General features: G+C 47.2%; 1 protein-coding gene across 1 annotated transcript; it reads right to left on the minus strand.

Moving 5' to 3' along the window:
* Positions 1-19,782: 19,782 nt before the first annotated feature.
* Positions 19,783-46,525, minus strand: LOC123448500 (growth-regulating factor 8-like). Its single transcript, XM_045125413.1, has 4 exons — positions 46,225-46,525; positions 45,724-45,903; positions 44,757-45,066; positions 19,783-20,491 (listed from the first exon to the last, which is right to left on the minus strand). Exons 1-4 carry the CDS (start codon positions 46,421-46,423, stop codon positions 20,194-20,196), a joined length of 987 nt encoding a protein of 328 aa, XP_044981348.1. The 5' UTR covers positions 46,424-46,525; the 3' UTR covers positions 19,783-20,193.
* Between the last annotated feature and the right edge of the window lie 25,564 nt (positions 46,526-72,089).

Raw genomic sequence — 72,089 nt, forward strand, 5'->3', positions numbered from 1 at the left:
GTCGTTAGGGTTTGTGGAAGCGGAGATGGGTGTCTTCAGGCCGGCGAGAGCATCCTGAAGAGTATTAGCGGTGACAGCAGCAGGCTCACCAGCGTCTGTTGACGCCTTGCCATGAGTCGTGTTGGTGCCAGCGCCGATAACCATCAGCTCCACGATGTTGGAGACGGCGACGACATGGTACGGGGTGAAGAACCCCACCGACGGTGGACGGCCGTCAAAGACGAGTACGTTGCTAGGGTACACGTCATGTGCAGGCATCTCAGCGATAGAGAGCCTACTGAAGCTGGCGCATAGCACCTCAACGTCGAAGTCCTTGCCGAAGTAGCGAGGACCGTCGTTGAGACGCGGGTCGCTAAAGAGAACGCTGAGGTTCTCCATACCAGCGACGACGATGCTAGGGGGTGCCTCGTCATCGGAATCTTCGTCCAAATCCACATGGCGGACGGGGACATCGATCATCATCGGTGTCGCCTCATCGAAAGCGGGTTCCACGGGCATGCAGATCGATCCGGATGCGATGCATCCGGTGGTGTAGGTGCGGGGCCCCGCCCAGCGCGTAAAGACAGCCGATGCCGCGATCGGCCCCACGGTGGGCTCCAAATGTCGGTGAATACTCACAACATATGCCATAGGTAGACTAAAGTCGGTGAGAACTGAAGGGACGACGGAGGGCGCTCGGGACGAGGTTGGTACAAGCATGGAATGCACGATGTACCCAGGTTCAGGGCTCTCCGTAGAGATAAGACCCCTAGTCATGTCGGAGTGTATCATGTATATGGATGGATTACAAGGTTGCTCCTGGAGCTGTGTTGGGGAGGAGGAAGAGGGGAGCAGCCGGCTCGTCTCTGCCTCTCTCTATGTGGTTGGTGAGTGTGGTATGTTGTTCGACCGACCCTTTGCATGGAGGGTGGTCGGGGAGTTTTATAGACGAACCCACCGGCCTACAATATGGATAAAGGGTACAAGAGTGGGACCCGGCTGGCAGCCTCGCCGGCTGGCCAGGGGGGCCATGAGGGTCTTGTCTTGTCGCTTGAGGGGCCCGCCGGCTACGAGGTCTCGTCTGGCTGTGGGACCCGCCGGCTAGCCAATGAAGCTCTCGCGTAGGGTTGACGCCGAGCACGCGATGTACGTCCGGCATCGTCCAGTGAGATTCGTCATGGGTAGATAGTACGGCCGCCTCCACTGTTCCCCACGCCGAGTGCAGTAATGGAGTGGGAGTTTGACGGTTCTACACTATGATGGGTGATGGATCAGAGCCGGGGTAGGTCAGCGGCGTGGCCGCCGACGCTCGTACCTGCCGGTCACTCCAATCCAGTACCTTTGCTGACGTGTAGCCACCTTTAATCGTAGGGTCTCGTCATGACCTACGATATTATGTGACTTGAGATACCCGGCCGGCTAGCCTGCTTGGCTAGCCGGCCTGGGCATGGCCGCCTCGTTCCTATCTGGCTGGCTTGGCCAAGACGGTCAGGAAGAGGTAGCCGTCTTGCCTCTAGCCGGTAGGGGTTGCCTGGCCGGGCAGAGAGTTGGCTGCCTCGTCCTCCAGCCGACAGGCGCAGCCTAGCCGGCCAGGAGACTTGGGTCTTGGGAAACTGTACTTGGTCATATCTTTTGGCCAAGAGATGAAGGAGCAGGCTCGATGAGCCTACCCCGGGGTTATCCCCCCGACATATGGTTAAGTGGTGAGGGCGCAGCAAGGGACTAAGCATTTATTTGAGGTGGCTAACTTACGAGTACAAGAATAAGAGGGGGTTATCTACGCATATCGGACGTGAACTAATAATGATCAAATGAATAATCTTGAATACCTATTTACGTCAGACATAACCCCACTGTGTCCTCTTCCGGATACAGAACACACGAGAAGAGACAGTCACGGTTACGCACACAGTTGGCATATTTTACTTAATTTTACTTCAAGTTATCTAGAACCGGATGTTAAACAAAGTTTCTAAGTTTGCCACATAACCGCGGGCACGGCTTTCCGAAAGATTTAACCATGCAGGTGTGCTCCAACTAGTCCATCACAAATTACCACACGCCGCATAGAAAGCATCGATCACGAAACTCGTGATGTCCTCGAATTCCTTAGTGGAAAGACTAAACTCTGAGATAGCCCAAAGCATCACCAGAATCCCGATGCACAAGATATTTCGTAAAAGTTAAAGAAGTCCAGCAAGGCAGCCCGACGTGTCAACGAACCCGATAGGAGCCGCGTATCTCGTTCTCAGGACACGACGGGTAAGCTACTGATACGTCTCCGTCGTATCTACTTTTCCAAACTCTTTTGCCCTTGTTTTGGACTCTAATTTGCATGATTTGAATGGAACTAACCCGGACTAACGTTGTTTTCAGCAGAATTGCCATGGTGTTGTTTTTGCGCAGAAATAAAAGTTCTCGGAATGACCTGGAAATTTATGGGGATTTTTTGTGGAATATATAAAAAATACTGGCGCAAGAATCAACCGAGGAAGCGGAGCATGGAGTTCACAAGCCGACCAGGCGCCCCCCCCCCCCCCTGGTCGCGCCTGGCAGGCTTGTGGGGCCCACGTTGCTCCACCGCCTCCAATCTCAGCTCTATTTAGTCCCTTTCATCCGGAAAAAAATCGAGGAGAAGAGTTCATCGCATTTTACGTTACGGAGGCCCTGCCACCTCGTGTTCTTCCTCTTGAGGGCAGATCTGGAGTCCGTTCTGGGCTACGGAGAGGGGAGATCGTCGCCATCGTCATCATCAACCTTCCTTCATCGCCAATTCCATGATGCTCTTCACCGTTCGTGAGTAATCTCATCGTAGGCTTGCTGGACGGTGATGGGTTGGATGAGATCTATCATGTAATCGAGTTAGTTTTGACGGGGATTGGTCCCTAGTATCCACTATGTTCTGAGATTGATGTTACTACTACTTTGCCATACTTAATGCTTGTCACTAGGGCCCGAGTGTCATGATTTCAGATCTGAACCTATTATGTTGTCGCCAATATATGTGTGTTCTTGATCCTATCTTGCAAGTTGTAGTCACCTACTATGTGTTATGACCCGGCAACCCCGGAGTGACAATAGCCGGAACCACTCCCGGAGATGACCATAGTATGAGGAGTTCATGTATTCACTAAGTGTTAATGCGTTGGTCCGGTTCTTTATTAAAAGGAGAACCTTAATATCCCATAGTTTCCATTAGGACCCCGCTGCCACAGGAGGGATGGACAATAGATGTCATGCAAGTTCTTTTCCGTAAGCATGTATGACTACATACGGAATACATGCCGACATTACATTGACGAACTAGAGCTAGTTACATATCTCTGTGTGTTATAACTGTTGCATGATGAATAGCATTCGGCATAATCATCCATCACCGATCCAATGCCTACGAGTTTTTCCTACTGGTCCTTGCTACGTTACTCTGATGTCACCACTCTCGTTGTTGTTACTGTTACTGTGTCGCTACTGCTGTCACTTTGCTGCTACTGGTTACTATTGCTACTGTTGCTATCACACTACTTTGCTACTAATACTTTGATGCAGATACTAAGTCTTTCAGGTGTGGTTGAATTGACAACTCAACTGCTAATACTTGAGAATATTCTTTGGCTTCCCCTTGTATCGAATCAATAAATTTGGGTTGAATACTCTACCCTCGAAAACTGTTGTGATCCCCTATACTTGTGGGTTATCAAGACCTTTTTAAGGCGCCGTTGCCGGGGAAGCATAGCTATATTCTCTGAGTCACTTGGGATTTACGTCTGCTGATCCAAGAACTAAAGTCTTTCCCTCAACTACGAGGACAGGTAAGGAACTGCCATCTAGCTCTGCACTTGATTCACCTTCAGTTATGAGTAAGTTTGCGACACCACCTCCTGCTAGAAATTTTGATGTGTCACATGTGCTTGATGATGCTACTTCTGTTGTCCATGATACTTGTGATGATGCTATGCTTGATACTGCTTTGCCACTAGGTGCATTCCTTGATGCACAAATTGGTAGAGTTGCTGCTAGATGTGATGATACTTCTGAAACTGCAGAGATTATTGAGGTAGAACCTGCTATTTTGCCTGTTAGAACTAGCTCTCCTAGATATGAATTCCCTGTTATGCCTCAGGGTTATGTTATGGAGGGAAAGATAGCTGAGGACTTTCTTGCTTGTAAGGATAGCTATGATGTTGAGAAATTACTGCGCAAGTGGAAAGAAAAATCCTTGAACGCTAGGATGAAATACGACCCGAAGTTTGCTACTTCGCCTATCTTTGTGACCGATAAGGATTATGAATTCTCTGTCGACCCTGAGTTAATCACTCTGGTCGAATCTGATCCTTTTCACGGTTACGAGTCTGAAACGGTTGTAGCCCATCTTACCAAATTGCACGATATAGCCACCCTATTCACGAGTGAGGAAAAGATTCGCCGCTACTATATCCTTAAGTTGTTTCCTTTCTCGCTAAAGGATGATGCTAAGACTTGGTTCACTTCTCTTGCTCCTGGTTGTGTGCGTAGCCCCCAGGATATGATCTACTACTTCTCTAAGAAATATTTACATGCCCATAAGAAGCAAGCTGCCTTGCAAGAAATATACAACTTTGTGCAAGTTGAAGAAGAGATTATCCCACAAGCTTGGGGCAGGCTCTTCCAGCTACTGAATGCTTTGCATGATCACCCTCTTGAGAAGAATGAAATACTTGATATCTTCTATAATGGACTAACCAATGCTTCTAAGGACCACCTAGATAGTTGTGTTGGTTGTGTTTTTAGGGAACGAACCGTAGAACAAGCTGAGATCCTATTGAGTAATATCTTGTGCAATGAGAATGCTTGGACTATTCCCGAACCACCTCCTAAGCCAACTCCTAAGAAAAGAGGTATCCTATTCCTCAGTCCTGAATATATGCAAGAAGCTAAGAAATCTATGAAAGAGAAAGGCATTAAATCTGAAGATGTCAAAAATCTACCTCCTATCGAAGAGATCCATGGTCTCGATAACCCGATACAGGTAGTAGAGGTAAATTCTCTTCGTAGATTCAATGAGAGTGATATTCCTTTTGATAAACCTGCTAGCTTATGCCTGGATGAATTTGATAACTTTGTTGCCAAACAACAAAGTTTCAATGATTATGTTAGCACACAATTGGAACAGAATGCTTGTATGCTTAGTCATTTAAGTTCTTGTGTGGACAGAAACATCAATGATCTTAAGCTCCTGAGTAAACATGCCTCTATGGTTACTACCCAAGTAGAACAAGTACTTAAGGTTCAAAATGACTTGCTCAATGAGTTGAATGACAATTCTGTCTGAGTCGTCACTAGAGGCGGTAGAATGACCGATGAACCTTTGTATCCTGAGGGTCATCCTAAGAGAATTGAACAAAACTCTCAAGGAGTTAGCACCGAGGCACCTAGTCATCCTAGAAAGAAGAAGAAAGATGATAGGAACTTGCACGCTAGCAACCCTGTTGTTGTTACACCTGGGAGTTCAAACGATGTCTCTATTTGTGATGCTGAAACGCAATCCGGTGATGAACATGAGCCTAATGATAATAACAATAGTGATATTCATGTTGATGCTCAATCTAGCAATGATAAGGATGTGGAGATTGAACATGTTGATCTTGATAACCCACAACCTAAGAATAAGAGATACGATAAGAACGACTTTGTTTCTAGGAAGCATGGTAAAGAAAGGGAACCATGGGTTCAGAAACCCATGCCCTTTCCTCCCAAACCATCCAAGAAAAAGGATGATGACGATGTTGAGCGATTTGTTGAAATGATTAGACCTGTCTTTCTGCAGATGCGTTTGACAGATATGCTCAAAATGTCTCCGTATGCTAAGTACATGAAGGATATTGTGACTAATAAGAGGAGGATACCTGAGGTTGAGATTTCCACCATGCTCGCTAATTATACCTTCAAGGGTGGAACTCCTAAGAAACTAGGTGATCCTGGAGTGCCCACTATACCTTGCTCCATTAAAGGAAACTACGTTAGAACTGCTTTATGCGACCTTGGAGCCGGTGTTAGTGTTATGCCTCTCTCTCTCTTTATCATAGACTTGAACTGGATAAGTTCACTCCCACTGAAATATCTCTGCAAATGGCCGAAAAATCAATTGCTTTCCCTATCGGAATTTGCGAGGATGTGCCTATTGTGGTTGCTAACGTTACTATCTTAACGGACTTTGCTATTCCGGATATTCCCGAGGATGATGCCATGGCGGTCATCCTTGGAAGACCCTTTCTAAACACTGCAGGGGCTGTTATTGATTGCAACAAAGGCATTGTCACTTTCCATGTCAACGGTAATGAGCATACGGTGCACTTTCCGAAGAAACAATATCGAGTACATTGCATCAATGCTATCGAAAAAACTTCATCGATTCTTATTGGGAGCTTTGAAAGCCCTATACCTACTGTTAAGATGAAGTATGATTTGCTTGTTGGGGATATGCTTATCCCATTGAGGTAACCTAGTGGCTATTCGAAAATTCTCCGTTTCCTTTTGCGATTCGAAAAAGTTTGTCAAGGAGACTTGATCAACCTCATTGACGGATTTCTTTCGATGACCATGCGATGGATGAATCGAGGAGTCACAAACCTCTGTTCCAAGCTTTCACCTTCGGTTTAGAAGAAAATGATAGGTTTAGCTTTAGTTTTCCCTGTTTTCTGCTTTTAGCGTCCCATAGAAAAGTGTCCCGAAAATAAAAGTTCTCTGAATCTCCTGAAAATCAAGTATGATTTTTTCTGGAATTTTTGAAAAATTCTGAGACGGAGAGCTAGTCAGGGGGCTCCACCAGTGGGCCACAAGCCGTGCAGGCGCGGGCACCCCCCTGGCCGTGCCTACCAGGCTTGTGGGGCCCACGTGTACCCCGTCCACTTATTCTAGCTCCCATCTGCTTCTCCTACCTCCAGAAAAAATCGTTTCTCAGCTCAAAACCGTGGTCTTGCTCTTCTTGCTGGGATTTTCGATCTCCTTGTGCAAAGCACCATTCACCAAACTGTTTTGGGGAAATTGCTCCTTGGCAAGTGACTCCTCCATTGGTCCAATTAGTTTTTGCTCTAGTGCCTTATACATCGCGTATTTTTGTTGTCTTGGTGACCCTGTTCTTGAGCTTTGCATGCTAATTTTAGCTGGTCCCAAGTAGTTTTGATGCGTGATTCGGCCTCTAGGCACTTGTCGGAGTAGTTGCTACAAGTTTCGTTGGGACTTGTTCACTTTTCCTTTGAGTCACTGAAAATTTCAGAAAAGGAAGATGTTCAGGAGAAACTATCATGGTGGTTCCTCAAGCAAGAAGGGCCCCCGTCTCGCGATTCGGGAGCCCGATCCTTACCAACAGAGGAACGCACGGGTACAACCATGTGAATGGCATTCTGATGAATTCATGATTGAGGCAGGTTTCAAAGACGAGTTTGATACACTTGTTCACAACGTCGGACTCGAAGAATTCATCTCTGATAAATGTGAACAGTATGTTACTCTCACTGCCTCTTTTGTCTGTAGATTCAAATTTTCAGCTGGCCGTGACACATCCGTACTGTTTGATCTCTATGACAAATCGTATACCATGGATTTAGAGGATTTCAATAGAATTTGCAAGATACCTGTTTGGGGTAGTCTCAATGATACTCCTAAATCTTCGGTTGGAGATTTTTTTTCTCCAATATAACTGTTTGAGAAACTAGAGATATTACACAGGCTACCATGGGGAGCATTCATTTTCCTGCCTTGCATTACTTTGCCCACTTCATAGGTAGATGCATTAAAGGCAAAATTGAGCATTGTCACCTCAGCTCACCCGACCTTAGTATTCCTAAGAGCGCAGTAACGGGTGATAGAAGTTTCAACATAAGAGCTATAATAGCAAGGAGGTTGAATAATAATGCTAATGAAGGGGATTTCTTTGGTGGGATCTATGCCACTCGCATAGCAAATTTTCTTGGAGTACCCGTCCGCGAAGGAGATCCCCCGCTCCATACAGCTTTCCTTGATCGCGCCGCTATGACACGCTATCAGTTCCTTGAGAGGGATAATGAATCCCTCCTATACCGGTTAATATTTAACCAATAGCGTGTTTTCCATATTACCCTTCCTGCTCCTGCCTTGTTTGACTTTCAGGTAAAACGGAGATACTACATAACCAGAGGAGTATGAGAGGGAGGCAAAGGTTGCTCGCCTCCGTGAGGCAGCTATTCAGGCGGTAGCTACAGCGCTCCCGTACAACCCCCATTATGATTTTGGGTATCGCTCGGACCATCCATGGGAGTAGACCAACTTAGGCCAAAATCCGAAGCTTGGGGGAGTACGTGTTTCTCACCGACTTTATATTCTTGCTTACGCTTTCACTTTGTTAGTCGGTGTTCACACTTTGCCACTGTATCATCCATGCTAGTTTATTTATTTTTCTCGTTTTCTTCTCGTGTGTTTGTCTAGTTTGAGAAAACCCAAAAAGATTTCTCGTTCTTCTTTTGCTTGTTGGGAGCTTTCCCGTGTAAATAGTTTTCTTTTTCTTTGGGTCAACATAGAAGACCATGGTTACAATGTTTAGTGGCTCTCGCATGCATATCTGTTTATCTATCAAAGAGCCATATTACTTTGTCTTCTCCTTTGTGTTTACTTGCAGATTCCAGCGTAGTCCAAAGCACGAGCACTCTTATTATTGTTCACATCATTCGGTCGTGCAAGTGAAAGGCAATAATGACGATATATGACGAAGTGACTGAGCCTGGAAAAGCCGGTATAAACTCGATCTATTTTGTTTTTGTAAATATGACTAGCTCATCGTTCCTAGTTCAGCTTGGTTGTAACAAAAACATGTTTGCAATGACAACTTAGAAATCAAAGTTTCTGATGCCATGCTTAATTAGCTAGGAGCTTATAATGGTTTGTCTTGGATGCCAACATGAATTTTGAGATGACTATGATGTAGTATGATAGGATGGTATCCTCCTTTGAATGATTCAAGTGTCTTGACTTAGCGCATGTTTACGCATGTAGCTGAAACAAAATCAACATAGCCTCTATGATATTCATGTTCATGGTGATTTATGTCCTACTCATGCTTGCACTCAATGTTGGTTAATCTCAACGCATTTTGATGACTGTTGTCGCTCTCTAGTTGGTCGCTTCCCAGTCTTTTGCTAGCCTTCACTTGTACTAAGCGGGAATACTGCTTGTGCATCCACTTCCATAAACCCAAAGTTGTTCCATATGAGTCCACCATACCTACCTATATGTGGTATCTACCTGCCGTTCCAAGTAAATTTGCATGTGCCACTATCTAAACCTTCAAGAAATAATTTGTTTTGCGTGCCCGAACCGCTCATGTGGTGACAGGGGGCTATCAGTATCTTCCATGCTAGGCGTGTTATCCTCGATATGTGTTTATTCACTATCATTCACGAGAAAGGGGCCGGTAATTGGAATGCCCAGTTCCATGCTCAAATTGAAAAAAAATTGCAAACAAAACTCCCCGTGGATTGATGTTGGTATGGACGGCACCCGAGTATTCGGCTAGTCGTGGAGTGTGATTGATCGGTGGTGGGGGAGTCAAAACTTTACTTTTCTGTTTGGGAACCTCCTATAGCATGTGTAGCGTGGACGATGATGAAAACTCTTGGTCATTGCGTTGACAATGAAAGCATGCCACCCAAAATTATTATCTTTGTTTTCAAAGCTTGAGCTCTGGCACCTCTGCAAATCAATGCTTCCCTCTGCGAAGGGCCTATCTATTTATGTTTCTATTGAGTCATCCTCTTCTTATAAAAACACCAATTAGAGAGCACCTCTGTCATTTTTATGCTTTGCTTTTGACTGATATTGAGTATGACTGTGACTGGATCTTCTTTGCCATGAATTACAATGTTTAGTGAGCCCTTGGTCTTTGAAGGTGCTCTGCATTTATGTTTTGCGGTCTTAGAAAGAGCTAGCGAGATACCATCTGTTCGTACTGCTTCATGATTGTTTTGATTGAAGTGTTGACGTTTGAAACTTATTATTACTGCTCGCTAGTTGATTATGCCATTGATATGAGTTTACCGTAAGACCTAGATGTCATTTGCTTATGTGGTTTGCTTGTGATCTTGCTGAAATTTGGATATGAGTTAGACACTGTTGCCACAACAAGATCAAACAGAGTTTGTAAAAGTTTTTCTTTTGTCTCTTTCAGTTTGTCAACTGAATTGCTTGAGGACAAGCAAGGTTTTAAGCTTGGGGGAGTTGATACGTCTCCGTCGTATCTACTTTTCCAAACTCTTTTGCCCTTGTTTTGGACTCTAATTTGCATGATTTGAATGGAACTAACCCGGACTAACGATGTTTTCAGCAGAATTGCCATGGTGTTGTTTTTGCGCAGAAATAAAAGTTCTCGGAATGACCTGGAAATTTACGGGGATTTTTTGTGGAATATATAAAAAATACTGGTGCAAGAATCAACCGAGGAAGCGGAGCGTGGAGTCCACAAGCCCACCAGGCGCGGGGCCCCCTGGCCGTGCCTCGCAGGCTTGTGGGGCCCACGTTGCTCCACCTCCTCCAATCTCAACTCTATTTAGTCCCTTTCGTGTGGAAAAAATCGAGGAGAATAGTTCATCGCGTTTTACGATACGGAGGCGCCGCCACCTCCTGTTCTTCCTCTCGAGGGCAGATCTGGAGTCCGTTCTGGGCTCCGGAGAGGGGAGATCGTCGTCATCGTCATCATCAACCTTCCTTCATCGCCAATTCCGTGATGCGCTTCACCGTTCGTGAGTAATCTCATCGTAGGCTTGCTGGACGGTGATGGGTTGGATGAGATCTATCATGTAATCGAGTTAGTTTTGACATGGATTACTCCCTAGTATCCACTATGTTCTAAGATTGATGTTGCTACTACTTTGCCATGTTTAATGCTTGTCAATAGGGCCCGAGTGCCATGATTTCAGATCTGAACCTATTATGTTGTCGCCAATATATGTGTGTTCTTGATCCTATCTTGCAAGTTGTAGTCACCTACTATGTGTTATGACCCGGCAACTCCGGAGTGACAATAGCCGGAACCACTCCCGGAGATGACCATAGTATGAGGAGTTCATGTATTCACTAAGTGTTAGTGCGTTGATCCGGTTCTTTATTAAAAGGAGAACCTTAATATCCCGTAGTTTCCATTAGGACCCCGCTGCCACGGGAGGGATGGACAATACTACATTACATTGACGAACTGGAGCTAGTTACATATCTCTCCGTGTTATAACTGTTGCATGATGAATAGCATCCGGCATAATCATCCATCACTGATCCAATGCCTACGAGTTTTTCCTACTGGTCCTTGCTACGTTACTCTGTTATCACTGTTGTCACTATTGTTACTGTTACTCTGTCGCTACTGCTGTCACTTTGCTGCTACTGGTTACTGTTGCTACTGTTGCTATCACACTACTCTGCTACTGATACTTTGATGCAGATACTAAGTCTTTCAGGTGTGGTTGAATTGACAACTCAACTGCTAATACTTGAGAATATTCTTTGGCTTCCCCTTGTGTCGAATCAATAAATTTGGGTTGAATACTCTACCCTCGAAAATTGTTGCGATCCCCTATACTTGTGGATCATCAGCTACGCGCACGGGGGCCAGATAGAGATCACCCAAGTTGCCCTGGGTTGGCCCCGCACAGTGCTCTGGGTTGGACCAACACTCATGAGGAGCACTGTCCCGGGGGTTGATTAATTATCTGCGGGTGTTGGCGGGTTCCTATGCTTTTTATTAGTTATTAGGCAAATGTAGTACCAAAGTTGGGCCTTACCAGACCAGTTTTAATCTAAGACGAATTATCAAGGGGGTCCCCATAGCAACCCCGAGCATGTTACGAGCGCTCAATTATGGAATATAACACCGGTAGGCGAAATTAAGGCGGCAAAGCTCGAACAAAACACCGGGCTAGAAAGGCCGAGCCTTCCACCTTTTACCAAGTATATAGTTGCATTAATTTGAATAGCATTAATATGGTGATATAACAAGGAACCCATGTTATCACGTGGAAGAAACTGCACCTGCAACTAGCAACGCTATCCAATGGTTAAGCAAGCGGTAACATAGCCAATCGGTGGTTTGCTAGGTTGTAGAAAGGTTGAAGGCTTTCATGGCAAATATGAGAGGCTGACATTTAACACATGGTAGGCAGCAAGACATAACGAAAGAAACGAGACAACTAGCATGGCATTGATAGTAATTGTATCTAGGGACATGGTCATCTTGCCTGAGATGCCGCTTGGAAGAAAAACGAATCCGTGAAGCAGACGAACCGACGTAGTCGAACGGGTCCTCACATTTTGACACGCTTGCGGAACTCTATCGAGACGAAGCAAATCGGAAACAAGAATCAACACACGATATTCACCATGGCACATGCACGATATGATGCACAACCTAATATGACGCATGTCCATTTTAATTATGCAAGGCATGACACGACAAACCACCACAAACAAATAATGCACATTAAGTGAAGCTCAATATGCAACGAGTTGCATATTGACGAAACTCCACAATTGAATTACTTAGTCACTCCCATTTAGTTCCACGTCAAGATTAAAGGTTGTTAAACATGGCAGGAGGTGAAGCGTAATTAAACTACCTATCTAGGCATTTTAAATGAGGTCGGAAACAACATATAGCATCTCTGAAATGACCACATATGTTAATTCAGAATTCTGTCCAGATCTGAACTAACACATTATATTGTTTGTTAAATAGCAGAACGAAGAGGTTCACGTAATTCTACATGTCGCTCTAGTCGGTTTACATATATGGATCATTGCAAACGGAGCGACGGTTCAAAAGATATGATCACCGCAAGATATGATGCCATGAATGCAATATGTATGCAAATTACAGCCACAAGCATTCCAAACCATGAAGGCAGCAAGATATAACAAAACTACATGAGACAATAAGCAAGTTTCATATATGACACGTTCCAAATGGAGCAATGGTTCAACAATTACACGCAAAACAAGAAATAGCTACAATCTGCCAAAAACAGCATCATGGCATTTTCTACACCCCAAAACAACTAGCTACATAATTTTAAAAAGATCAAACAAGGCATGTGGAAGTAGTGGGCAAGATGCACAAACACCACCCTACTAAATACTACTAGCAAGGAAGCATGGATCACTAGGAAAAGAACTCACAAAATGGCAAGTAGCACACAGTTTCAGACTTAGTGAAAATAACAGTTTTGGCAGTGCACTTTTAACCAGAAGGCATATTGGCAGCAGTAAAACTATATGCTACAGGGCATCGAATGGCATGAAAACTAACAGCATGCTAGAGAATCTTAAGCACTTCAAATAGCTCCATTGCACTAACCCAAAAGGGGTTGTACATCACTAGCAAATCTCATGGCAAGACAGCAACAAAATATTACAGATTCCAGACTTAGAAATATTTCAGCATCTCAAATCAGCACTATTTTCTAGCATGTTTGCAACACGAAAACAACACCCATGGAATTATATAGCAACTAAAATTACCAGGGCTAGCATGCATGTCCAAGGGCATATCTCATGTTCACAAGTAATTTATATCATGCATGGAATAAATCACATAAAATAAACAAAAAGGCAACATGGCAAAATATCATGCACCACATATATGGGAGAATATGACATACCCCGGAAACATCTATAATATGTGGGGTTTTAAAATAAAACTAATGCCACCACATATATGGGAGAATATGACATAACCCTGCCTTAACAAACTATTGATGCCACCTACATAAGAACAGGAATGTAACTATGTTTACCATGCATGAAAATGCAGTGCAAATAACATGAACATTTTACATACTAGGTTTGATCAATTCGGATGCAGCTTAAATAGCTATGGGATAAAACACTTAGCGTACCAGCACGCAATTCTATGCAAACAGCGGGTCAAACAGTTTTAAATATGCATGCAAGTTAGAAAATATTAATCTACATGAAATCCTACACGTTTTACATATAAAACTTATCTCGATCCGACGCACGGTTTAAAAGATATAGGCATTTTAAATATATGCATTTTTCTATAAATACGAAAGCCCTGGAGAAATAGATAAATTCGCAGAACCTAAAAAAACTATTTGGGTCGGATCTGTGGGCGAGTCTTAATACAACATCGCATCGAGCGCAATAAAGAGGGGAAGCGAAGAGCTCACCCATGGGCTCGGCCCATTAGACGGAGGCGGCCTTGCACTGAGCTGGGCCGGGGCGGATCGGGCGTCGGCTGGGCCTTGGACACGGCCTGGCTGGGCCAACGACCAATTGGTCAACGGCTCAGCACAGCGGCATCCAGATCTCCGATACCAATTGGATCGGCGGGGGCTGCAGCCGGTGCGCGGGATCCGGCGGCATGCGGCGGGGCATGGCGGTTTCGGCTGGCGGCGGGGTGCTGCCGGCTGGCGACGGCGACGGGAGGCGGGCGGGCAGTGCGGAGATCCGGCCGACAGCAGATGAAGAAGGCGGCGACGGGGCGAGGGCATTGGGCAGCTGTGGCTGCCTTGGTTGAGCTCGGGAGGAGCTCGGGCATCGGGTGCTGGCGGCGGCCGGGAGCGGTGCTCGCCCTGATCGGGCCCGGGCGGGCCAGATCTGGGTTGCGCAGGCCTGAAAGAGAGAGGAGGTGGGAGGGACTGTGGTGGTGGCTAGGGTTAGGGTTTGGCACGAATTTCGAGGAGGGGTTGGGGTTAGCTAAAATGGAGGTCTATTTATAGGAAATGGGGTTAGGTTAGCGGGTTTTGCACCGTTTTTGGGCCGCCGAATCTCGATCGGATGGTATGGAACGGAGGGGTAGGCTAGGTGGGATGTGTAGAGTGGTGGTGGGCTAAGAAGAGAGGGAGGTTTGCAGCCCGGCACAATATTTTTAAACACCGAAAAACGTTTGATGATAAACCGATGATGGTGCCGCTACGGTCGACCGTTCGGGTATCAAACGAACTCCGATTGCAACGAAATTTGGCAGGCGGCCTCCCTACATTAAAATAAGACCGCACGCCAATTTTCACCCAATCCAAGAATATTTTATATACACTTTTAAAGACAATATTTTAAATGATGTCGCGGGCGCGTGCGAGTGTGGTCGGTCTCAAAACGGTCAACGACGAACACGGAGAGAACCTGCAACTAATAACGGATGCAGGTTTTGAAAACTGGCGGCAACGGAGTGCCGATGCAATGCAGATGATGTGAATGGTGTGATGATGAGTGCGACAAACAAATAATAACACGGCAACAACGGAATAAAAAGGGAATCTTCTGGAACGTCGGTCTCGGGTTGTTACATCCAGCCATCTTTGACGCTTCAGGACGAGCCTTTGGCGCCCAATTTTGCACCTCCTGGGTTCAGCAGCACCGCTTCTGGTTCGCCAGAACCCCGCACGCCCATCTTCGTGTCGCGCCCTGAGAGGACAACGGTGGTCAGCAGCACCGACGATGAGGAGGTGCCAGACTCGCCGGCTGCAGAGGCCACCCCATTGTTTCTGCCGGTGGTGTCGCCCCTGCTAGATGCCTCGAGCTCCCCACCACCAAGAAGGCCCACGACAAGGAGGAATACGCTCGTGGTAGTCACTGGTTTCGACCTCAGCCGGTGCAGCCCCCGGTTGTGGGCCAAGCAGTGGGCTATGCCCATTGCCCAGCTGGCAGAGCAGCTGCTCTGCCAAAGGTTGGGGATCGTCGGGGAGGGGGAGAAGGTCACTCAAGAGGCGCTGGGCTGCTACATCGACATGTTCAAAGGTCAGCTACCGGACTCTGCCGTCGCAGCTCTCCGAGCCCTCTTCAAGATGGATTGTGACCTTGCAACTGCGGTCGAAGAGGCGTTGTTGCAGCACGGTGGAGATGCAGGTCCTGAGATGCCAACTCTAGCGGAAGAGGAGGTTGTGGAGGCGGTCTCAAGAAGGCCATGTCCCTGAAGACCTTGTTTTAGTTCCCCATGTTAGCTCAACTCAACAGTTTTTGGTTGCGCCTGTTTGTGGCTCATTTGCTCAACCGCTTCATGTTGCCCTGGCAAGGCATGTCGAGCCATCTTTGGCACCCTGCTAGAGCTAGTTTGATGCCATTTGTAGTCCTTAATGATTAGTCACAACCTGAGTATGCTGAACTGGAATGTGAGAGGTTTAAATTGTCAAAGCCGCGGAGCCATTCTAAATGAAACCGCCGCTGCATCAGCCCGTCATTTGGCATGTTTTCAAGAAACAAAAATGGAGCTGATAGACCCCTTCATCTCTTCCTTCCTGGGTGAATATAGACTCGAAGGTTTTGCGCAGCGACCCGCCATAGGCATCCTTCTCCTCTGGGATGAAGATCACCTAAAGGTTGAAAACGTGCATTTTGGAGCATACTCCCTCTCGGCAAAGATAACCATTATCGCCTCCAGCACTTCCTTCAACTTCACAACGGTTTATGGGACGACAAGAAACAACCTAAAAGAAGACTTCTTCAACGAGCTTAAAGCCGAGAAACCACCCCCAGGTGTATGTTGGTTGCTTGCACAAGACTTCAACCAAATCTACCGTGCCCGAGACAAGAACCGCTCCAACGCAAACCGTGGTCGCATCACACACTTCCGCAATGCTCTCAACTTCTCTGAGCTCAAATAAATTCACCTGCAAAACAGAAAGTTTACTTGGAGTAACGAGCAAACCAACCCAACCATGTCCGAGTTAGATGGCTTCTTCTGCAATGAGGAATGGGACTTAAATTTTGACAAACGTATCCTCCATGCGCTTTCATCATCTCTCTCAGACCACTGCCCACTTCTTCTAACAAATGATAATGGCCCTATACGGCCAAAGACATTCCGTTTCAAGAACTTCTGGACGAGCATGCCACGCTTCCATCAAACCGTCCAGAAGGCCTGGAGCGAGCCATGCGTACACTCGGAACAGTACCAAAGACTCTTCCACAAGCTCCAGTGCACTAGTCAGAAGCTAAGGATTTGGAGGAGGACATTCTTCTCCCACACTAAAGTACAGCTACATATGGCTCTGGATATTATCTTGCATCTGGACGAGGCACAAGACTCCACACAGTTAAGTGCGGAGGAAGCGGACCTGAGGAAGAGACTGAAGAGAAGAGTTGTTGGGCCAGTTGTGATGGAGCGTGCTAGGAAAAGGCAAAGCTCGAGGATAACAAGTGTCAAAAAGGGCGACGCCGACACTCGTTTCTTCCATCTTCGAATCAACGGGCGACGAGGAAAAACCTCACCCATAGGCTCAAGCACGGAAGTGGATGGGTCACAAGCCATGAGCATAAAAGCAACATCCTCCATGCACACTTTGCCAACATCACCAAAAAGGGCATGCCGCGTTCCAAGACTATAAACTAGGTTGCCCTCCCCGCCTCGGGAGAGGACCTTTCCGATCTCGGGGAGGCCGACATGGAGGATGAGGTCAAAGCTGTTGTATCTGCTCTTCCTAGTGACAAGGTCCCAGGACCTGGTGGCTTCACCGGAAAAAAAATCAAGGTCTGTTGGGACATCATCAAAGATGATATCATGCTCGTCATCAACAAGTTCTCTACTCTACATGCTGAAAACTTCCATTGTCTCAACTCGGCAAGCATCGCCCTCATCCCTAAGAAAGATGGTGTACATGACATCTCAGACTTCAGGCCCATCAGCCTGATACATGCCGCGGCCAAACTCATTGCCAAAATCCTTGCGACCACGCTCGCCCGTCACATGAATAACCTTGTCTCAGTTGCACAAAAAAGCTTTCATCAAAACGCGGAGTATCCATGACAACTTCCTGTATGCCAGAAACTTAGACAGAAAATTCCATCGGAAAAAACCCCAATGCTCCTCTTCAAGCTGGACATCAAGAAGGCCTTTGACTCATTTAAATGGGATTATATTATGGAGCTCCTAACCCACCATGGCTTCCCGAGTCGCTTCAGAGGATGGGTGTCTGCACTCCTTTCCTCGGCCTCCCCGAGAGTCTTGCTGAACGGCATTGCCAGCGATCCGATTAAGCACGGTTGTGGCCTCACACAGGGCGACCCCCTTTCGCCGTTGCTCTTTGTGCTTGCCATTGACCCTCTTCATCACATTTTGGCTAAGGCAACCACCCAGGGAGTGTTGCACCCACACGGCAGCCGCTTCACGGGCATCAGTGCCTCTCTATATGCTGACGATGCAGCGATGTTTTGCACTCCTATCAAGGAGGATGTCAACTTCATTGATAACACGGCACCTCCTTCGGGGACTCCACTTGGATTGTCACTAACTGTGCCAAGACCGTGGTCGCCCCCATCCAGTGCGCTGATGTTGACCTTGACGACATTCTGTGTCACTTCCTGGCAGGACGGATATCCTTCCCCTCCGTTACCTTGGCCTGCCACTTGCGGTTCGCCGGCTCGGAAGAATTCACTTGCAACATCTCGAAGACAAAGCGGCCGGGAAGCTTGCAACGTGGAGAGGACGGCACGTGGCTATTGCGGGCTGAATGGCCCTGGTCAAAGCGGTTCTCACGGCGGTGGCCATCTACCACATCACTCCCCTGGACCTCCCCATGGAGGTCCTTCAAAAGCTTGACAACCTCGGGAGGGCCGACCTTTGGGCTTCCACTGACACTGTGTCCGGAGGCAAATGCAAAATTAACTGGGAGCAAGTCTATAGGCCCAAGGAGCATGGGGACTTGGGAATCCTCAACCTGCAAAAGTTCGCCACCGCACTACGGCTTAGATGTCTATCGTTGGAATGGGATGACCCGACAAGGGTTTGGTTTGATACGAAGGTCCCGTGCAGCAAGAAGGATTGGGATTTCTTCACGACCGCCACCAAGGTTACCCTCGGCGATGGCTCCAAGGCCAAGTTATGGGAATCCTCGTGGCTTTATGGCATTCGCCCCAAAGACATCGCCCCGAAAATCTTTGAGCTCTTGAGGAAGAAGTGCAGCACCGTTGCCTCAACCCTCGCGAATGATCGCTGGATAACCATGATTGACACTAAAGCAGGATTATCGCCTGTCCATATCGAACAATTTGTTGCTCTCTGGAACAAGCTCACCAAAGTCAACATCGAGCCGGGTGTTTGGGACACAATTCTTTGGAAGCTTTCCAATGATGGGGCCTATACGGCCAAGACGGCCTACTCTATGCAATTCGCGGGTCTTATTCACTCCAACTTACAAGCCACTGTTTGGAAGGCTTGGGCCCTTCTAAAGTGCAAACTTTTTACATGGCTGGTCACGCAAAATAGGATCTGGATGGCTGACAAACTTAGCGTCGTAGATAGCCCAACTGTGATCGATGCCCCCCATGCAATCAGGTGCAAGAGACCGCGGCACATCTCATATTTAAGTGTCCCTTTTTCATTAGGATCTGGAATGCGGTTCTGACGTGGTTGCAACTGGACGCCAATACAACTATTTGGCCCAACTACAACACGTGAGAGTGTGGTGGGAGGGAGTTATCACCAGCAGTGCGCTGCCAAGGAAAGCATTGGCCTCCTTGCTCTACCTTGTGAGCTGGGAGATTTGGCAAGAGCCAAACGCCCGAGTGTTCAGATCAAAGGCGGTGCGGTCATTGTCAAAATTATTAAGGATGAGGCACTGGCGGGTGCTAAACATTTGTGTAACTTGATACCGCGGGAGTAGGCCTATATAATTTCCCGCTTGGCGGGACTGAAAACCACTGTAACACTCTCTCCTTATTCAATGCAAATGACAAGTCTTTTGCCTCGTTTTAAAAAAAAAACGTGGTTTAGATCAGACCGTCCGAAATACGTATCGATATGCAATTTTTTTTCAAAAGTAATACTGATTCTTCCATGCAATTAACTCCAACTAAACCAACTAATACATAGATTTTTTTTTCAATGCTCATATAGATTCTGCAGGTCTCTACGCGATTTGATGTAACGGGTCAACAAAACAGACAATTGAAATCAACAATACACCACAACAGAAGCTGAAGGACTCGAACACATAATAAAGAAAGAAAATACAAAAAATATATACCAATAAACACTAGACATGAACATAGTTTTAGTTATTTGTGATTCCACAAGACCAGCCGGAACACTTGAAAAGAGAGCTGGGCCTCCGAGGTTGTGCGTTCTACCGGCACCCCATGAGATAGGAATTATTAGTGCTGTGATTCTCTGGTACAGGACCCACTTTTTAGTGTTGCTGCTGGACACGAGACTTAGGATTCCAGTTGGAGGATCTAACTTGGGCTCTCGATCCATTTTGTCAGTTAAGATGTTCCATAAGCTGACTGGCAACTCTTGCTTCTGAAAACCTCACCTAGAGGTCCATCGTCAAGTGTTTCCCTAGTTACTGGCGACCAAGTTTCCTGCAACCTATAACCTTTTTCTGATGAACTGCCCGCTCCATGTGTAATGTAAGACTGGTCAAGATCATGATGCAACTTCAGTGGTAAAAATGCTACTTTGTCACAATTTGAAGAAGAATGTGATGACGAGAAATCAAAGGAATGCATTGTAGTGGATACCAATGATTGCTCGACTACACTCTGCTTCTCCAGTGGTTCCCTGCAAAGCAGACTGTCTTCAGTTCAGGAAAGAAAACATCGTGCTGTACTGCACTATTTCCACTAAGGTTGCAATTTGCAGCATTGCCTGAAACTATTGAACATCAAGCATATCCAATCATATATAGTGCTTCCCTTCCCACTAGCTTGCCACTACTTTGCATAGATTTTTGGAGAAAAAAATTCAACAGAATGGAACATAAAATGAAGTTCATCAAAGGCGGCATGAATTTAAAACTAAATGAGGAAATCATAGATACAGTAACAACTTTGATCAAACCAAAGAATGGCATGGGGACTTCCCTACTGTCTACGGCACCCATAGTCTCATGTAACTAGTCTGATCTAACTTCTGTTGAACTGCTAATTCTTTTCCTTTTCCAAAAAAACCCACATACGAAAAACTAGATCGTGTAATTATGAGCACAGATTGGGAAGATAAATTCCCGATGGTAACGGTACGCGCTCTAGAACATATTGAGGCACTATCGGACCACGCCACCATACTAATATCTATTGGCATGCTAAATCCAAACACAAAGCAACCCTTCAAATTTGAATTGGGATGGCTTGAACGCGATGGGTTTGATAAGATTGTTCAAAAAGTATGGGTAAATCCAGTGAGTGGTATTTCGCCTATTCAAAGATGGAATCACAAAATGCGTAACTTACACGGTCATCTTCGAGGCTGGGCTAGACACACCGCCGGCATTCTCAAAAAAGAGAAAGAGCGCCTTTGTACCATCATTGATGAGCTTGACCGTCAGGCAGAAGTACGTGTACTTTCACCGCCAGAGATTGAGCTCAAAAGTCAATCTAACGCCCAAGTAGCACGTATGTTGCGCGAGGAAGAAATCAAATGGTACCAAAGATCTAAGGCACTACACTTGCTCAAAGGGGACTCAAATACGAGATACTTCCATAATGTCGCCAATGGCAGACACAGGAAGAAACGTATTCACTCCCTTGTCCAGGATGACGGCCGGATTGAAGGACAAGAACAACTCAAGGCATATACCACGAAGTACTATCAAGGTCTGTTAGGGGCTCCAGAGCATGGAAATATTACCATGAATGAGTCACGAACGGATGACATCCCACAGGTTTCCGCTGAGGAGAACTGAACTCCTTTCTAAATTCTCCCTTCACTGAAGAGGAGATTAGAAAGGCGGTCTTCCAAATGGAAGACAATAAGGCACCAGGCCCAGATGGATGTCCCGCGGAGTTTTACCAACAGTTCTGGGACGTCATCAAACCTGATCTTCTAGAATTATTCGGATGCTTGCATTCCGGGCAACTAGAACTGTTCCGCCAGAATTTTGGGGAGATAATTTTGTTACCAAAGATTTTGGAGGCAGAAAGGATACAACAATACAGACCTATATGCCTCCTTAATGTTGGCCATTATGATTGACCGAGCTAAGCAAGACGGACAGATAGAAGGGGTAGTCCCACACCTGGTTGATGGGGGCTTATCAATCCTTCAATATGCAAATGATACGATTCTTTTTATAGAACACGATCTGGATAAAGCAGCGAATCTGAAATTAACATTATCAGCTTTCGAACAGCTATCAGGATTGAAAATTAATTTCCATAAAAGTGAATTGTTCTGTTTTGACGAGGCCCAGGACGCAGCTGCTCAATATGCCGAGTTATTCGGACGCGAGCAAGGTCAATTTCCTATTAAGTATTTGGGTATACCAATACATTATAGGAGATTAACGAATGCAGAATGGATACACGTCGAACAACGTCTGCAAAAACGACTTGCAAGTTGGAAAGGAAAATTACTATCCCTCGGAGGAAGACTGGTTCTCATAAATTCAGTACTCACTAATATGGTACTGTATATGATATATTTCTTCTAACTACCCAAAGGAGTCCTGCATAGATTGGATTATTTCCGATCGAGATTCTTTTGGCAAGGGGATAGTGAGAAGAAGAAATTTCGACTGGCTAAATGGAACGTCCTCTGCCGACCAAAAGACCAGGGAAGACTGGGGATACATGACCTACAGGTTAAAAACTCAGCCCTCTTGGGTAAGTGGTTGTTTAAGCTACTTACGGAGGATGGTGTCTGGCAAACACTCCTTAAACGAAAATACATAGGCACAAAACCATTATCACAGGTACAATGGAGACCTGGTGACTCGCATTTTTGGACCGGCCTAATGGCGACTAAGAAACATTTCTTTCGCTTTGGCGTATTTAAGATTAAGGATGGTTCGGAAATTAGATTCTGGGAGGACAAGTGGTTAGGGAATACCACACTCCGAGAACAATATCCGACTCTGTACAATATGGTGCGACACAAAGGTGCTACACTTGCTTCCGTTATGCAAGAGTCGCAACCGGGCGTGACGTTTAGACGGGATTTAATTGGTGCCAGACTACAGTCTTGGATTACCTTGTTGGGACGCCTGGCCAAGGTTCAGCTGTAACAAGGTACTGATGAGTTCCGTTGGAATCTATGTGAGAACTAGAAATTCTCGGTGGATTCCATGTATAGAGCGCTAACAGAGGCTCAAGTGCCAGTCGATAATAACAAAAAAATATGGCGCATGAAAGTACCACTAGAACTAAAGTTTTTTGCGTGGTACCTTCGGAAAGGGGTCATTTTAACTAAAGATAACCTAGTCAAACGAAACTGGCACGGCAATACGAAATGTGTATTTTGTCCCCAAGAAGAGACAATAAAACATTTATTCTTTGAATGCCAATTCGCTCGGTCTATTTGGTCCGCTATCCATATGGCTTCCAACTTATATCAGCCTACTTCAGTTGCCAATGTTTTTGGTAACTGGCTATTTGGGATAGATACTAAGTTTAGAACCATTTTATGGGTAGGAGCGCTTGTCGTTATATGGTCGCTCTGGCTCAGTATAAATGACAAGGTTTTTAATGATAAAAATTATTCTCCAGTGCAGGTTATCTTCCGGTGTACGGGTATTCTCCGTTCGTGATCCACATTACAACGGACGAAGTTTCCCGACCTTTTTATGGAGGCTTTTGTGCGATTGGAGAAAGTGGCGAGGGATATTTTTATCCCACATGGATGGCAGCGTGACCTCTGGATAGGCCCTCCATAGGCAACGGCGGTTTACTTTTACTAGATTGTATTACGTCGTTTGTTGTTTCACTATTTTCGAATGTTTCGATTTTTGGCTGTGTGCATCCTAGCTATGCAGGGGCCGGGTGTAATACTTAAATTTTAAGTAATAAAAGCCCTTTATCAAAAATTACATCATGTATCCTGACATAGATGATTGTCATAGATAGGAATTACTAGCCTGGCCCATTTATTGTTTTACAATAAATCCTAGTAAAATCCCAGAGGCCCGTATGGCCCATTCATGCACCATAAGGGGAGTGAGGAAGCTTAGTCTCACCAAGCTAGTGGAGGGTGTGTTGGACCAATACAGAAGGTTGGTTCTTCTGCACTAAGAGCTTGAGAACAGGACAGACATACGCGTGCTCCTCCTGCACCATCCGGCATGCCTCACACATGCGTTCATGAATGAGCCGAGCCAGGCTAGGACCTATGCTATGTGTACACGCTGCCTTCTTTTTGTGACACGTGAAGAAGTGGAAACGTTATATTACTAGTGGTAGATGAATGTAAACAGCGTCGATTGGTTCACTCTTTGTAGTGTTCAGTTCTCAAGGTAGCTCCTCTTTAATAGAGTTGTTTGCCTTCTGGTCCAGAACTTTTAGCCGCCTACGTATTTCGCACTCTGCTTCACAGTATGCACCGCGAATTGGAGCAGCAAGCCTCAAAACCATTGTCGCTTCTGATTCTATACGGAAGAGAGGCAATCAAGTTTTTGGGGAGTGTTGTCGCATGATTGTCGCCTTCTCCAACGTGGTTGCGCATGACTACTTCACCAACGACAACCTCCTTGGTGACATGGCTTCTGATGTTGCCGCAAATGCTTCTTCCTCAAGATCGTATGTGTTCCTATCCTTTCTTTTAGGGGTTGCTTCTGGCTTTCTGGTAAAAGCAATTGATCTGAATTTGTTACTCTTATCATACATCCCTGATACAAGTGACGGTAGAGAGGGATGGGGTTTGATTACAGTTGTGGCGTAATAAGTACTTACATTCCAAAACTCTGAAACAAGTGACGGCATAACCGACTGACTCTCCTTTTTGGAAGGGGCTAATGGGGACAAAAGCTTCCTTCTTCAACTGGAGCAAATTCATTGTGGGGAGCGGAAACAGTACTAGGTTTTGGGAAGATACCTGGCTGGGTGAGACAGCACTAGCCTTGCAGTATCCTTCCTTATACAACATTCCACAACGGAAAGAAGTATCCGTTAGTACAGTGTTGAGTTTTGCTCCCCTTAACATTCAATTCAGGCAAACACTAGTTGGTGAACGATGGGATAGATGGAGGTTAACTCTGATGCGCCAGATACCGTACCTTGGAAGTTGTCAGTGTCAAGTGTCTTCTCGGTTAAGTTGATGTATAGAGACCTAATAAACACCAGGCCTATCCCGAGGTCGGTTCGCATTTGTTAAATCAAAGTGCCGTTAAAAATCAAGGTATTTATGTGGTTTGTGTATAAGGGAGTGATTTTGACAAATGATAACTTGGCAAAGTGTAACTGGGAGGGTCGTAAATGATGCTAATTTGTGATCAGGACGAAACAATACAACATCTGTTTCTACAATGCCCACTGGCTAACTTATTGTGACGGACGAATCACGCGTCCTTTAACGTATCTCCGCCTGTCATGGTTTCGCATTTATTTGGGACTTGGTTAACTGGGGTAGAGCCTAAGACTGCGGCACATATTCGAGTGGGAGTGTGTGCATTGCTTTGGGCCATATGGAATAGTCGGAATGATGTTGCTTTTAACAGACAAACCATTAAAAATTTCTTGCAGGTTATCTTCAAGGCGTCTGCCTGGATCCGTAAGTGGTCGTTACTCAACCATACAGACCACAGGGAGCTTACGGATATCGGATGCCACCGCTGGAAGATGGTCGCATGGGATACCTACAACCGGTTGGGCTGGCGGTCCAACAATAGGATAAGTGTCTAGTCATCTTACCCTATTTTCGTCGGTTAAGGCCCTTTTTTATGAGATTTGTCAGCTTGTCTGAGACTTTGTTCGGAACCTGAACCTTTATTAATAATATGGCTGTGTGCATAAAGAAATGCCGAGGCCTGGGGTATTCCTCCTTTTCAAAAAAAAAAAGCATACATCCCTGATTACATGTCTAGTATGTGTAGCAATTTTGTTTGTTTGACTATCATGTTTAATATGTTCATGTTTTACCTGCCGTATTTCTGTATTGAACTTATTTGTCCACTGCTCATATTATCAACAATCCAAGATCCTGTTTCTAGGCAATTTTCTCTGATTGCTTTGGCTGTAACTGTGAAACCTCCAGTTGTCGAGGGTGTGAGCTACAAGAGAGGGCGTGCAAGGTCACTGCTTTGGCTTACCATTATGAACTGTTGTCATGCCTCCAGGGGCAAGCGGAATGCTTACTCCTAAACAGGAGCAAGCTTTACAGGCTAATGACAGTCTTTCATGACAATTATGGCTGCCAACTATGCGTGGGATGCGCTCAAGGCCAAATGTGAGGTTTTGGACGTAGATAGCTAGTTGTGTGTCAGGGAACAATACCATAATTACAAGATTACTGGCTGCTCCGTGGTTGAGCAGGCTCGTGAGATACATCCATTCGCTAAGGAACTTGAGCATTTTCAGTGTGTTACGGGACAAGTTCACTGACGGGGGCACTATTGCCAAGCTTCCTCGTTCGTGGAGAAATTTGAAACTTCCCTGGAACAGAAGAGAGGAGTTTTCTGTTGTCAATCTCATTAGCACTCTTGATGTGGAAGAGAAGGCGAGGGTGAAAGGCACACGTGTTCGTGTCCATAAGAGTAGTGTCAATTTAGTACACAAGAAGAATTTTCATCCCCACAAGTTCAAGGAATATGAGGACAAGAAAGAGTATCACGGCATAACAAGGCCTCACAATGTACCAACTTGGGACTGATAAGAAGAAAGAGTTTCTTTGAGGTAAGACACAATTTTTAAACCCTCGGTTCTACTAAAACATTATGAGCAAACAAATAATGAGATTTGTGAGGACGAGGACAATAAAGCTCAAAAAAGGAGCAAGAGACAGAGGACCGAAAAGTCCTTTAGTGAGGATTTCATTGTGTACCTCATGGATGACACTCCCACTTCTATTTTAGAAGCATCTCCTGATGTTGACTACTGAAAGGAAGTTGTATGTAGCGAGATGGATTTCGTCATGGCTAAATGGGACATGGGAGATCATTTATTGTCCTTATGGGTGTAAATCTACAGAATGTAAGTGGGTGTTCAAGAAAAAGCTAGGCCTAATGGTACAGTTGAAAAGTACAAGGCTCGGTTTGTAACCAAGTTATACCCAAAACAAAGGCGATAATTTCTTTGATACTTATTCACATGTGGCCAGATTGCCCACTGTTTGAGTACTACACTCATTGGCTACCTCTAACGGTGATTCAAATTCGATATCTGATGCTGATAAATTTGATATAACGATAGATCAAGAGACATCGTGACATGGCTATGTCGTCCTAGGCTACTGGCCGCTATCTAGCCCCGTCCGGGTCTGCTTGACCCGCGGCCAACCGGCGCTGGCGCTGGCGCCGCCGCGATGGCTATGCGGAGGCTCACCCTTGCGTCCGGCGCCTTGTCGCCGGCAGCAAGGGGGGCGACGAGGTGTCTCATTCGGGATCTCGTTTTTCGCTATTGTCGGCGGGGGCATCGGAAGATGGCTCTGATCATGAGGCGGAGGAGCTCGCGGAAGGGGTAGCGACCGATGTGCTGGTCGAGGAGCGAGCGGTCTCGCAAGTCGTCGCCTGTCGGCCGTCCAAGTCCAATGAGCAGCTGGCACAGGAGTTCTGGACTGAGATTGGGTACCCAACACCCGAGTCGCAGGAGTTCTGGACTGAGATTGGGTACCCAACACCCGAGTCGCGGTTCTGGGAGTACCGATCTTCGTCGGTCGAGGATGGAGTGGATCAAGGTACGTTGGTTGGTTCTTCTTGCAGGTCGGCTGGGAGTAGGATGTCCGAGGGGTTGCCTCATCGTCGGAGGCCGGGAACGAGGACGTATCCCCGCCACCAGTTCGGAATCGACCGCCACGACTAGGTGGGGTCAAGATGTCGACGTTGCGGCTGGGATGGTATGGTCCTCTACCCCGGCCTCGATCACGCCTCAACCGTGCCTCGGTGATTTCTTTCCAGCCGCGGTTGTCGCTGTCGACGTGATGGTTGACAATGGCAAGGCGTTGATGGACGCCGGCGCGGCCCCAGTGGACGCTGGCGCTGATGGCGGACCGGAAGAGATGGCGATTGAACATCCGCGCTATCCACGCGAGGACGACGGACGCGCAATTCAAATGCCGGTCTCGCTGGTGGGCGGGCCCGGGAAGCATGCAGATCGTTCATCGCCTTGGGCTCATCTGGGCCTTTGGATCGGTGGGCTGTGAAGGCAGAAACTCAAGAAACCTATTTCCACCGCAGCGCAGCTGCCCTCAAACACCGACGCCGCCGTCTCGACCTGTCGTTCGCCAGACAAGTGCGATCGCTAGCACGCCGCCGTCTGCTGGTGGTTACGAGGACGGGCAGGCGAGGCGTTCGTTCGCTGAGTACTTCGCTCGGCTTCTCCAATGGCGGCTCCACCGCGTCCTGTCGGGCAGTCGGATCAAAGGCCTAATGCTCTGGCATTGGGAACTCCATCAAACGCGCCTCCAGGGAGCGCTGCTGCTGGTGGTTTTGGTGCCGCCACGGGTCCGGCGACTTTTGCACCCGGGCCTCCCCTTGTGCCGGGGCAGGGTTCGTTTCCCACGGCTGCTCCCAACCTGCCGCCAGGGTTCGCCTTTGGCACGGCTGCTTCAGCGATTGCTGGTCTGGGGCAGAAGAGAAAGAAGAAAAACAAGAAGAAGAAGGCGCCAGCGACAGGTGGGCAAAGTCAGCAACAACACGGAAGTATAGTGCAGGCTGTCCCGGCCGGGGCAGAGACAACGCAACCCATCCCCCCGACACTGCAGGTTCAGCCCACGCAGGAGCAGGTTCAGCCCACGCAGGCGGCAGTTCAGGTGCAAGTTGCAAAGAAAGTTAAAACACGATGTTGGAAGTGTGAGGTGGACACACATGCTACCAAAAAGTGCATGGAACAACACTATTGCTACATTTGTGATAACGCTTTGCCAGGGCCGGCCCTGGCGTATGGCCGGCGGGGCGACGGCCTAGGGCCCACGACAGGAGGGGGGGGCCATAATATTGTATGTATGTAGTTCCTCCGTAAACTAATATAAGAGCATTTAGAACATTATTTTAGTAATCTAAACACTCTTATATTAGTTTATAGAGGGAGTACATTGTAGCGTATTAAAATATATATATATAATACAAAAAAGGAAGAAATCAGATGGTTAGACCCAGCTGCGATCAATTACCCAGTTTACGCACACGTCGTAAAACCTGTTCGTGGCTTCGTCTTCCGGTCGCCTCGACGGCTCGTCTCGAGTGCCCTCGTCAAACGAATTGCCGGCTTCAGTACTGCAGCGTCTCGGCCGGCTTGTCGCCACTGCGCGCGCCGGCCGACCGGCAGACCAGCCATCCAACATCCGAAGAAACGCTGATCTTGAAAAGGATATCTTGGACAATGTTGATCTTGATTGTGCCCTTAATGACTTTGCATCAAGAAACGCCCGAAGAAACTTTTTCTGAAGAACTAAATTATTACTGTTGTCGATGAAGTCAGAACTTTGTTCTTATTTGAAGTAATCATGTCATTTTAGTTTCATTTCCCTATCTTTTTAGTGTTATTATTGTCGATTTAGTAAGTTGAATTTTTGTTATTATTATTATCGATGGAGTCAGTCAATTATTATAATTAAATTTTAAACTAAAAATATATGGTCTTAGAACATAGCGGCCCATGTCATTGAGTTCGCCTAGGGCATCCCGAAACACATGGCCGGCCCTGCTCTTTGCATCCACTAAAGAAGTGTCCTACATTGAAGCTTCCAAAACCTTGTGTGTTTGTTGCTGGTATGGGAAATAAGGACAACCATGTTTGCTCAGTTTCCGGATAGCGCTCATAATGCAAAGTTGGTTCCAAACTCACGTCCCGTTGCCCTGGTAAAGGTTGGTGGCACGGCTGCTACAACAAAACAGGTACAGGATCAAGTGGCACGTATGTGCCCGATACCGTCTTGGGTCTCGGGGGCTATCCCACATGGAGATAGCTCGTTCACAATCGGTTTCCCGTCGATGGAGGTGCTCTCGAGATTTGATGGAGTTGATCTTGGCATTCCAGTGCAGGACACTAGGCTTGCTTTCAATCGGTGAAAACCAAAGGAGATTGTGCCTAAGATGGAGTTACACCAGACCTTGGTACACGTCACTGGGGTGCCCCACCCTATGCGCCATTTTCTGGGCATTTGGGCTTGTTGGGACTCTGATTGGCACTACCATTGATGTCAATCTTCTCTCACTCCGACGTAGAGGAGTGGTGCGTATACTCGTCGGAATGGCGGCTGACGACTGCTTCAAAAAGATGGATGAGTTAGGACCGTATATTCAGACGGATGGTATCTTATTATCGAAGGGATACGAGTTCACTTTCCGTCCGGAGCCAGAAGGCTTTATGCCGGAATCAGACTTTATACCTCTTGCTTGGGATATCAAAAGCAAAGACAGCGCAGCAGATGGAAACATGGAGGATAGTCACACTGAACAACGTGGACAGACTTTATACCTCTTGCTTGGGATATCAAAAGCAAAGACAGCGCAGCAGATGGAAACATGGAGGATAGTCACACTGAACAACGTGGACATGGTGGAGCTTCAGCGCATGACGATGGCGGAGTTACGAATATGTCGATTGACCAAAGTCCATCACCTCATGAGGGTCAAGTTCAGTGTTCTTCGGTGGCTAACATCCTTTGTGGAATTGCTCTGACGCCTTTCAATCCCAGTCCTAAGTCACCACGTGGTAAGGAGATTGTTCGTGAGATGAGCAAGTCTGGTGCTTGGGGTACCATGTCTGCATACGTATCCCTTGATTCTGGCGGAAAGACGCTGGGCTCGAGTTCGCTTCCTACCCCTACCCAGAGTACGCAGGGTGGCAGCGAGCTAGCTGCAGCCTGCTGCTCACTTGACACAAGCGCGCCGGTCGTTCTTGTTGCTTCGCAACCGGCTAATGTGCATGCACATGACGCTGGCGGCTCGGCGGCTCCTCCACCTGCTGCAGCTGCTGCAACCGCGGGTGGTCAGCCCCACACCGGGGCTGATGTGCCTGCCCATGACGCTGGCGGCTCGGCAGCGGCTGCAGCTGCTGTTGCAACCGCGGGTGGCCAGCCCTGCACCGGGGCTGATGTGCCTGCACATGAGGCTGGCGACTCGTCGACGCCTGCAGCTGCTGCTGCATCCGCGGGTAGCCAGCCCCACACCAGAGTGACGATGGATGGTGGGTCGCCACTGCCGCGGCCTGTGGTACATGTGCTGAAGGATGGGCTCGTTGAGGAGAGTTCTGCTGTCGCGGATGCGGGAACGGTGTCAATCCGGCACATCTTCAACCGGCGGCAATGTTGGCGGACAGCCCACCAGCGAAGGATGCCGTGGTCGAGGGGGCTGCTAGTTCATCCTTGCCTCCTCCCGCGGCGCAACAAGGATTGGGGCCTCGCTCGCAGGCGACAGTACCAAGGCGCAACGAGCGTCACCGTACCATGGCCGACGGCGCTTCTGTCATGGACGAGGACGCGCTAGCTAAGGTCATGCGGCAAAAGGAGGCGATGCTATCAACTACTCCTATTGGTACGTCTCCCGCTAACAGGTCCTTTCTTTCTTATTCCAATTCTAAATTATCATCAACTTTGAAGAATGTTGGAGTTTCTTTAGGTAGAAATGAGAAAGAAATTGTTGTCTCGGCCAACTTGTTGAAGCATGTGGAGTATGATCGTTTAAAGGTCTCTCCAGGTGTGTCTAGTAGGCCGGTTACCGCACCTAAGAGGATGATGAAGCGAATGCCTTTGTGGATGGACAATTTTCATCTCATCTTGTGGGGGTGGTAACGGAGGTGGGGATGGATGAGGATGAGCTAGGATCTATTTATGATCTCTACGCTTCAGGCCGGAAATCCAAATCCGCGAAAGGCAAAAAAAAGTTTAAAAAAACGCGGAAAATGCAAAAATGTCAAAATCCCCAACTGTTTCCCAGTGAATGGTATGTTCATGAATAGCAGAGGTCTTGGCGACTTGGTTAAACATCTGAATATTGCACAACAAATTTTGGATCATAGGTTGGAGTTCGTGGCTATTTCTGAAACTGGAAGCGAGTGGCTAGACCACCTGTCTGGCGGCATGGACTTTACTTGGCAATCTATTCCCCCGCGCGGTAGGTCGGGTGGCATCTTGCTTGGCATTAAATCAGATTCCATGGAGGTGTTAACTTTTTCGGATGGTGAATTTCATATTAAATTCAACATCCGTAATAGAGTTGATAACTTCCTTTGGAGCCTGGTTGCTGTGTATGGTGCTGCTCAGGAAGCTCATAAGGTTGCCTTCCTCCGTAAACTGGTTAACTTGGCTAATAATAACCCACATCCTATTCTAATAGGTGGAGATTTTAATATGCTAAGGTTCCCACATCAGAAAAGTAAAGGGAGGTTTGATAACCATTGGCCTTTTTTATTCAATGATGTCATCGATAGCTTGGATTTAAGAGAGGTACACATGACGGGTAGGCAATTCACTTGGGCGAATAGTATTCCTGAGCCAACATACGAAAAACTGGATCGGGTACTAATGAGTACCGATTGGGAGGATAAATTCCCGTTGGTAACAGTGCGCGCTCTCTAACGTATTGAGGCATTATCTGACCATGTCCCCATCCTTTTATCTACTGGCACATTGAAACCATCTACACAACACCCCTTCAAATTCGAGTTGGGATGGTTGGAACGTGATGGGTTTGATGAGTTAGTTAAAAAGGTATGGTCCAAACCAGTAGGTGGTGATTCACCTATTGGAAGATGGAATAATAAAATGCGTAATCTCCACATCTATCTTTGAGGTTGGGCACGGCACACAGCTGGTATTCTTAAAAAAAAACGCCTGTGCTCCATCATTGACAAGCTTGACCGTCAGGCAGAATTACGTGTTCTATCACCGCAGGAGATCGAGCTTAAAAGCCAATCTAACGCGAATATAGCACGTACGCTGCGTGAGGAAGAACTCAAATGGTACCAGAGATCTAAGGCACTAACCTTGTTGAAAGGGGACTCGAACACGAGATATTTCCATAATATCCCAAATGGCAGACATAGGAAAAAGCGTATTCATTCCCTTAATCAGGAGGAAGGTCGGATCGAAGGACAAGAGCAACTCAAGGCATATATTTCTAAATATTATAAAGGTCTGTTCGGTGCTCCAGATGAAGGAAATATTTCCATGGATGAGTCACGAACAGCAGATATCCCCCAAGTATCCATTGAGGAGAACTCCTTTCTAAATGCTCCCTTCACTAAAGAGGAGATTAGAAAAAGCGGTCTTCCAAATGGAGCATAATAAGGCAGCAGGCCCAGATGGCTCTGCCCTGCTGAGTTTTACCAGCACTTCTGGGAAGTCATTAAGCCGGATCTTCTAGATTTATTCGGATGCTTGCATACCGGACAATTAGAATTGTTTCGCCTAAACTTTGGGGAGATCATTTTGTTACCTAAATTTTTGGAGGGAGAAAGGATTCAACAATATAAACCTATATGCCTTCTCAATGTTAGTATCAAAATCTTTACAGAAGTGGCAACCATTAGGTTAAATTTGGTGGCCGATCATGTGGTTAAACCTACTCAAACTGCTTTTATGCAAGGTAGGAATATCCTGGATAGGGTCGGTGTTCTACACGGAACCATACATGAGATGCATACTAAAAAACTTAATGGTGTAATTTTCAAGATAGACTTTGAAAAAGCCTATGATAAAGTTAATTGGTCGTTCCTACAACAGACTGTGAGAATGAAAGGGTTCTCAAAAGAGTGGTGTGCCTTAATCCAGAGTGTTGTTTCTGGAGGTAGCGTCGCAGTAAAAGTCAATGATGACATAGGACGGTACTTCGAAACAAAAAAAGGGGTTAAGCCAAGGGGACTCCATATCTCCCATACTATTTAATTCAGTGGCAGATATGTTAGCGATCATGATTGACCGGGCTAAACAAGATGGTCAGATTGAGGGGGTGGTCCCACATCTAGTGGATGGAGGACTATCAATCCTTCAATATGCAGACGACACGATTCTATTTATGGAACACGATCTAGATAAAGCAGCGAATCTGAAATTAACATTGTCAGCCTTCGAGCAATTATCTGGGCTGAAAATTAACTTCCACAAAAGCGAATTGTTTTGTTTTGGAGAGGCCCAGGACGCAGCTGCTCAATATGCCGAGTTATTCGGATGCGAGCAAGGGCAATTTCCTATTAAGTATTTGGGCATTCCAATACATTATAGGAGATTAACTAATGCAGAATGGAAGCACGCTGAAGAACGTCTGCAAAAAAGACTGGCAAGTTGGAAAGGAAAACTCCCTGGGAGGAAGATTGGTCCTCATAAATTCAGTACTGGCTAATATGGTACTGTATGTTAGGAATAAGCAACTTGTATTCCCATGAGACCATAGGCCAGTATATATACATGTACAAGTGGTGGACTATATGCAGGAAACCCCTTATATATCGGGATAAATACAAAAGGGTACATGACTTATATTATAACTCTAACACCCCCCCCCCCCCCCTCAAACTCATGGTGGATGAACAACACTGAGTTTGGAGAGATAAAAGCCATGTTGTGCTCTAGTCTGGGCCTTCGTCAGGACATCCGCCAACTGTAACTCGGAAGGCACATACTGAAGAGCAATGACCTGATCCTGCACACCAGCGCGCACATAGAAAGCATCAACACCAATATGCTTGGTGAGCTCATGCTTCACAGGATCGCGCGCAATGCTAATAGCACCTGTACTATCAGATAAGAGCAGAGTCGGTGTAGTGACAAAAACACCAAAATCCTGAAGTAACCACCGTAACCAAGTCACCCCTGCCGTTAAAAGAGTCATCGCTCGCAACTCAGCCTCTGCACTCGAACGGGAAACTGCAATCTGTTTCTTCGTCTTCCAGGCAATGAGAGAACCACCAAGAAACACACAGTAAGCAGAAAGTGAACGGCGATCTAAAGGATCACTAGCCCACGTAGCATCTGAATAGGCCTGAAGCTGTAAAGAACTGGAGCGAGGAAAGAATAGACGGTGAGAGATCGTGCCCCGAAGATATCGGAGAACACGAAGGAGATGACTATAGTGAACCGATGTGGGAGCAGAGACGCACTGACTCAGAATATGAACCGGATAAGAGATATCCGGACGAGTGACAGCTAGATAGACAAGACTGCCAACAAGATGACGATAACGCGTCGGGTTAGGCAGGGGATCACCATCAGTAGCACGGAGGTGAACATTGAGCTCCATAGGAGTCTCAACAATGCGCTCGTCAGTAAGAGCAGCACGAGCAAGAAGATCCTGGATATACTTTTCCTGGGATATAAAAAAGCCATCAGAGGTAGAAGAGACTTCAATCCCAAGAAAGTAGCGAAGAGGTCCAAGATCAGACATAAGAAACTGCTCACTAAGACGGGCCTTTACAAAGGCAATATACTCGGGGTCATCCCCAGTGATGATCATGTCATCAACATAGAGAAGAAGAAGAGTCCGACCACGAGGAGAAAGGTGAATAAACAATGTTGGATCATGAGCACTCGCTGAAAAACCATCGGCAGTCACCACAGAGGCAAAACGCTCAAACCAGGCACGAGGGGCTTGCTTAAGGCCATAGAGAGAGCGACGAAGACGACATACCATGCCATCAGGAACAGAATACCCAGGTGGTGGCTGCATGTACACCTCCTCACGCAGCTCACCGTTAAGAAAGGCATTCTTAACATCAAGCTGAGATATAGACCAGTGGCGTGCAGAGGCCACGGCAAGAAGTGTACGAACGGTGGTCATATGGGCCACAGGAGCAAAAGTCTCGTCATAATCAGGACCATGCTCCTGCTGAAAACCACGAGCCACAAGACGAGCTTTGTGACGCTCAAGAGAACCATCAGAGCGAGTCTTAACCTTGTAAATCCACTTACAAGTGATGGGACGGACTCCGGGAGGAAGGGAAACAAGATCCCACCTACCAGTGCGTTCAAGAGCAGCAATCTCCTCTGCCATCGCAAACTGCCATTCAGGATGAACAACAGCCTCACGATAGGAAGTCGGCTCAAGAACAGCAGCACCAACGGTGGGAAACCCAAGGCGATCAACAAGCGGACGAGGGCGAGAACGCAAGGCATAGGGAGGCTGAGATGAGGATGACGACACATCCGCAAAGGCATCCACAGAGGCATCCACATGACGTGAACGACGAGTGTAACACTGAGGAAAAGATGGAACAATGCAAGGGGGGATCGCCAACGTAGAATCGGGGGGTGAAGACGTAGAAGTCACCGGAGATGAAGGTGCAGAATCCGGTGACATGCCAGGAGAGGAAACCGTGGGAGATGGTGGTAGCAAATCGACAAGAGGTGGAGAAGCAGAGGGAGCGAAACGAATAGGCAAAGGCTCAATGGGGTGAGAGGTGTATCAGGAAAAGTGATGAAAGAGATATCCTCCACTGAAAAGGTCGAGGAAGATGGGCGTGGGTAGAAGGGACAAGACTCGTCAAAAGTCACATCCCGAGAGATACGCATCCGACGACCGATAAGATCCCAACAACGATAGCCCTTATGCTCATCACTGTAGCCTAAGAAGACACACTCAACAGACTGAGCGGTCAGTTTGGTGCGTTCGCGAGGGGCAAGAAGAACATAGCAAACACAAGCAAACAGGCGAAGCATCGAATAATCGGGAGAACGATCAAAAAGACGCTCAAAAGGAACACCACCCTGTAGAGCAGTAGAAGGTTGTAGATTGATGAGATAGGTGGAGGTGGAGACGGCCTCAGCCCAGAAATGAGGCGGGAGAGAGGCAACAATCATCATCGCACTAGCCGTCTCAAGAAGGTGACGATGCTTGCGCTCAGCTACACCATTCTGAGCATGAGCACCAGGACAAGAGAACTGAGCAAGTGTACCCTGCTCAGCGAGAAATCCACGCAACATCTTGGAGATATACTCTCCAACAGAGTCAGCACGGAACACACGAATAGGCATAGAGAACTGAGTGTGAACCATGGCAGCAAAACGCTTATAGATAAATAATACCTCACTACGAGAAGACATAAAATAGATCCACGTGTATCGAGAGAAATCATCTATAAAGATAATATAGTAGTGATGGCCTCCCCTCGAGGAAAAGGGAGCTAGAACCCAAACATCCAAGTGGAGAAGGTCAAAAGGACGCTGAGACACAGTCTCGCTATGAGGATAAGGTAACTGAACCTGTTTACCAAGCCGGCAGCCCTGACAGTCTAAAGACACACCACCGGAGACGGATCCAAGAAGACCACGTCGAACTAAGGATGAGAGACGAGAGCCACATAAATGAACCAGAGATGATACCACTCTTGAAAAGAGCTGGTAGACAAGGCAACAGAAGAGGAGAGACTGACTGCGGTGGCAGCGGATGGAAGGTGAAGCCAGTCAAGCTCCCAGAGACCCTGAGAGTCACGGCGCCGGGGGCCAGCACCAAGAAGAGCACCAGTGTGACTGTCCAGAACTGAACATGAGTCAAAGTCAAGGATGACCCGACAATCAGAATCAACAATCTGGCCACCAGAAAGGAGCTGCATGGTAAGCCGAGGAACATGAGCAACATCGGGAACATGAAAAGATGAAGTGCTAAGAGTGCCTCGGCCAGTAACCGGGAGAGAAGTATCATCAGCTTTAAGAACAGGAACAGGAGAATCAAGAGGTCGAGTAGATGACAGAGTGGATGAATCAGGAGTCATATGAAAAGATGCTCCAGTATCAAGAACCCATGGAGATGTACCTGCGTGTGTAGAAGGTGGTCTCACAATGCCAGAAGAGTCCGTAGCAGAACCAACAGAACCTGTCGAGGAAGAAACAACAGATGGAGCTAGCAGACATTGAAATCGTCCAATCTCCTGCTCAGCCAGAGGCGCAACTGAAGATGTCGATGTAGACACACCCGACAACGGAGAGTCGAAGGCAAGCAGCAGGGCGCAAAGTCGCGCAATCTCGTCCTCGGTGAAGTACACAGCTGAAGTAGGTGGCGTAATGACACGAGGAGAGAAGCGACCACCACCACATGTGGAAGCCGCTAAATATGGCGGTGTAGCATGTCCAGTATCGTCTGCAAAGACCGGTGGAGAAGACGAGGCCGTGTGCAGACAAGCACCAAGCGCCAAGGGAAGACGCGTGGCCGAAGAGCAGTCCATGGAGTCATAGGCACCAGGACAACCGGCGAAAGTCGGGAGAGGTGTCGGGGAAGAGCGACATGCACCGATTAAGGTCGCGAGAGGAGTCGGTGTAGAGCGACAATCACCATATGTAGAGCTCGCAGGAGCAACAGAAGAACTACCAGCACAGCCGTCAGGAGTCACGGGAAGCAAGAGACTGCAATGTTGCATGCTGGTGTAGACCATTTTTTTCTCTTTTTTTTTTGGTCAACGACTACGTGTAAGCCCGATCCGATCTGGAGGGCAGAATCGAGCAGCTGAGCGACAGGATCCGATCTGGAAGGCTGAGGCGAGCAGGAAGAGGAGCAGCTTGGCAGCAGGATTCGTCCTGGAAGGCTGAGGCGAGCAGGAAGAGGAGCAGCTTGGCAGCAGGATTCGTCCTGGAAGTCAAGCACGCAATTGTAACTCGGGTCAAGCGGATCAGCCGCCTCGTCACAGTCGGGACGACTGGAGGTTTGGCTACGGGATCTGGAAGGCTCGATGGAGGAGATTTCGGTGGGCCTGGAGCGCTTCGATCACGAGAGGTCGTGGTCTTCGATCTGGAGCGCTTCAATCGGGAACAACCTATCTGGAGCGGGGCTTCTATCCCACGGGAACCAGCAGCAGTTGGAGACGGCTTCGATCAGGAGCGGGGCCTGCAGTGCTTCTATCCCACGGGAACCAGCAGTTGTTTGGAGATGGCTTCGATCTGCAGCAAAACGGGAAGGAGAAGGACATCGAGGAAGACTTCGATCGGGAGCAGGAGGCAGGCGCTGGCACGAGGTGATGAGGAGGAGCCGCTGCCTGACGGGAACGAGCCAGAGAGGAGGGCGGCGGCGTGGAGCGGATCAACAGCACGAGTTGCGGCGTGCAAAAGTTAACCAACGCAACCGAAAGTCCGAACTGATGGAAAGGGCTAGTGCAATCCACATATACTGTAACACCCCCTCTCACGTGTGACGGGGAAGACAAGTCAACACGTGCAACCGAAAGAGAGCAACGGCGCGCGAAACTCACGTATGACTCAAGAGGCCTCTACGTGGACACAAAGGGGGGCTACCGGCAATTTTTTTAATAAATTGCGTAAACCAGGACTTGAACTCAAGACCTTAGCTCTGATACCATGTTAGGAATAAGCAACTTGTATTCCCATGAGGCCATAGGCCAGTATATATACATGTACAGGTGGTGGACTATATGCAAGAAATCCCTTATATATCGGGATAAATACAAAAGGGTACATGACTTATATTATAACTCTAATGCTGTATATGATATCATTCTTTTAGCTACCCAAAGGAGTCTTACAAAGATTGGATTATTTCCGATCGAATTTTTTTGGCAAGGGGATAGTGAGAAAAAGAAATATCGACTGACTAAATGGAATGTCGTTTGCCAACCAAAAGATCAGGGAGGACTGGGTATTCATGACCTACAGGTTAGGAATTCAGCCCTCTTGGATAAGTGGCTTTTCAAGCTACTTACGGAGGATGGTGTCTGGCAAACACTCCTTCAACAAAAATATATTGATACAAAACCGTTATCACGGGTCATCTAGAAACCTGGGGATTCACATTTTTGGGCCAGCCTAATGGCGACTAAGAAACATTTCTTTCGCTTTTGATGTGTTTAAGATTAAGGATGGATCGGAAATAAGATTCTGGGAGGATAAGTGGTTAGGGAATATCACCCTTCGTGAGCAGTATCCGACCTTATACAGTATTGTGCGCCACAAAGGTGCTATGCTTGCGTCTGTTATGCAAGTTTAGCCACCAGATGTGACGTTCAGACAAGACTTAATTGGTACGAAGCTACAGTCCTAGAATACCTTGTTAGGCCACCTAGCATCGGTGCAGCTGTCACAAGGTACTTATGAGTTTTGTTGGAATCTATGTGGGAATGGTAAATTCTCGGTGGATTCCATGTATAGGGCGATGGTAGAGACCGATATTCCAGTCGATAATAACAATAAAATTGGCAGATGAAGGTACCACTGAAATTAAAGATTTTCGCGTGGTACCTTCGCAAACGAGTCATTTTAACTAAAGATAACCTCATCAAACGCAACTGGCATGGAAGCACGAAGTGTGTATTTTGTCCTCAAGAAGAGACAATAAAACACTTACTCTTTGATTGCAAGTTCGCACGTTTTATCTGGTCAGCTATCCAAATGGCTTCCAACTTGTATCCACCCACTTCCGTTGCCAATGTTTTTGGCAATTGGTTAACTGGGATTCATACTAACTTTAGAACCATTCTTCGGGTAGGAGCGCTTGCCGTTATATGGTCGCTTTGGCTGAGTAGAAATGACAAGGTTTTTAACGATAAAAATTACTCTCGCTTGCAGGTTCTATTCCGATGCACAGGTACTCTCCGTTCGTGGCCCACCTTACAACGGACGGAGTTTCGAGACCTTTTTATGGTGGCTTCTGGACGACTGGATATGTATGATAATGTTGTGACAAGTGTTCGAACAAGTGATGGCGACACCGATGACTTTCCAATTAGAATAGGGCTACACCAAGGGTCAGCTTTGAGCCCTTATCTTTTTGATTTGGTGATGGAAGAGGTCACAAGGGATATACAAGGAGATATCCCATGGTGTACGCTCTTTGCGGATGATGTGGTGCTAGTCGATGATAGCCGAACGGGGGTTAATAGAAAGTTAGAGTTATGGAGGCGGACTCTAGAATCGAAAGGTTTTAGGCTTAGTAGAACTAAAACTGAATACATGAGGTGCAGTTTTAGTGCTACTAGGCACGAGGATGGAGAGGTTAGCCTTGGTGGGCAGGTGGTACCGGAGAGAGACACGTTTCGATATTTGGGGTCCATGTTGCAGAAGGATGGCGATATCGATGAAGACGTGGGCCACCGAAGCAAGGCTGGGTGGATGAAGTGGCGCCAAGCTTCTGGCGTACTCTGTGACAAGAGAGTGCCACAAAAGCTAAAAGGCAGGTTTTATAGGACAGCTATCCGACCTGCGATGTTGTATGGCACGGAGTGTTGACCAACCAAGAGACGACATATCCAACAGTTAGGTGTAGCAGAGATGCGCATGTTGAGATGGATATGTGGCCACACAAGGAAGGATCGGGTACGGAATGACGATATACGAGAGAGACTTGGGGTAGCACCGATTGAAGAGAAGCTGGTCCAGCATCGTCTCAGATGGTTTGGACATATTCAACGGAGGCCATCGGAAGCGCCGATGCATAGCGGACGGATAAAGCGTGCTGAGAATGTTAAGAGGGGTCGTGGTAGACCAAAGTTGACATGGGAGGAGTCCGTTAAGAGAGACCTGAAGGTTTGGAATATCGACAAACACTTAGCCATGGACAGGGGTGCGTGGAAGTTAGCTATCCACGTTCCAGAGCCATGACTTGGTTTCGAGATCTTATGGGTTTCAACTCTAGCCTACCCCAACTTGTTTGGGACTGAAAGGCTTGGTTGTTGTTGTTGTTGTTGTTCTGGACGACTGGAGAAGGTGGCGAGGGATATTTTTATCCCGCATGGGTGGCAATGTGATCTCCGGATTGGGCCTCCAGAGGCAACGATGATTTAGGTCTACATGATCGTATTACGTTTGTTGCTATTTTCGGTTACCGTACTGTTGGACTGTGGCTGTGTGCATCTTAGCTATGCAGAGGTCGGGTGTAATGCTTAAACCTTTTAAGTAATAAATCCCTTTATCAAAAAAAAAAACTTAAGTTCACAAGTGGGTATGTGTTTACTCTAGGTGGTGGCACTGTTTCCTATAAGTGTTGCAAGCAAACCATCTTAACGAGGTGAGCAAAACTCACTAACATGTAGAAGCAGAGTGGCTTTGTGACCTCTTGATGGACTTCTCGGTGATTGAAAAACCAATACCAACTAACCTAACGAACTGTGATTGCTAAAGTGAACTCCATATTAGATAAGAATAATATTTAGTCATCAAGACATGTGAGGAGGAGACTAAAATTGTTAGACTAACAAGAAACTCCGGAGTTAAGTGTTGGATTTTATCCAAATGTCTAAAAATCCATCAGATCCCTTCACAAAGGGCTTACCACCAGTAATAGGCAATCTATCGAGGGAGATTGGTTTGAGACCCATTGCATAAGTTATCCATAGTGGTAACCTATTCTGTGTGACTGAGATCCCGTCAAGTAGAATTGGCGAGACCATTTATTGGTTAACTGAGAGGAGAGTATTTTCTTTATAAAGAGTTAAAGACTCACTGTGCTAAGATAAAAATTTAGCCTAATCTGTATGGCAAGTTGAATTTTATCGTGATGTGTTCTGAGTGGCTTATTTATGTAGAGATGTTATCCTACAACGTATCTTAAAAAAACACAAATATATCAGTTCGACTATTAAAACGCCTCAATCTATGAGAATTGGGTGCTATTAAACATATGAAGAGGCCTAAGAGTATGACACATATAAGCTCCATCGGCAGGAAAACATTTCGGCAACATAACAAGGCTTTGCGTGATACTTGTTTGCACAACTTGCAGTTCAAGGTATAGTTCACTGTTCAAGTTGCCAATAAGTTGATGAGGACATCCCTACTACAGTTATACCCACAGCCCCTACACCAGCTCAGATTCTAGAGAACTTTTTTTGATAAATAGAGCCCGCAAATGCCAACTCAAATACTCCCTCCGTTTCTTTATATAAGGTGTATTTATTTTTCGATAAAATTCCACAATGTAAGGTGTATTTCTTCAAATATCTCGTAATTCCCTTGTTAGCCCTTTTAGAAAAGGAAAGTATCTCTCCTCTGATTGCATGCATCTCTTCTTGTAAAGAGAAAAAGGAAATAATCTCTCTCATGATTGTGCGTATCTCTTACTTTCCTAGCCTAAATGATTTTGTTGCCTCTAATCAATGATTTTGCCAAGGTTAATTTTGTCTTAACATGTGTATAATTACGCGCCTTGGTCACCGTGCCGGAAATAATACACCTTACATAATGGAACGGAGGGAGTATCAGGTACTTCCATCTTTAGGAACACTTCCAAGTACTTATGAGAAAAAGATGTTACCTAAGGCATATATATTGTATTACTTATGAAGGAAGGACCTAGCATGGACAAATTGGACACTCACTGGAGTATGATCAAGCATGGAGAAGGCAGCAAGCATAGGAGGAACGAGGACGAAGCTTCACATGATGATTTAGGACTTTGAAGCATCGTGATGACACGTGAGGGGCGTGGACGAAATGTACAAGATGATCTTGGAGTTGAATCACTCAACCCCCCCCCCCCCCCCCCCCTCTTTCTGAGATATGCTTCACACACTCTCAAACACACATAACTATTAATAGTAGTGAAGCTTAGCTCAATTAATCAGCCCCCCTCCCCCCCCCCCCCAACTCAGTCCCTCTATCACTCTCTTTGTTGTTTCCCACAACATACACAAGCTGTTTTAGTGGCTTGTTGTCTCACACAGCCAAAGCCATTCTCTTATTGATGCACTAGAAGAAAGATAGAATACATGCCTATTTATAGGGTTTCCCAAACCGACCTAAGCATAGTGAATTGTTTACTCTGCACAACTCATGCCTAACTAACTTCCTTGCATATGGCATATGAAGCACGTGATTGGATTTGTACAACCAATGCAAATTCCAACATTGTTTCTATTACTACTTGTTGCAACACTTTCTTACTGACTAAGATGCAGTCAAACTTCCTTTACCTTTTGACTGCTCTTACTGCCATGCGGCTATCATATAGCTTGACTAGAAGCTTCAGGCAAGATAGCACAAGTACTCCTCTCTGACATGCATGCGTATGTTCAAGATAATGACAATATTAATTCTAACAGATGACACTTCGTAATTTCATCCATAATCATGTATAGGTGTTGCGCCACCTTCCTTTTGGGCCAGGCCCATGTGTCTTCGGTGCAGTTTTTAGAGTTCGTTTTTTAGGTAGGAGACCGACTTAAGGTTGGATTCAACTCCCCCTCCTTGGACTGGCCGAATCTCACCTCTAACCCTCCCAAAATACCCATCTTAGGGAATCGAATAAGGGTTTGAGTTTTGTTCGATTGAGTTTTTAGTGTTCACTACTCATTACCATAGACACGAGGGTCGACGAGATCTCCTGTACTTCATGTTATCGGAACCCTGTTGTGTTGATCAAGTACTTCAACTTATATTCGCAATTTAGATAGCATATCTCAGAATTCTTGTTTGTTCTTCAATTAAATGCAGGGATTGATCTTCGTGATCAGGTTGAATGTGTTTAGCTATGGTTGGTTTCGCGATTGTTAACGTTCACCATCAATAATCCTGCTGTGTTTAGGAAGTTTTTGGAAAGCGCTCTCGCGCGACTGTTGGCTTCTCCAGCATGGCTGAACGCAACTATTACCCCAACAACGACTATTTCCAACGATATGGCTACCAGTGCTGCTGCAAACACTTCTTCTTCAGCACCGTATGCGTTTTTATCCATTCTGTTAGGGTTTGCTTCTGGATTTCTGGTACTAGAAATTGATCTAGACATGTTACTGTTACCATACATCCCTGATTACATGTCTAGTACGTGCAGTACCTTGTTCTTTCGATTATCATGTTTAATGTATTCATCATGTTTTATCTACCGCATTGCCGGATTGAAATTGTTGGTATTGCTCATATTTTCGACAGTTGAACTACTTAGGCACATCTATTGACCATTCACACCTGCCAGAACATTAGCTTGGTATGTGTATCAACCACAATTGTCATTTCTTTGGACAAAGGCATGGTCATTAATCCAGTAAGAGGCATGAAATGGGTATACTCATGTACTAGGACTTAGTAACTTTACCTATTGGACTGTCTTGGGAAAGGATCAGTCACATTAGCAGCTAAGCTTTTCACCTGCTGCTGCCAAGCCACGGCCTGGCAGTGTGATGAAAAACCACCAGAAACAGCCATGGTTTGTTCGGCAACGGTGGTTGTCATCTTTCGGCCTTCCACATGCTTTCTTGAACGTTGGCGACCATGGTTTATGTGTCGCTCACAGTACTTTTGGTCCCCAACAGAATCTCTGGAGCACCGCCACTTCTTGCCGTCTGTGCGGCGACATCTTCGGGGTTCTACATCAGCACCGCTGGAACGAAATGGTGCCCATCCTGCTGCAAATAGAGTCATTTCATATAAGAATTATATAAACCACACATATCATTCAAGTGCCCATGCTTGCATCACATCTGGGTTAGCACTTAGTACATGCGGAAAGCACACTCTGTAACATCAACTGCAGAATACTAATGATAGCATTTAGATATCTTGTTCCTGAAAGAGACTACACAACAAACAGAAATACTGGAATCCAATGTGAGTACAAATTTTTACATCTAAATAAAATCACTTAAAAGCACATTGGCAACAGAAAGTATTATCACAGGAGCATCATTACTCTAATGCAATCATTTGAAGTAATGAAAATGCTCACTTTTAAAAAGGAAAAATTGAAAAAATATAAACATAGATTTGTAACAAAAACAATCGGTACACAAAAGGAACCTTGACTACCGCTTATAGCCAACATTGTGTGACAGCATCTTGTCCCTAGCAGACACAAAATATAACTAAAACATGAAAGAATCACTATGTGCGATAAGTTATTTATATTCGAAACTACATAGCATACTAGTGGACGCACGTAACCACAACCATAGGTGACCTCTACTTGCTTCCTCCATGTTGTCCTGATGCCTATCTCGAGTTATTGACAGCATAAATACGGAGCAAGAAAATTAGTAATGACAGGAGCTGGATCCAAAAATTACCCCATGGATTGAGGCTCCTCCTGATGGGGAGGAGCCAACTGGATGGCACAGGGGCCTTTGCAGCTATGTGCTTGTAGATAAGGGCCTGGTGCTCAAGCTCCATCCACTGAGTTGGGGTAAATGGCCCCCTAACCCTTGCCAAAAAACCCTGCATGCTTGTCCCTGAGCTCAAACCCAACCCTGCAAATCACAAGAGAAGCAGAACGATAAGAACAAAGTGATGCAATGGTCATCAGTAATCGGGTCATGGTACTGAAGCGAAGAAGATTCCCATGGGCATGTTCCCCTAGTTCCTGCACACGCAAGATTCAAGGAAACAGCACAAATCTGTGCCCCATTTCACTTTTTCTTTCTTGAAGGAGAAAAAAGATAAGGTGAGATATTCCAACAATGAAAAAGAGAACACCTTTTGAGAATGAGTTGCAAAAGCAAAAGAGAGGGGAATAACTAAGGCCCATTTCGCCCTTCACAAGACCTCAAAGCAGGAGCTTCCCATCTCACCCGCTACATCATTGGAGAAGCTCAGCATCTGCGCCCTCGGAAAGCCGGTGGTTCCAAGAAAGGAACAAGATGAAGGTGGTGCTGGCGAAGCCCCTGCCGTCTCCAAGAACCCATCTGGGGCCTCTTGCTCCTCGCATCTGCCATGCTTCTGTGGCGAGCCCGGATGGCCGCCGCCGCCGCCAGCGCAGGAGCTCAGCATCGTCGTTGTTTGCGTGAAATGTGCAGGACAGACAGTTAGGAAGCATCGTTTGGAGCAATGGCCTCTTGGGCCATTATGGAGGGGAGAGCGGAAGAGGGTAACGGATGTTGACCATGTTTAGGCTGTGTTTGGTTGAGGTGTTTGGGTATACTCCGTTTCTAAGTAAAAATAAATACACTCACGACACTTAAGTTGTCACGAAAGCACAATATGATCACTCAACTTTGATATACGTTCGTTATGGTCACTGAATACGATTTGACGTGAAAATACGGTTATTGTAGCATGTATGCGGTCGGTAGACCTCTTGTTTGATCAACTGTTGACCGCCACGTTATGCTCTCTGATTTGACCAATTTTATATGAAGGTGTTTTCTGTAAAAAAAAAAATCCCCAATTCCCTCAAATCCTTAACCCTCACCGCACCGCTCTGTTCTATCCCCTCCCTCGCTCCGCTCTGCTTCCCCACCACCTTGCTCTGCTCCCCCACCACCGTCGCCGTCGTCAAATCCGTTGGAGATCCACCGTCGTTGGCGGTTCCTTCCCCTCTGATGGTCATGTCTGCGGCAAGCTCCTCCTCCTCTGATGTCCGCCGCCGGGCGCTGGCACTTCCTCTGGTTCGCTACCCTTCCTGCAAGGAGAAGGTGCGCATGTACATATCCACCATTGAGAAGCACGATGGGTGGGTCTTCTACAAATGCCAGAATGATGGGGTTAGTGGCTCTCTTCGATATATTTCATTTCCATGGTTGGTTCTTGGGTTTTTGATCTAAAGATTGGAGTTTTTTGACCTTAGCATCTGCACTGGTTTTATTTGGCTAGGTGAACTGCGATTGCTGGCACTGGAAATTGGAGTACGGCCAGTACCTCGTTGACAAGCACTATCTCGTCGGCGATGCTTCTATGGATGCTATTGGAGCGGCGGAGGAATGATGGGAGGAACTGCTCAAAGCACAAGAGCTTACCTGCATGAATGGCTCAACCAGCTGGAGGAAGACTCTAAAAAATGAGAGTGGAAATGGGCTGACAAGGGAGCAAGCTGATGCACTCATGACCCTTGGGAGAGAGTTGGTGACCCCATGAAGATGCTTGTTGGTGCTGTGGTGCTGCTAGGTTGTGCCGCATTGGTGTCGATCATGTTCAACATGTGAAGTTGTTGTTGATGGTGAAAAACTGATGTTGTTGATGTTGAAGGAGTGAAGATGATGAAGTATCTCTTTTGGAAATGTTGTTCTGTCGGTCAGTCCTTATGGTGTTAGTAGTACTTGTAGTGAGCTTGGTTAAATGTGGTGTTAGTAGCACTTGTAATGGTTTCAATGATGTAGTGGTAATGTTATGTTGAACCTTGGAAGCTATGGTTTATCAATGAGACTGTTTATCAATTTGCATTTTCTTATATTTACTTTGGAATGCCAGTACTGACTAAAATAAAACATTGCATCATAAGAAGAATCCAACACATGATCTTCAAAGTACATGACCACTGTATTTGAAACCATCCACCAACAGAGTTTTTAGCAAAAAGAGTAACATGGTACCATACATGATCATTGCAGCACAACACATTAACATCATTATGGCAACTACTTGAAGACATCAAACATTGATGTTTTTGCAGCCTTTTTTGGACAAACTCCTTGATTCTCAAACCAACTTGATTTCCTTTTTTCTCCTTGACTCTCCCTGCTTAGATCCTTTGCTCTCTTTGTAGCATCTTTCATCCTCTGCTGTGCAGCAGCAAACTTCTTCTCTGCTTTTTTTTGCAGCAACAAGTTTTATCTCCTCTTCTTTCCTTGCAGCAAGTAGCTTCTTTTCCTCTTCTTTTCTTGCAGCAGCTCGTTTCTTTTCCTCTTCTCTTTTTGCAGCGGTAATTCTCTTATCTTCCTCCTTCTTCTGAGCAGCTGCTTCCCTCTGAGCTCTCTTTTCTTCCTCCTTCTTCTTAGTAGTAGCTTTCCTCTGTGCTTCTTGCTTTGCCTTGTTCTCTGCAACTATTGTTTTCATTATTTATTGAATGATCTGTTTGGTCTTAGCTTGAGCTCTTGTGTTTACTTCTGCTTCTTCTTTCCTCTTGGCAACTCTCTCCAATGCAGCCAATCTTCTTCTCTCTGCTAGTTCTGATTTCTTCTGTGCTACCTCATGTCTCTTCCTTGTTATGTCTTCAACTTTCTTCAATTCCTCTTCTCTTCTAGATGCAAGGATTGTCTGCTTCCTCTGCTTTAGTTCCATATCTTCCTGGTTCTTCATTGCGTTCAGCTTTTGTGCTAACTCACCTGACCTGGTGGTGCTTGAGCTTGTCTGGCTCCCTTGGCTAGCATGAGCCTGGTTGAGCATCTCTTGGGCAACAGTGAGAAAACCTGGAGATGGTAATGGCCTTTGTTCAGCAATCCTTGGTTCTAGAGGGTCAAGGATCTACCAGTTCTAGAGGATCAATTCTTTCATTCCTACAGCAGGCTACAACATGGGAACATGGTACCCCGGATTTATGGATTCTTGTGCATGTGCATGTTTTTTTATGCATGTCAACTATGTAATCTACCCCTCTTTCACCTACTAGGAATAGGCCATCACCTGATCCCTCCACATAGCATGTGTTTGCCAACTCAGTTGCCTTCTCAACTTGCTTCCTAATCTTTGGGCATACATTGCCTGGCCACTTATCTGACTCAATTTGCTTGGTGTAATGTCTTGTCATAAGCTGCCTATAAATTCTGTCAACCATGGTAAGTATTGGCAGCTCTCTAGCCTCCAGAATATACCTGCAAAGATCACTAACCTGTTAGTATGAACAGCAAACTATGCAACTATATGTAGGTATGAACAACAAACTGTGCAACTATATGTTGAATTAGCAACTGATCTAACCTGTTGAAAACTTCACAAATGTTGTTACGCAATATATCACATTTTGGCAGATCACTCTGAAAAGCTTTAACCCAAGTGTTGGGCTCCAGCTCATGAAGCCACTTGTGGGCATCTGCATTTAGTAACTTCATTTCTTGCATGCCCTTGTCATATAACTCAACTGTGTTGCTCCTAGCTATCTTTTATAGTTGGTTCTTCAAAATATCCCCCTTGAAATGCTGCTGGAAGTTCTGCCACATGTGCCTGACACAAAATCTGTGTTCCGACTCAGGGAATAATTCCTCAACTGCATTTATGAGACCCTGTACATGCAAGATGAGCTTTAACTACATCCAAAAAAAGGAATAGAAACAAGTAAATCACAAACAGATATATGAAGAGGAAGAGGATTACCTTTTGCTTGTCTGACATGATGGTCCAGGGTTCAGTGTTTATGATGCCAAGGTCTCTTTTGAGTGTGTCAAGGAACCACATCCAGTTAATGGTGTCCTCCACTTCAACCACAACAATGGCTATTGGAAATATTCAGTTATTTGGATCAACACCAACAACTGCAAGTAGTTGAACTCTGTATCTAGTTTTTATGTGGCAGCCATCAACAAAGATCAATGGCCTGCATCCCTGAAGAAATCCTCTCTTGCAAGCATCCAGACACATGTACAACCTACTGAACCTAGCATTCTCATCAAGTGAGAGATAAAAAGAAGAGCCAGGGTTGCTTCTCCTAACTTCATTTGCATAGTTCCAATGAAGCTTGTATTGTCCTTCTTCATCTCCATATACTATTTTCATTGCCATCCTTCTTGCCCTTTGCAATTTCATCCTGCCTGGTGTCATGTGACATTCTTTCTGCACAATTCTTGAAAATTTCACTAAGTTCATGTCTTGATCAGCCCTAAACATCTCCAAGTACTTGAGGGCTATGAATTTAGATGTGAAAGCCCTAATGTTCCACTTCTTGCTGCATGTGTGGTCATTCACATATCTTTTCACCATGAATGACTCGGTTCTGTTGTCAAATGATGCCCACAAGTACCAGGTGCAGTCTTCATCACACTTTGCTTTCAGTCTCTTCCTGTCATTGACAGGTAGCTTGATATCAATTATGTTCTCACACAGGTACTCCTTAATTGCTGCCCTCTATAGTTCTACACTCTCAAAGACCTGCCCAACATGGAACATTGGCCTATGAAAATCCTCTGCTCTGAAATATTTGAATTTTAGCTGCAGCTCTTCATCATCAGAATTAGGTGCCCACAAATCTTCACCCTCACACAAGTCTTCATTAGAGTTGTATATATGTTTCCCTTTTCTCGATTGTTAGGCTTTGCTTTCTCTTTCCCTTTGTTAGCTACTTTGTCATTTGATTTCCTATCCTCTTTATGCTCAGGTTCATCCTCATCAACATTATCTGCATACATATCATCATCACCAACTCCTATCTCATTGTCACTATCCACAAGTGCACCAAGGTCATAGTCCTCATCATCAGAATCATTTGATACTTCCTGTTCCCGTTCTCACATTTGTTGACTAGATTGGACAACATGTGGCTCTTCCACATCCATTTGATTAGGAGAAATTGGTTGTGCTGGTGCCCTCCTCACAAACTCAAAGTGGTTGACATTCACATCTAGATCAACATCAGGATAGACAATTTGTATACGAATAGGAGGCACTGTTTCTGACTGAACTCCCTGCCCATGCTCTGTTTCTGATTGAACTCCTTGTTGTAGTTCTGCATTCTCTGCATTTGTATGCATGCTCCTTGTTGGGTTGATAACTGGAGGTAGATTAGCTCTTGGATGGTTGACGACATCATCATCTGACACGTTAGCATTGCAGCTATCATCATGGTCCAAGTAAATGTTGAAACAGTGGTGTCCAATATCAAGAAATTGCATCATTATTTCTGCCTGTTCATCATCACTGATTGCCCTCAGACCATTTGTGCCCAGTGTAAGAATGGTAACACAGTAGAAGTGTGACATCCTCGACTTTTGCTACAGTAATTATCGTAATTAAGCTACAGTGATCACCCGCTAATGATGCCACGTCACCGCTAACTATATCAATGTTCTCGTGATGGTTGAAACCGAATCATAGTTCGAAGCTTCGGGATTAAGTCAAACATGAAAAGATCTTCGTGTTGTTGAGATAACAACGTCGGGGAGTTGTAAAGATTCCCTAACAGATTATAATATCAAGTCGGGTACTTTTGGAATCGTTGATGATCCCGATATGTTAAGAGAGGGGCTTCAACAAAATAAGTAAAGAGATATAGTAAATGAAGATAAATAAACAAAAGAAAGGACTAAAAGTATAAATAATAAACGATGAAAGAAAAGTAAATAAGAATAGAATAAAGAAAAAGGGATTAGAATAAGAAATAATAGAAAGGAGGAAACAAAACAAAACAAATCAAAAAAAAAGGAAAACCGACCGGCTCAACTGGGCCAAAAGGCCCAGCCGGCCACCCACCCCTCATCCCGCAAACCCTAGCCCTCCTGGGCGCCACCCCCTCCCCTCTCTACTCCCTCCCCTCCCCCGAGTGCGCCGCCGCCAGCCACCCCCCCCCCTCGTGGGGGGGGGGCCCCACCCCACCCACCGACGCTCCCCCACTCTCGGTCCTCTCCCCCCACCCACGAGAGGACCTCCATCTCCCCCGTGACCCTCTCCTCCCCACGACCCCCTCTCCCTCCCGCAGATCCCTCTCTCTGCTCCCGTCGCCACGCCCTCCACTCCCATCTCCCGTCGTCCCCCTGCCTCCCGCCGGCGAGCCCGCCTCTCCACCGCCTCCTACCTGTCGCCGGCGACCCGCCCCTCGGCCTCCTCCCTCCCGCCGGCGGCCTCCCTCCCCACGGCCTAACCTCCCCCGACGCCCCACCTCTCACGGCCTCCTCCTCCCCCGGCGAGCCCCTCCTCCTCGCCGCGGCGAGCCCCGGCCGCCCCTCGGCCTCCTCCTCCCCGCGGCGAGCCCCGGCCCCCGTCGGCCATCTCCCGCTCGGTCCGGGAGGGACCGGGCAGGGAGACATCACCAACTCACCGGATCCGACCGGCTCCCCCTCGCCGGCACGTCACCACCATCGTCACCGTCACCGTCACCGCCTCCACGTCGTCTCCACCGTCACCTTCGTGCGAACTCCGGCTTCACCGGGCCGTCACGTCACCGTCGGTGAGCCCCTCCTCGGGCTCCTCCCACCTTGTCGTTCTCCTCGACGTCCCGGTTCCGTTCCGGCAAACGGGGCCTCGATCCGTCGACGGTGGACTCCGGTAGGAGGATTTGAACTTTAGGTTCTTCTATGGAGTTAGGAGAGAGTTCTCTGTCTTTGTCAACAAAGAGAGAGAGATGAGAGTGTTGAGAGAAAAAAAAAGAATAAATGATGTATTAATTGCGTATGTATGTATGTATGTATGTATGAGATGTGATGTATGTATTGCGTATATGGATATTTAGAGGAATACGGTATTTGCACGGTTAGGTATCTAATAAAAAAAAGGATAGGAAAATAGCCTTAGGCCACTTACCGGTGGGCCAATGCACCCGCTGTCTATGACAGGGAGGCCCCACGCGTTAGTTGAAATAAAAATAAAAAATAATGTTTTTCTTAAATAAATAAATAAATAGATATATTAGTTAAATTAATTAATTAACATAATTAGAGTATGACACGTGGGTCCCTCGTTGAATTAATCTGATTAATAAATATTTAATCTTAATAAAAACTTGTGCCTATGACGTTCGGGACCCGCTGGTCAGTTGACCGGTCAAATGTTGATGTCAGCATGACATCGCGATGATGTCATAATAGGATTTTACTAAATCTTTTAAATCTGTTTTTAATTCTTAAATAATTAATAAAACTTTGAAAATTAATATAAAATAATCCGTAAGTCAGATCGAAATATTTTCAACATGAAAGTTGATCACCAAAGCGAGACGAACCCGGATACACGGTCCGTTCGTCTGTCACGCGTCCCTAGCATAGCAAACATGGAACTTTTCCATCGTTTCCAGTATAACCGGTACTAGCCCGAGACCCGGAAAATATCGTCAGATATTCTTCCGACCCGTCTATGACGGATGTTGCTGCGTTAGCTCATGTCTAGCCTGCATCTTTCCATGTCATGCTTTGTGTTGCATCGGTGCTATTATTTATTGTTTCTTCCCCCTCTTCTTACCGGTAGACCCCGAGACTGACGTTGCTGCCGGGTACATCTACGACCCTGCCGATCAGCCCTTTGCCGCAGAGCAGCAAGGCAAGCAAACCCCCCTTGATCATTCCTATATCGCCTATGTCTTTCTTTCTACTGCTTGCATTAGTATTTTGCTACTGTTGTAGTTAGCTCCTATATCTGATGCATAGCCTGCTTTTGATGAACTGCTACTTTCAGTCATGTCCTTCAAATATGCTTAGTATAGGTGGAGCAGTCATCCCCTCTGACCCCGTAGTTCAGTTGCCCCGCTTGTTTTCTAATCTCGATCTCTGATCGACGAGCCAGACCCGACACAGCACATTCACCCCCCCTTGTTGTACGACGCTACAGAGATACTATCGGGTACCGAGGGTGACACCTCGCTAAGTACTCCTGATGATATCTCTGTAGTATAGCTAGTCGGTCGTGGTTATCGAGGGTGATTCCTCTTTCACCATTCCCGATGACGCCTCTGTCGCGCAACCCCGCGAGTGTGGGACCCCCGAGGGTGATTTCCTCTAAGCCCACCTTGACGGGTACATCGTTCGGAATCCAACGAGGGTGATACCTCGGATTCCCCCCGATGTTACAACCACACAGTTACTCGACCATGTTACTGGGATCTTCGGTGATTAGTTGTAAGACGGGTGGATTCCCGCGAGACTGTGTTGCTGGCCTAATTAAAATGCTAATGGATTTGGGTATTTGATCTGGGTTGGTCGGAGACCTTTTCGCACTAACCGGCTACGCGGGAAGAATTATGGGTACTCGGCGTCGCGGTATCAGCCGAAGCTTTTCAGATGCCAGCAGTGTAGCGGCGCGCGCCCGAGTGGTCCCGAGATGCATCGCGCTTGTGATTAAGGGATGCTAGGACTGACGTCGGCCGCCCACGCCACGTGCAGGAGCATGAAGGGGAACTGGGCCCATGAACCCTTTGTGCTTAGGATTTAGACCGGCGGGCTGGCCTCTCTGATTAGTCTTAGGTGGGGCTGCGACGTGTCGATATTCCGAGGCCGGGCAGGACCCAGAAAAGTATGTCCGGCCAGAGTGTTATCGAGCGTGACGGGACATGTGGTGCACCCCTGCAGGGATGAAAATTAACTATTCGGATAGCCGTGTCCACGGTTACAGGACGACTTGGAGTTGTGCCCCGATCTTTTACAACTACAATTGTTACTTAACTGGTTTTAGTTTGCCTCGGGATTGCTTCCTCGCAGGGAGTCGAGGGATGATCTTTAGGCGTGACCTCACTTTAATATTGCTGCAACAATATGACTATTATTGTGTTACCCCCTGTTCTACTCTCGTCTATTGCTGCAAGACCCTGAAGATGCTAGTCTTCGATAGGACTAGGCCTTCTCTCTCTATTCTCGCATTGCTGCAGTCAGTCCACATATAACCCCCCTTCTTTGATACTGGTGCATAATTAGATTAGTTCTGATGTAAGACTTGCGAGTACTTTGGATGAGTACTCACCGCTGCTTTGCTTCCCCCTTGTTCCCTTGATCCGTTTGCTGCGACCAGATGATGAAGCCCAGGAGAGGGAGGTCCCCGCCGCCGACGACTGCTACCCCGACGGTGCCTACTACTACGTGGAGGCCGCTGATGATCAGGAGTAGTTAGGAGGTTCCCAGGCAGGAGGCCTCGCCTCGTTCGATCGTTGTATCTTTGTGCTAGCCTTCTCTAAGGCACCCCCTGTTGTTTTATGTCTGTACTCAGATATTTGTTGCTTCCGCTGACTCGTGTGTTTATCGAGCTTTCGTATTCTAGCCCTCGAGGCCCCTGGCTTGTAATATGAAGCTGATGTTAGTTTATTTGTGTCTAGAGTTGTGTTGTGATATCTCCCCGTGAGTCCTTGGGTTTGATCGTACGCATTTGCGTGTATGTTTAGCGTACGATTAAGCCGAGGGCGTCACAAGTTGGTATCAGAGCCAACTGCCTGTAGGTAGCCCCCTTTCCAACTCCTTGGCCGAAGTTGAGTCTAGTGTTTGAAAAACTTTACTAACACTGATGTTGTGGCTTACGGGCCCACATCTCAATTGGGTGGTATTAGTATCTTTTACTCCTTTCCTATACTCTGGGCTCTACTTTCTCTTCTCTTTCGGGTCAAAGATTTTACTAACTCTAACATTAGGTTCTCGAATCACATCAATCCGGAGCGCTGGACTATCTACTCTTTTTCTCCTGAATATGTATTACACACACTGTCATTGACATCCGTCAATCTTATTTTCAGATGCGTCCCGCAAGACAGCACGTGCGCCTGACACAGGCCACCGAGACGACTGGGTTCCCGGCCATTTTGGTCGATCTCCTGACCAGGCCGGGATATCGCTGGTACCCCGAGTACACTGTGTTCGAGGATTTCCGCGAGTACAACCAGTGCCAGTACCAGGCTGAGGTTCGCATCTTCGACCAGAGGGGCGGCGAGACCCTCGAGCGCCACGTGTTCTGTGGTATTGGAGTGTCGGTCGAGATGGCCGTCCATGATGCGGCCTACATCGCCATCACCCGTCTCCGTGGAGCGTACCCTCACCTGGAGGAGAGCCCTTTCAGATACATCCCGCATGCTCCTGCTGGGGATGAGACTGGGTCTGATCTCACTGCCTACGCTTCTGACGTTCGGGAGCGCAGCGACCGTTCCTACGTCGCTGTCTGCGCCCCCTACGTGACGCGTCGCTACGACGCGCGGATTCTGGTGCAGTACACTGAGGCAATGGATCGTGCTTTCCGAGCTCTGACTGTGGAGTTGTATGCTACGCGTGCTCGTCTTTACGACGCGTTGACAGAGCTACAGCCATCACACTGCCCGAGGGTTCCACCTATGCGCATCCGCGAGCCGAGCAGGACAGAGCTACCATCAGCTCTCGAGTGGACTGATGTTGGGGGTAGAACCCCTGCACTTGGACCTCAGCTGCTCGACTGGATGCGGTACCCTCACCAGAGTCACAATGGGACACAGGGTCCTGTCCCTACCTTCTATCACCGCCAGCTACCAGGATTCGATCGTCCTCTCCGACGTTGATGTAGCCTTATCGCTACATCTCGTTGTGGTACTCTTCCACCGCATGCCTGCGCGCCGCCTACTGAGTCTAGGGTATCGTCAAATGCGTCCGGGCTATCGCCAAATTTCGAGTTTTTAATCGTTAGTCTGTAATCGAATTTATGTATGGGTCTGTATGTCGAACTCAACTACTATGGAGTATCTATCGCATTTCCCTTTCATTATGCTTGATTACTTCATGAATGCGTGCGATGCCTTTGCAATTACTTTAAGCTAAGCTACCCCTGCTAAATATTTAACAGGATGGTTCGACCAGTTGGCCGCCCGCGTGGCCCTGCCAACGATGCACCACCCCCGCCTCCTGAGTATATGGCGGGGATGATCCAACAGTTTGAGCTGAACCGCCAGTTTATGCAAGGGCTCATGGATCAGTTCCAAAGGCCGAACATGAACCAGCCACAAGGCGTGACACTGCAAGACTTCTGCCGTCTCAACCCTGCGATCTACCCCAGCTCAACTCAGCCTCTAGATGCTGATGACTGGCTTCGTGACATTTCTTATGAGCTAGAGTCTGCCAATGTGCCCCTGGCGAGCTATGTCAACTTTGCCGCCTACTTTCTGAAGGGTCCCGCTGCTCAATGGTGGGACAGCCACAGACGCTCTCAGCCCGATGGGACTATCATCACTTGGGCGGAGTTCAAGGCTGCTTTCCGTGCTCGATACATTCCCCAGGGAATCATGGACCGGAAGAAGCGTGAGTTCCGCAACTTGGTCCAGGGCAACAAGACTGTGGATGCTTATCAACGAGAATTTCTGGAGTTATCTCGCTATGCTGAAGAAGACATTGCGACTGATGCACGCAGGCAGGAGAAGTTCCGTGAAGGCCTCCACCCTGATATCAAGCTGACACTCCTCGTTCAGGACTATGCTGATTTCGCCACCCTCGTGAACAAGGCTATTCAGGTTGAGACTGGTCTGCAGGAATACAAAGATAGCAGCAAGCGCAACCGTGACATGGGCTCATCTGCACAGAAGCGGAAGATCTGGATTCCCAACAACATGTACCATGCACCTGCTCCTACTCCGAGGCCGTCCTATGCTGCACCTCGCCTGCCTCCTCCACCACCTAGGCAGCCGAGGCTTCCAGCTCCACTGCCTCGAGTTCCTCCTTCCCGTCCTGAGGACGGGCTGTGCTTCAAGTGTGGCCGTCCAGGTCACCGTGCTAGAGACTGCAGGCAGAATCAGAATCAGCTGGCACTTCCCGCAACTGGCCGTGGCAACAACCAGAACCGCAACTTCAACACTAAGCCTGCTTCTGTTCGTGGTCAAGCCAACAACATTGATATGGGTCAAGCTCAAGACCAGCCTGCTACCGTGATGGGTACACTTCTCGTTAACTCAGTACCTGCTTCTGTATTGTTTGATACAGGAGCATCGCATTCCTTTATGTCGGAACATTTTGCATACATGCATGACATTAGGAGCGAAGAGATGAACATCCCGATAGTGGTAAACACCCCTGGGGGCGAATGCCGAACCTCTGTGGTTTGCCCCCATGTTCCAGTTGAAATTGAAGGATTAGAATTCCTTGCCAACCCCATCCTACTAAAGTCATCCAACATTGATCTCATATTGGGGATGGACTGGTTGAAAGCTCATACGACATCGATCGTTTGTGCCACCAAGACCGTCCACCTCCTACACCCTTCAGATGAACTATTAAGCTACCATGCTCATCTCGTCCGTAATGCTGAGGCACGACTGTATGCTTTGAATGCATTAAATGCGTCGCCTCTTGAAGGGATTGAAAACATTCCATTGGTCCGAGAGTTCCAAGATGTCTTTCCAGAAGAACTTCCGGGGATTCCCCCTGCTCGAGCTGTCGAGTTTGTCATTGACTTGGTACCCGGTACCACTCCTATTGCCAAGCGTCCTTATAAAATGCCACCACACGAACTCCTTGAACTTAAGCAAGAAATTGACAACTTGCTCCGTCTGGGTTTCATCCGTCCGAGTTCCTCTGCTTGGGGAGCACCTTCTCTCTTTGTTAAGAAGAAGGATGGGACAAATCGATTGGTCCAAGACTATCGTCCTATCAACCAGGCCACTATTCAAAACAAATATCCTCTCCCGCGGATAAATGATTTGTATGATCAACTTGCTGGATCCACCGTTTTCTCTAAGATCGACTTGAGATTGGGATACCACCAGATCCGTGTTCGCAAGGAGGATATTCCAAAGACCGCCTTTGTTACTCGATATGGATCATACAAGTACACCGTCATGTCCTTCGGCTTAACCAATGCACCGGCAACCTTCTCTCGACTGATGAATTATATATTCATGGACTACCTCGACAAATTTGTCGTGGTATATCTGGATGATATTCTGGTGTTTTCGAAGAACAAAGAAGAGCATGCTGAACATCTTCGTCATGTACTGGATAAGCTTTGGGAGCATAAACTCTATGCGAAGTATTCCAAATGTGAGTTTTGGCTAGACGAAGTGACTTACCTTGGTCATGTGATTTCCAAGGATGGTATTGCGGTCAACCCCGAACGAATTCAAGCTATTCTTGACTGGACTCCCCCGAAGAATGTCAAGCAAGTCAGAAGTTTTCTCGGACTCGCCAGCTATTGCCGTCGATTCGTCGAGAACTTCTCCAAGATTGCCAAGCCCTTAACCAACCTGCTTCACAAAGGTGTTAAGTATGAATGGACTGATAAATGTCAGGAAAGTTTCCAGGCGCTCAAGGACAAACTGACGTCCGCTCCAGTACTTGCTCCTCCAGATACGAAAAGGGATTTTGTCATATACTGTGATGCTTCTCGTCAAGGAATAGGTTGTGTCCTAATGCAGGATCGCAAGGTGATCGCTTATGCTTCACGTCAACTGCGTGCTCATGAAGAGAACTACCCAGTTCATGATCTCGAGCTTGCCGCAGTCATTCATGCATTGAAGGAATGGCGACAATACCTTGTCGGTAATCGCTGTGAAATCTACACCGACCATCAGAGTTTGAAGTACTTGTTCACTCAACCGGAGCTGAACCTGCGTCAACAAAGATGGATGGAGCGTATAGCAGATTTTGACTGTAGTATATCATATACCCCTGGCAAGGCTAATGTAATGGCTGATGCCTTAAGTCGCAAGTCATACTGCAACCACCTCCAGGTTCATCAGGTTCACGATCGTTTGCAAGAGGAATTCCGTAAGCTGAACCTCCACATTGTTCCTCAGGGTTACCTTGTTCCCCCTCCTGAAGAGTATCAAAAGATGAACCTCCGTGTTGTTAATCAGGGTTCCCTCAGTAACCTAGTGGTTGAACCAGATCTTGTGAGCTCCATAAAGAATATACAAAACTTTGACGATGATGTCGACAGGATTAAGAGCTATATTGCAAAGGGTAAACCCTCCTTTTTCACTGTTGATGAAGGTGGCGCCTTGTATTTCAAGGGTCGCCTATTCGTCCCAAATAAGAAGGAAAATCTCAGGATGACTGGGAAGGTGATGGAAGAAGCTCATGACACACCATTGTCTATTCACCCGGGTAGTACCAAGATGTACCAAGACATCCGGCAAAGATTCTGGTGGCCCAATATGAAACAAGACATTGCACGCTATGTGGCAGAATGTGATATATGCCGGCGTATCAAAGCAGAACACCAAAAGCCTGCTGGAACTCTGCAACCTATCTCTATTCCCGAGTGGAAATGGGACCATGTTGAAATGGACTTTGTCACTGGTTTTCCCAGGTCTCAGAAAGGTAATGATGCTATTCTTGTCGTCATTGATCGACTGTCTAAAGTTGCACATTTCCTGGCCGTCAAAGAAACGATTAATGCTAGTCAGCTGGCAGATCTTTATATGTCAAGAGTTGTTTCACTTCACGGTATTTCATTGGTAATCAGTTCGGACCGTGGCAGCTTGTTCACTTCAAAATTCTGGGAAAGTTTTCAGAAGGCTATGGGGACTCATCTGTCCTTCAGCACTGCATTTCATCCTCAATCCCAGGGACAAGTTGAACGAGTCAACCAAATTCTCGAGGACATGCTTCGAGCTTGTGTCATTTCTTTCGGTAAGAAATGGGAGGAGTCTCTCCCGTATGCCGAGTTCTCTTACAACAATAGCTATCAAGCTAGTCTGAAGATGGCCCCTTTCGAAGTATTGTATGGGCGAAGGTGTCGAACTCCTCTGAATTGGTCAGAAACTGGGGAACGGTCACTCTTCGGTCCGGATATTATTCAACATGCCGAAGATCAAGTCCGCATTATTCATGAGAATCTGAAGGCTGCTCAGTCTCGTCAGAAGAGTCAGTATGACCGTCATCATCAAGATATGGTCTATCAACCTGGCGAAAAGGCTTATCTTCGTGTCACACCAATGAGAGGTGCACACCGTTTCGGAATCAAGGGCAAGTTAGCTCCTCGTTATATTGGTCCTTTCACTGTTCTCGAAAGGCGTGGAAGAGTGGCTTATCGATTGGAACTGCCGGCGAACCTTTCTCAGGTTCACGATGTCTTCCATGTTTCTCAGCTCCGTCGCTGCTTCAAGGACCCTATTCGAGCAGTGGATCACGATATGCTAGAGCTACAACAAGACCTCTCTTATAAAGAGCATCCGGTCCGCATTCTCGACCAAGCTGAACGTAAGACTCGTCGCAAGGTCACCAAGTTCCTTAAGGTGCAGTGGTCAAATCACTCTGAAGATGAAGCCACTTGGGAACGTGAGGATCATCTTCGTGATGAATACCCCGGGCTCTTTCCCTCTACCTCTTAATTCTCGGGACGAGAATTCTTGTTAGTAGGGGAGAATTGTGACATCCTCGACTTTTGCTACAGTAATTATCGTAATTAAGCTACAGTGATCACCCGCTAATGATGCCACGTCACCGCTAACTATATCAATGTTCTCGTGATGGTTGAAACCGAATCATAGTTCGAAGCTTCGGGATTAAGTCAAACCTTCGGGATTAAGTCAAACGTGAAAAGATCTTCGTGTTGTTGAGATAACAACGTCGGGGAGTTGTAAAGATTCCCTAACAGATTATAATATCAAGTCGGGTACTTTTGGAATCGTTGATGATCCCGATATGTTAAGAGAGGGGCTTCAACAAAATAAGTAAAGAGATATAGTAAATGAAGATAAATAAACAAAAGAAAGGACTAAAAGTATAAATAATAAACGATGAAAGAAAAGTAAATAAGAATAGAATAAAGAAAAAGGGATTAGAATAAGAAATAATAGAAAGGAGGAAACAAAACAAAACAAATAAAAAAAAAAGGAAAACCGACCGGCCCAACTGGGCCAAAAGGCCCAGCCGGCCACCCACCCCTCATCCCGCAAACCCTAGCCCTCCTGGGCGCCACCCCCTCCCCTCTCTACTCCCTCCCCTCCCCCAGTGCGCCGCCGCCAGCCACCCCCCTCGTGGGGGGGGGGGGGGCCCACCCCACCCACCGACGCTCCCCCACTCTCGGTCCTCTCCCCCCACCCACGAGAGGACCCCCATCTCCCCCGTGACCCTCTCCTGCCCACGACCCACTCTCCCTCCCGCAGATCCCTCTCTCTGCTCCCGTCGCCACGCCCTCCACTCCCATCTCCCGTCGGCCCCCTGCCTCCCGCCGGCGAGCCCGCCTCTCCACCGCCTCCTACCTGTCGCCGGCGACCCGCCCCTCGGCCTCCTTCCTCCCGCCGGCGGCCTCCCTCCCCACGGCCAAACCTCCCCCGACGCCCCCCCTCTCACGGCCTCCTCCTCCCCCGGCGAGCCCCTCCTCCTCCCCGCGGCGAGCCCCGGCCGCCCCTCGGCCTCCTCCTCCCCGCGGCGAGCCCCGGCCCCCGTCGGCCATCTCCCGCTCGGTCCGGGAGGGACCGGGCAGGGAGACATCACCAACTCACCGGATCCGACCGGATCCGACCGGCTCCCCCTCGCCGGCACGTCACCACCATCGTCACCGTCACCGTCACCGCCTCCACGTCGTCTCCACCGTCACCTTCGTGCGAACTCCGGCTTCACCGGGCCGTCACGTCACCGTCGGTGAGCCCCTCCTCGGGCTCCTCCCACCTTGTCGTTCTCCTCGACGTCCCGGTTCCGTTCCGGCAAACGGGGCCTCGATCCGTCGACGGTGGACTCCGGTAGGAGGATTTGAACTTTAGGTTCTTCTATGGAGTTAGGAGAGAGTTCTCTGTCTGTGTCAATAGAGAGAGAGAGATGAGAGTGTTGAGAGAAAAAAAAAGAATAAATGATGTATTAATTGCGTATGTATGTATGTATGTATGTATGAGATGTGATGTATGTATTGCGTATATGGATATTTAGAGGAATACGGTATTTGCACGGTTAGGTATCTAATAAAAAAAAGGATAGGAAAATAGCCTTAGGCCACTTACCGGTGGGCCAATGCACCCGCTGTCTATGACAGGGAGGCCCCACGCGTTAGTTGAAATAAAAATAAAAAATAATGTTTTTCTTAAATAAATAAATAAATAGATATATTAGTTAAATTAATTAATTAACATAATTAGAGTATGACACGTGGGTCCCTCGTTGAATTAATCTGATTAATAAATATTTAATCTTAATAAAAACTTGTGCCTATGACGTTCGGGACCCGCTGGTCAGTTGACCGGTCAAATGTTGATGTCAGCATGACATCGCGATGATGTCATAATAGGATTTTACTAAATCTTTTAAATCTGTTTTTAATTCTTAAATAATTAATAAAACTTTGAAAATTAATATAAAATAATCCGTAAGTCAGATCGAAATATTTTCAACATGAAAGTTGATCAGCAAAGCGAGACAAACCCGGATACACGGTCCGTTCGTCTGTCACGCGTCCCTAGCATAGCAAACATGGAACTTTTCCATCGTTTCCAGTATAACCGGTACTAGCCCGAGACCCGGAAAATATCGTCAGATATTCTTCCGACCCGTCTATGACGGATGTTGCTGCGTTAGCTCATGTCTAGCCTGCATCTTTCCATGTCATGCTTTGTGTTGCATCGGTGCTATTATTTATTGTTTCTTCCCCCTCTTCTTGCCGGTAGACCCCGAGACTGACGTTGCTGCCGGGTACATCTACGACCCTGCCGATCAGTCCTTTGCCGCAGAGCAGCAAGGCAAGCAAACCCCCCTTGATCATTCCTATATCGCCTATGTCTTTCTTTCTACTGCTTGCATTAGTATTTTGCTACTGTTGTAGTTAGCTCCTATATCTGATGCATAGCCTGCTTTTGATGAACTGCTACTTTCAGTCATGTCCTTCAAATATGCTTAGTATAGGTGGAGCAGTCATCCCCTCTGACCCCGTAGTTCAGTTGCCCCGCTTGTTTTCTAATCTCGATCTCTGATCGACGAGCCAGACCCGACACAGCACATTCACCCCCCTTGTTGTACGACGCTACAGAGATACTATCGGGTACCGAGGGTGACACCTCGCTAAGTACTCCTGATGATATCTCTGTAGTATAGCTAGTCGGTCGTGGTTATCGAGGGTGATTCCTCTTTCACCATTCCCGATGACGCCTCTGTCGCGCAACCCCGCGAGTGTGGGACCCCCGAGGGTGATTTCCTCTAAGCCCACCTTGACGGGTACATCGTTCGGAATCCAACGAGGGTGATACCTCGGATTCCCCCCGATGTTACAACCACACAGTTACTCGACCATGTTACTGGGATCTTTGGTGATTAGTTGTAAGACGGGTGGATTCCCGCGAGACTGTGTTGCTGGCCTAATTAAAATGCTAATGGATTTGGGTATTTGATCTGGGTTGGTCGGAGACCTTTTCGCACTAACCGGCTACGCGGGAAGAATTATGGGTACTCGCCGTCGCGGTATCAACCGAAGCTTTTCAGATGCCAGCAGTGTAGCGGCGCGCGCCCGAGTGGTCCCGAGATGCATCGCGCTTGTGATTAAGGGATGCTAGGACTGACGTCGGCCGCCCACGCCACGTGCAGGAGCGTGAAGGGGAACTGGGCCCATGAACCCTTTGTGCTTAGGATTTAGACCGGCGGGCTGGCCTCTCTGATTAGTCTTAGGTGGGGCTGCGACGTGTCGATATTCCGAGGCCGGGCAGGACCCAGAAAAGTATGTCCGGCCAGAGTGTTATCGAGCGTGACGGGACATGTGGTGCACCCCTGCAGGGATGAAAATTAACTATTCGGATAGCCGTGTCCACGGTTACAGGACGACTTGGAGTTGTGCCCCGATCTTTTACAACTACAATTGTTACTTAACTGGTTTTAGTTTGCCTCGGGATTGCTTCCTCGCAGGGAGTCGAGGGATGATCTTTAGGCGTGACCTCACTTTAATATTGCTGCAACAATATGACTATTATTGTGTTACCCCCTGTTCTACTCTCGTCTATTGCTGCAAGACCCTGAAGATGCTAGTCTTCGATAGGACTAGGCCTTCTCTCTCTATTCTCGCATTGCTGCAGTCAGTCCACATATAACCCCCCTTCTTTGATACCGGTGCATAATTAGATTAATTCTGATGTAAGACTTGCGAGTACTTTGGATGAGTACTCACCGCTGCTTTGCTTCCCCCTTGTTCCCTTGATCCGTTTGCTGCGACCAGATGATGAAGCCCAGGAGAGGGAGGTCCCCGCCGCCGACGACTGCTACCCCGACGGTGCCTACTACTACGTGGAGGCCGCTGATGATCAGGAGTAGTTAGGAGGTTCCCAGGCAGGAGGCCTCGCCTCGTTCGATCGTTGTATCTTTGTGCTAGCCTTCTCTAAGGCACCCCCTGTTGTTTTATGTCTGTACTCAGATATTTGTTGCTTCCGCTGACTCGTGTGTTTATCGAGCTTTCGTATTCTAGCCCTCGAGGCCCCTGGCTTGTAATATGAAGCTGATGTTAGTTTATTTGTGTCTAGAGTTGTGTTGTGATATCTCCCCGTGAGTCCTTGGGTTTGATCGTACGCATTTGCGTGTATGTTTAGCGTACGATTAAGCCGAGGGCGTCACAAGTTGGTATCAGAGCCAACTGCCTGTAGGTAGCCCCCTTTCCAACTCCTTGGCCGAAGTTGAGTCTAGTGTTTGAAAAACTTTACTAACACTGATGTTGTGGCTTACGGGCCCACATCTCAATTGGGTGGTATTAGTATCTTTTACTCCTTTCCTATACTCTGGGCTCTACTTTCTCTTCTCTTTCGGGTCAAAGATTTTACTAACTCTAACATTAGGTTCTCGAATCACATCAATCCGGAGCGCTGGACTATCTACTCTTTTTCTCCTGAATATGTATTACACACACTGTCATTGACATCCGTCAATCTTATTTTCAGATGCGTCCCGCAAGACAGCACGTGCGCCTGACACAGGCCACCGAGACGACTGGGTTCCCGGCCATTTTGGTCGATCTCCTGACCAGGCCGGGATATCGCTGGTACCCCGAGTACACTGTGTTCGAGGATTTCCGCGAGTACAACCAGTGCCAGTACCAGGCTGAGGTTCGCATCTTCGACCAGAGGGGCGGCGAGACCCTCGAGCGCCACGTGTTCTGTGGTATTGGAGTGTCGGTCGAGATGGCCGTCCATGATGCGGCCTACATCGCCATCACCCGTCTCCGTGGAGCGTACCCTCACCTGGAGGAGAGCCCTTTCAGATACATCCCGCATGCTCCTACTGGGGATGAGACTGGGTCTGATCTCACTGCCTACGCTTCTGACGTTCGGGAGCGCAGCGACCGTTCCTACGTCGCTGTCTGCGCCCCCTACGTGACGCGTCGCTACGACGCGCGGATTCTGGTGCAGTACACTGAGGCAATGGATCGTGCTTTCCGAGCTCTGACTGTGGAGTTGTATGCTACGCGTGCTCGTCTTTACGACGCGTTGACAGAGCTACAGCCATCACACTGCCCGAGGGTTCCACCTATGCGCATCCGCGAGCCGAGCAGGACAGAGCTACCATCAGCTCTCGAGTGGACTGATGTTGGGGGTAGAACCCCTGCACTTGGACCTCAGCTGCTCGACTGGATGCGGTACCCTCACCAGAGTCACAACGGGACACAGGGTCCTGTCCCTACCTTCTATCACCGCCAGCTACCAGGATTCGATCGTCCTCTCCGACGTTGATGTAGCCTTATCGCTACATCTCGTTGTGGTACTCTTCCACCGCATGCCTGCGCGCCGCCTACTGAGTCTAGGGTATCGTCAAATGCGTCCGGGCTATCGCCAAATTTCGAGTTTTTAATCGTTAGTCTGTAATCGAATTTATGTATGGGTCTGTATGTCGAACTCAACTACTATGGAGTATCTATCGCATTTCCCTTTCATTATGCTTGATTACTTCATGAATGCGTGCGATGCCTTTGCAATTACTTTAAGCTAAGCTACCCCTGCTAAATATTTAACAGGATGGTTCGACCAGTTGGCCGCCCGCGTGGCCCTGCCAACGATGCACCACCCCCGCCTCCTGAGTATATGGCGGGGATGATCCAACAGTTTGAGCTGAACCGCCAGTTTATGCAAGGGCTCATGGATCAGTTCCAAAGGCCGAACATGAACCAGCCACAAGGCGTGACACTGCAAGACTTCTGCCGTCTCAACCCTGCGATCTACCCCAGCTCAACTCAGCCTCTAGATGCTGATGACTGGCTTCGTGACATTTCTTATGAGCTAGAGTCTGCCAATGTGCCCCTGGCGAGCTATGTCAACTTTGCCGCCTACTTTCTGAAGGGTCCCGCTGCTCAATGGTGGGACAGCCACAGACGCTCTCAGCCCGATGGGACTATCATCACTTGGGCGGAGTTCAAGGCTGCTTTCCGTGCTCGATACATTCCCCACGGAATCATGGACCGGAAGAAGCGTGAGTTCCGCAACTTGGTCCAGGGCAACAAGACTGTGGATGCTTATCAACGAGAATTTCTGGAGTTATCTCGCTATGCTGAAGAAGACATTGCGACTGATGCACGCAGGCAGGAGAAGTTCCGTGAAGGCCTCCACCCTGATATCAAGCTGACACTCCTCGTTCAGGACTATGCTGATTTCGCCACCCTCGTGAACAAGGCTATTCAGGTTGAGACTGGTCTGCAGGAATACAAAGATAGCAGCAAGCGCAACCGTGACATGGGCTCATCTGCACAGAAGCGGAAGATCTGGATTCCCAACAACATGTACCATGCACCTGCTCCTACTCCGAGGCCGTCCTATGCTGCACCTCGCCTGCCTCCTCCACCACCTAGGCAGCCGAGGCTTCCAGCTCCACCGCCTCGAGTTCCTCCTTCCCGTCCTGAGGACGGGCTGTGCTTCAAGTGTGGCCGTCCAGGTCACCGTGCTAGAGACTGCAGGCAGAATCAGAATCAGCTGGCACTTCCCGCAACTGGCCGTGGCAACAACCAGAACCGCAACTTCAACACTAAGCCTGCTTATGTTCGTGGTCAAGCCAACAACATTGATATGGGTCAAGCTCAAGACCAGCCTGCTACCGTGATGGGTACACTTCTCGTTAACTCAGTACCTGCTTCTGTATTGTTTGATACAGGAGCATCGCATTCCTTTATGTCGGAACATTTTGCATACATGCATGACATTAGGAGCGAAGAGATGAACATCCCGATAGTGGTAAACACCCCTGGGGGCGAATGCCGAACCTCTGTGGTTTGCCCCCATGTTCCAGTTGAAATTGAAGGATTAGAATTCCTTGCCAACCCCATCCTACTAAAGTCATCCGACATTGATCTCATATTGGGGATGGACTGGTTGAAAGCTCATACGACATCGATCGTTTGTGCCACCAAGACCGTCCACCTCCTACACCCTTCAGATGAACTATTAAGCTACCATGCTCATCTCGTCCGTAATGCTGAGGCACGACTGTATGCTTTGAATGCATTAAATGCGTCGCCTCTTGAAGGGATTGAAAACATTCCAGTGGTCCGAGAGTTCCAAGATGTCTTTCCAGAAGAACTTCCGGGGATTCCCCCTGCTCGAGCTGTCGAGTTTGTCATTGACTTGGTACCCGGTACCACTCCTATTGCCAAGCGTCCTTATAAAATGCCACCACACGAACTCCTTGAACTTAAGCAAGAAATTGACAACTCGCTCCGTCTGGGTTTCATCCGTCCGAGTTCCTCTGCTTGGGGAGCACCTTCTCTCTTTGTTAAGAAGAAGGATGGGACAAATCGATTGGTCCAAGACTATCGTCCTATCAACCAGGCCACTATTCAAAACAAATATCCTCTCCCGCGGATAAATGATTTGTATGATCAACTTGCTGGATCCACCGTTTTCTCTAAGATCGACTTGAGATTGGGATACCACCAGATCCGTGTTCGCAAGGAGGATATTCCAAAGACCGCCTTTGTTACTCGATATGGATCATACAAGTACACCGTCATGTCCTTCGGCTTAACCAATGCACCGGCAACCTTCTCTCGACTGATGAATTATATATTCATGGACTACCTCGACAAATTTGTCGTGGTATATCTGGATGATATTCTGGTGTTTTCGAAGAACAAAGAAGAGCATGCTGAACATCTTCGTCATGTACTGGATAAGCTTTGGGAGCATAAACTCTATGCGAAGTATTCCAAATGTGAGTTTTGGCTAGACGAAGTGACTTACCTTGGTCATGTGATTTCCAAGGATGGTATTGCGGTCAACCCCGAACGAATTCAAGCTATTCTTGACTGGACTCCCCCGAAGAATGTCAAGCAAGTCAGAAGTTTTCTCGGACTCGCCAGCTATTGCCGTCGATTCGTCGAGAACTTCTCCAAGATTGCCAAGCCCTTAACCAACCTGCTTCACAAAGGTGTTAAGTATGAATGGACTGATAAATGTCAGGAAAGTTTCCAGGCGCTCAAGGACAAACTGACGTCCGCTCCAGTACTTGCTCCTCCAGATACGAAAAGGGATTTCGTCATATACTGTGATGCTTCTCGTCAAGGAATAGGTTGTGTCCTAATGCAGGATCGCAAGGTGATCGCTTATGCTTCACGTCAACTGCGTGCTCATGAAGAGAACTACCCAGTTCATGATCTCGAGCTTGCCGCAGTCATTCATGCATTGAAGGAATGGCGACAATACCTTGTCGGTAATCGCTGTGAAATCTACACCGACCATCAGAGTTTGAAGTACTTGTTCACTCAACCGGAGCTGAACCTGCGTCAACAAAGATGGATGGAGCGTATAGCAGATTTTGACTGTAGTATATCATATACCCCTGGCAAGGCTAATGTAATGGCTGATGCCTTAAGTCGCAAGTCATACTGCAACCACCTCCAGGTTCATCAGGTTCACGATCGTTTGCAAGAGGAATTCCGTAAGCTGAACCTCCACATTGTTCCTCAGGGTTACCTTGTTCCCCCTCCTGAAGAGTATCAAAAGATGAACCTCCGTGTTGTTAATCAGGGTTCCCTCAGTAACCTAGTGGTTGAACCAGATCTTGTGAGCTCCATAAAGAATATACAAAACTTTGACGATGATGTCGACAGGATTAAGAGCTATATTGCAAAGGGTAAACCCTCCTTTTTCACTGTTGATGAAGGTGGCGCCTTGTATTTCAAGGGTCGCCTATTCGTCCCAAATAAGAAGGAAAATCTCAGGATGACTGGGAAGGTGATGGAAGAAGCTCATGACACACCATTGTCTATTCACCCGGGTAGTACCAAGATGTACCAAGACATCCGGCAAAGATTCTGGTGGCCCAATATGAAACAAGACATTGCACGCTATGTGGCAGAATGTGATATATGCCGGCGTATCAAAGCAGAACACCAAAAGCCTGCTGGAACTCTGCAACCTATCTCTATTCCCGAGTGGAAATGGGACCATGTTGAAATGGACTTTGTCACTGGTTTTCCCAGGTCTCAGAAAGGTAATGATGCTATTCTTGTCGTCATTGATCGACTGTCTAAAGTTGCACATTTCCTGGCCGTCAAAGAAACGATTAATGCTAGTCAGCTGGCAGATCTTTATATGTCAAGAGTTGTTTCACTTCACGGTATTTCATTGGTAATCAGTTCGGACCGTGGCAGCTTGTTCACTTCAAAATTCTGGGAAAGTTTTCAGAAGGCTATGGGGACTCATCTGTCCTTCAGCACTGCATTTCATCCTCAATCCCAGGGACAAGTTGAACGAGTCAACCAAATTCTCGAGGACATGCTTCGAGCTTGTGTCATTTCTTTCGGTAAGAAATGGGAGGAGTCTCTCCCGTATGCCGAGTTCTCTTACAACAATAGCTATCAAGCTAGTCTGAAGATGGCCCCTTTCGAAGTATTGTATGGGCGAAGGTGTCGAACTCCTCTGAATTGGTCAGAAACTGGGGAACGGTCACTCTTCGGTCCGGATATTATTCAACATGCCGAAGATCAAGTCCGCATTATTCATGAGAATCTGAAGGCTGCTCAGTCTCGTCAGAAGAGTCAGTATGACCGTCATCATCAAGATATGGTCTATCAACCTGGCGAAAAGGCTTATCTTCGTGTCACACCAATGAGAGGTGCACACCGTTTCGGAATCAAGGGCAAGTTAGCTCCTCGTTATATTGGTCCTTTCACTGTTCTCGAAAGGCGTGGAAGAGTGGCTTATCGATTGGAACTGCCGGCGAACCTTTCTCAGGTTCACGATGTCTTCCATGTTTCTCAGCTCCGTCGCTGCTTCAAGGACCCTATTCGAGCAGTGGATCACGATATGCTAGAGCTACAACAAGACCTCTCTTATAAAGAGCATCCGGTCCGCATTCTCGACCAAGCTGAACGTAAGACTCGTCGCAAGGTCACCAAGTTCCTTAAGGTGCAGTGGTCAAATCACTCTGAAGATGAAGCCACTTGGGAACGTGAGGATCATCTTCGTGATGAATACCCCGGGCTCTTTCCCTCTACCTCTTAATTCTCGGGACGAGAATTCTTGTTAGTAGGGGAGAATTGTGACATCCTCGACTTTTGCTACAGTAATTATCGTAATTAAGCTACAGTGATCACCCGCTAATGATGCCACGTCACCGCTAACTATATCAATGTTCTCGTGATGGTTGAAACCGAATCATAGTTCGAAGCTTCGGGATTAAGTCAAACCTTCGGGATTAAGTCAAACGTGAAAAGATCTTCGTGTTGTTGAGATAACAACGTCGGGGAGTTGTAAAGATTCCCTAACAGATTATAATATCAAGTCGGGTACTTTTGGAATCGTTGATGATCCCGATATGTTAAGAGAGGGGCTTCAACAAAATAAGTAAAGAGATATAGTAAATGAAGATAAATAAACAAAAGAAAGGACTAAAAGTATAAATAATAAACGATGAAAGAAAAGTAAATAAGAATAGAATAAAGAAAAAGGGATTAGAATAAGAAATAATAGAAAGGAGGAAACAAAACAAAACAAATAAAAAAAAAAGGAAAACCGACCGGCCCAACTCGGCCAAAAGGCCCAGCCGGCCACCCACCCCTCATCCCGCAAACCCTAGCCCTCCTGGGCGCCACCCCCTCGCCTCTCTACTCCCTCCCCTCCCCCTAGTGCGCCGCCGCCAGCCACCCCCCCCTCGTGGGGGGGGGGGCCCACCCCACCCACCGACGCTCCCCCACTCTCGGTCCTCTCCCCCCACCCACGAGAGGACCCCCATCTCCCCCGTGACCCTCTCCTCCCCACGACCCCCTC

The sequence above is a fragment of the Hordeum vulgare genome, chromosome 4H (assembly GCF_904849725.1).
Source record: "Hordeum vulgare subsp. vulgare chromosome 4H, MorexV3_pseudomolecules_assembly, whole genome shotgun sequence".
Classification (NCBI taxonomy): domain Eukaryota; kingdom Viridiplantae; phylum Streptophyta; class Magnoliopsida; order Poales; family Poaceae; genus Hordeum; species Hordeum vulgare.

Coding starts and splice junctions, on each gene's coding strand:
- LOC123448500 (XM_045125413.1), bottom strand. CDS start 46,423: ATGCTGAGCTCCTGCGCTGGCGGCGGCGGCGGCCATCCGGGCTCGCCA. Junction 45,067..45,723: donor GAGGAGCCTCAATCCATGGG/GTAATTTTTGGA, acceptor CTCTATTTGCAG/CAGGATGGGCACCATTTCGT. Junction 20,492..44,756: donor TTCCCAAGACAGTCCAATAG/GTAAAGTTACTA, acceptor TCTGCTTTGCAG/GGAACCACTGGAGAAGCAGA.